Source organism: Melospiza georgiana, chromosome Z (genome assembly GCF_028018845.1).
Source record: "Melospiza georgiana isolate bMelGeo1 chromosome Z, bMelGeo1.pri, whole genome shotgun sequence".
Classification (NCBI taxonomy): Eukaryota; Metazoa; Chordata; class Aves; order Passeriformes; family Passerellidae; genus Melospiza; species Melospiza georgiana.
The window spans coordinates 8,198,940-8,270,355 of NC_080465.1; the positions used below are offsets into that span (position 1 = coordinate 8,198,940).

Consider the following 71,416-nt stretch of genomic DNA (forward strand, 5'->3'; position numbering starts at 1 on the left):
GGTAGGTAGTACCAACTCTGATCTCTAGGAGAAATGCCAGCAAAGCTGCAGCAATCCAAAAGGATTTAAGAGCCCCATGTGTAGTCCAGAACCATGCTCCAGTGTGTGTGATGCAGCAGATCTCTATAAATCAGCAAAAGAGCTTTAGTTGAGATATACCCATGATTCATTCAAATGAGATGGCAATACTGGCTCCTGTAAACCATCATGCCCCTACCCTAGCAGGCCAGGCCACATACTTTGACCCCTAGTAGGAACTTAATATACTTGTTAAACAAAAATAATTCTCTTCTCAGCACTCCTAGTGTTTAGTATAAGGTATTTGCATCACAATAACACGAGTAGCTATAACACTGAGAAATCAGCATGGCTTTTTTAATAACTTCTAAGTCATTGCCCTTTCACCAATCAATAATTCCAGATCTCTTCTAAGGGTTCTGTATCAGCAGAGTTCTCAAGGGAATCTTGCATGTGGAGATCATCTGTGCTCCTAGGAGGCAAAGACTGTGAGTTGATTAAAGACTTCTATAAAATATTCTTTTGAGATCTGATTTGTGTAGGCAAATCTGGTCTTAGGACCTCATAATTACTCCCAGAGAACTGCTTCATCCAAGGTCAGCATCTTTCCGTCTTTTCTGCATGGTCCATCCAGGGCCATTCAAATTCTCTCTATTTAAGCATGGGATAATTTCCATGAACCCAGATTGTGGCACAGTGTGTAGAAATACCTGTGCACTAACTCAGTGTGCTGTCATTTTTCATTATGGCATGAAGCTGCTTTCAAGCCACTGTATTTATTTAACAACAAGGTCAAGACCTCTGTGTAGGGGGTTAAAGCAACCACTAGTCATTCCAAATTCTTATGTTGATGAGTATACCTGTACAACACCAAAATATTTCTTTCTTCCCATCCTAAATAGGAAGGAGGAGATTTACAGTTTAATGGGTTGCTGCTTCACTGTTTTTTTGAGCATGACCTTAATGGCACATTTTGTACCTTGCACCAAGCGCAGCTGGAATTGTGCATAGCTCTTAATGAGCCCCGGTGATTTTTTGCTCTATATGGATTAAATCTGGTGTTAATGTCAGTGGACCTTAATACGCAAAGTTGCAGACTGTGGTGGCTCAGAAGAATCTTCAACCCACGAATAGGCTCCAGCCTTTGAAACAAATATGTTCAGAGGGCTAGAGGAAGGTAGCAACTGTTTGACCTGTCCGTTTCAAACCACTGGTGAATTTTGGTCCCGATTGCTCCTCACTGAACTGTACAAACCTCTTCACACAGCTAATCCCAGTGAAACTGCAGTCCTTGGCAAAGCCTGAGCTTTGGAATCCCTCTGGCTTGTGGTATAGCTGGCTTTCAACAGGGGTTGTAAATACAAGCTAGTGGCAGTGTGAAAATGCAGTTACTTGCAGTTGCTTCATTATTTTCAAGTGACAGTGAGCTATCCCTTACAGATAGAAAGCAACACTTGTTTCAGAGAAATGGCTTATAATTAAGGTTAGCATTTAATGTTACAGTGACTCCATGACTCATCTCCTTGGGATCCTCTTAACTAGCTGTTCTGCCATTGAAAATAAGGGAATTCCAAAGGCGAGTCAATATTTGGTCCTGTTTTGTTTAGAACTAGCTGGTTTCCAAAACCCCACCTTTATTTTTGTATGAGTCTATGAGAAGAATTTTCCATTTGGTTTGTATCATTTTCAGCTCTGTGGAGAAGACCTGCACAAGTGTTTGGGAACTTTTGATTATAAAAGTTGCTTTTATTGAATGTTAAGGTTGTGACTTCAGGGTCAAAAACTACTAAAAAATACCTAACATTATACATTTTTTTTTGAAGTGAGTTTTCTCTGCATGGGTGCATTTGATATTTCTAGGTCTTATTTTCAAATTTAGTCCTTCAGTAGAAGGGCAGGGTAACCGAATGATTCCTCATAGCATCAGAATGGCTTCTGTTGGAAGGGACCTTAAAGATCATTTCATCCCATCCCCCCTGCCATGGGCAGGGACACCTCCACTAAATCCCTGTCCAACCAGGCCTTGAACACTGACAGAGTTTGGGCATCCACTGACAGAGTGTGGGCAACCTGTGCCAGGGCCTCACCACCCTCGCAGTAAAGAATTTCTTCCTACTGTCTAATCTAAAGTTTTTCCCTTTCAGTTTGGAGCCATTGTCCTGTCACAACAGTTCCTGATGAAGAGTCTCTCTTCAGTTTCCCTGTAGGCTCCCTTCAGATACTGGAAGGTTGCTTTGAGGTCTGCACACAACCTTCCCTTTTCCAGGCTGAAAAGATTTCACTTCCCTAGCCTGTCTTCATAGAGGGCACAGTTGCTCTATAAAGAGCAAGTCCTTATATTTTAGCTGGCCGTGGAAAATTATATTTTTTTTGGCAGCAACAGGAATAAAGATTAGCTAAATTAATTGAAAAGTAGCAGAGGGTTTGCAACATTTTTGTAGAGCTACCTGCCCTGTCTGATAGAAGGCCACCAGCTTCTCCATGCTCAATTCCTTTCTAATTAAAGAACTTCATATTACTCACCTGCTACAGACTTCATACTGTAGGAATAAAAACTTTCAGGGGCTCAGATGCTGAAGCAGTTGAGGCTATACAGGTTACTACACAAAACTTAACTCATTTTGTGTACAACAGTCTAAGTCTCTCTAATGCCTATTACATGCTTCTATGAGCCAGGAATGGGGCAAGGGATATCACATTGCATATAAAAGGGCAACAATAATTTACATGTTTGTACTTTATGCATTTCAATGTCATTGAGAACCTTGAGACTGTTTTCCTACCTTGTTTAAGACATTTTACAATTGGAATGTTGCAGTGCTTTGCAAAATGCCTTAAACACTGTGTTAGCAAAAATTCCAAGTTTGGGAGTCTTAAAATCACTTAAGCTGTTTTTTCAAGTGTTTTGTGCCAACAGAGCAGGAGCCAGAATTCAGATTATAAACCTTAACATTCATTTTTGCAAGATATCAGAACTCCAAAATAGGTAGAAAAAATTAAAGGACCTTCTTAATCTCTGTCTACATTGCAATGCCTCAACAAAGTGAAGTCCAAAAGCAGAGATGTATGTTATTTATTTTCACTATGCTATGATGTAGGAAAAGCTTTTCCTCTCATACTTGCCTGCTGTCTGAAGACTTTAGTTCTAAATACTCCTGGTAGATGTGAAACTGGCTGTTAGGGCTTTTCTCAAGCAGCACCTCTTCCCTCATAAGTAACCATGTTCAGGGAGGGATATAGTTTGAAATCTCAGGCAATACAAGTAACCAGAAGTAAATACTCAATCCTAGTAATGGCTTTTTCAAACAGTGTAAAAGATTTTAATCTGGTTGACAACAGCACAGCTATTCTAACCTCGATTGGATAAAGATCTTGCCCAAGAAGGTGATAAGCTTTCCTCCAGTGTCTGAGTTTAAACAGGACTATTTTGCATATTTCCTATCAGGAAAACTTTTTTCAAGTGCTTGTTTTCTCCCTATGTGTGTTCTTGGTAAATGTTCTCGGACAAGCAGTCTCAGGCTCATTCTGAGCCCTAGCTAATGCCAGAGGAATAAATATGTGCCACAGGTCTGGGTGCCTCCAGTAGGTTTTTTCAATATTCCGGTGAAAAGTTCAAACCATGGGCTCTACAAGCATGTGTGACCAGACCTCAAGTGAACTTGGTCTTTGCAGTAGCAACAGACTGTCAGCATTTACAGAGTAGTTCTTTAATGTCCAGAACTATTTCTGCCCCTCAGAAATGTCTTTCTGCCCCTCCTTATGCTTAGGACATGCACCTTCAGGGCCATCCACTGAGAGAGGGATCAACGGGAGGTCTCTGCTTCTGGTTCCAAGAACTCACACAGCAATTCAGTAATTTTCTTAATGGAAAAGCTGCATACTTGTCTGCAGATTGAAACAAGGGAACAAGCATTTTTCAGCAACCTTATTTGATCAGAGTGCTCATAGTTAACAGAGCATGTTTTGCTGGGGGATCTTTTTCAAGTAGGGAGAGGAGGTTTCTTTCTCTAACTTTGACTCTCAGAGCTTCCCAAACAGTGATTTACAATGAAAATCAAATGCCTTGCATTGACAATGTGTTTTATAAAGCAAATAAAACAGAAACAAAACCAAAGAAAAAATAAAACCAAAAGATCCTGAGGATCTGATTTTGAATACTGAGTGGGAGCTGTCCTTTGCAGCAGAAATTTTGCTTTCTGGTCAGGCAATATATTTTTGTCATGGCAGCTTTGTGATTAACGGATCTCAGGGAAACTGGCCAGATCAGGGTAGCATGTGCCACACAATCCTCTTATGCTGTTCCTCTAATCATTATGAATTAAAGATGTAGGTTAATGATGTTTCGTCTCCTAAGAAATATCATTAATTCACATGTATCCCTCATGTTTTAAAATGTCCATCACCATGTGTCGACCAAACAGCTGAACTAAGCCTGGGAGGAAGCACAGGAGGCTGAAAGCATACAATAGACATGAAAAATAAACTAAAGCACATATACACTGTGTATATATATAAAGTGTATATACAGTGAACAGTATATACACTTTATCTTTGTGGTTCAGGAAAGAATTTTTTCCTACTGGAAAAAGTGAAGTGAAAATATAGTTGATTTTAACTTTATGTGTTCCTTTCAACCTGCAATGAGAGAGGAAGGAGGTACACCTTAAATGTCAAGAAGTTAAATTTTAAGAGAAAATAATGTACTTATCTGTCTGTACCAAAGGTTTCTAGTGAACTGGAGAGTAAAAGCAAAGGGGAGATGGATCTGTAAAAGACATAAGATGTTTTCATTACTTTTTGGAAAACCCCTCAAATGATTTTTGTGTGGCATCCACAAAAGACCAAATTGGTCAGAAGAGTTTGTCTGTGCCTATTTTGGGGGTCATTAATCCCTGAAGAAATATACTGTAGTCTTAAGCACCACAGGGTTCCGATATTTGAGATTAAATTATTGAGTAAAGCTTCATAAGAGCTACAAGTGTCAGAGCTAGTCTGGAATACCTGCACAGTTGATCCATGGTTGTTTTGTTTCCTTTACTAGAGACAGTGAATGGAATTACTCTCCATTCACAGAACATATGACTGATGTTCAAGGACAGTGAAATCTTTCATGAGCAAAGCTGGCAAGAGCAGAGTATATGGTAAGGTTGAAAAGCCCTGAGCTTCTGCTTGATTTGTTCTGTTTGTCTCTGCAAACAGTTACTGTAGGCAGGTCACCTCTTTTACCCTTGGGAAGGCTATATTCTTGCAACACAGCTTTCTCTCAGTGATGAGAGGAGTGTGAAAAAATAACTACAGGGACTTGCTAGTGAATAGCATATCTTCTATCTTTGTGGTTTAAGGAAAAAAACTTTGATGACAGAGGGGTTATATATAGGGTGGATTTTGGTTCTGTGTTCCTCTATACATCAACAATGGACAATGATGAACAATGTTAAAACATCAAGAGACTCAAGGCTTAAATAAAAAAATTGAACTGATTTGTGTATGCCAAGATTTTGTAATGAGTTAGACACAAGGCAACTTCAGGCTCAATTATCCGCAAGAACATTAAGAAACTCTTTAGGCAGCACGAGACCCTCTTTGAGAAACAATTTCTGCTAGAGGCCTTAGAGGTCCCAGATCTCAGCATATGAAGTAAAAGAACTGCTCACTTGCTGTTTGTAGGTAAGTGAACACCGCCTCAAACATGTCTCTAGTTTCATTGTTTCTAGCCCTTGTCAGCCACAGCCAAATTAACTGAGAGGGCCTTTCCTTTCCTGGAGAGCCCCCATTGACAACTTTTCCCTTGCATATGGCACGTGCCTTCCCTGTGGCTCTTGGCTATAGGGCCTTCCCATCTCAAACATATCTTTGATAAACAGTTTCTCTTCTTGCTAAATTTTTAATAATAACAACACTCCAAACAAAAAACACCACACCCTTGGAATTTGCTGAATTTATGTAAATATTGAGCTTCACTCCAATCCTGGCATTGCTTTGCCTTCCTATGTCTTTCTGTTGCAGCTCCTTCACTGAAGTCTTGGTTAATGCATCAAATCGTATTTAGGCTGAGTTCCTCTTGCTGTTACCAGCCTGGAAGTATCGAGGCAGTATCTCTCACCACATAAAGATCTTAGCAGTAACTCAGGTAACTCTTCAATTTACAGTGACACTGGTCAATAACACCTTTCAGGTAAAAGCATATGAAATGCTAAGCATCTGTTCATTGCCCAATGAAATCTAATTGTTAGTCTGCAGCATATTGCTACCTCATCAGATGGCCACTTAACACTATTCCAAACCTAAGGTACATTCATATGCTAGAAGATTTAATATGCTGGCTGTTAAGCCATAATAGTGTGCAAATACTATTTTGCTATTACTGGTTCCTGTGTTTTAAACAAGCACAAGTTACACGAGCATATTTGTGTGAGTGAAAAGGTCATTATGCTTCTCATTATATTACTTGATATTTGTTGACTGAATATTGCTTTTAGTAGGTAGTAGCTTTATGCTTGTGCTGTTCAGAGCACCTGATGCTTAACTAATGCTTAGGAAGTAGCAAATGTAGTGGCTGTGGTATGTGTTCTAAGGGCTCTGGACTCAATTAAACATTTCTCTTGAGGTTTCCTGTGTTTGTACCCTTTATGTTGGGCAGGCTACCTCATGTATGTTGAGGTACAGAGGACACAACTCCCCAGTAGCTACCTTCTTCTGAAACACCTTAATTCCTGTATTATTTCATGCAATGCATGATATCATGCGTACTGTGGCTAAACTGTACTTGGGACAACTCGTGTAGATTGTTGTTATCACTTCAGCCTGTATTTCCTCTGTTCCACTCGCTAGGCATATGAGTGACTAGCTGGAGTACTATCTGGGGCTCTGTGTGTGTGCATCCTAGAACAGCTAGCTGCTCTCATCTACTCTGCCTTCTTGGCTGTCTCCCTGATCTTCCATTCCCCCTGGCCTGACTGAACACGTGGCCTACAAGCTGTAAAGTTTGTTCTTTAATTCTACCTAGTAAGCAAAAGCCCAATTAATATGCTGTAATTGAAGTTAGTTAAGTGAAACTGCTTATTTTCTGCAGGAAGGATGAGGAGAACAAAAAGCACTGGGTGCAAACTGAAATACAAGACATTTTGTGTAAACATAAGCCTTTTTTACTGAAAAGGTGATAAAACACCAAAAGCCCAGAGAGGCTGTAGTGCCTTGGTCCTTGTAGATACTCAAAATCCGACTAGGCATAGTCCTGAGTAATCTGCTGTAGATGACCCTGCATGAGCAGGACAGCCAGACTGCCAGCCTCAGCTCATCTCTCATGCTGTCACACTTTCACAACAAGGCACAGGTTCATTCAAAAACACTCACACTGCTCAAATATTTTCTAAAAATTTGACACAGCCTCTCTGGAAATGGGGTCTCATAAAGTAAATATTTCCTGGGCTTGTCAATATAGAGGGAAATATGTGACTCAACCCAATACTGATAAAATTTAAACTGCTGTCTGACTACCCAGCAGTCACCTTCGAGACTAGGAGAACTGCTACACATTCCCTACTTAAGAATATGTTATTAACTGCATTAAATGAATTAGATAATCTCCATCACTCATCTTTACTGATTTTTATGTGTTTAATTACAGTTAACTCTTTTCAAGAAGGTTCTTTCCCTGTGACTAAATCTGGAGGATAAAATTAAACATCAGCACACTCAGTGACAGAACTCCCCCCAACTTAATTTGAGTCAGGATTCTTTGCATGTTTGACATACTGCCAACTTTTAAAAGTCTTTTTTAACAGCGTATTACTTGGAAAAAATTCATGAGGAATGTGGATTTTGGTAAAGTGTGATGAGTATTTTAGTTACAGTGAAAAAAAAGTTTAAAACTCTGAAATCAGTGCAGAAATCCAGTTTTATTTCAGTTTTCTTCTTCATTAGCTACACAGAATACTTTGAAATCTGGACATTAGCTGAATTAAGTATGATTAGTCTTCTTAAACATCAAATCTCTGTGGAATCAGTTTTGAAAATCATCATGCATGAAGCATTTCTCTGCTCCTATTTAAAACAGGATCTGACAAATTAAATTGTAAAAAAAAAAAAGGTAAAAAAATGCACAAAACTATCAAGATGGCCTAACGCATTAAAACCTAAAAGACTTAATTAAAAAAAAAAGGCACTGCTGTTAGTTGTATCTACTGTACTACCCAGAGGTACAAGTGACTGGAAGCTTAGAAGTTTATATAGTTACTAATTACATTGAAAGCATACATCCCCATAGGTTTATTGAGAAGAATCAGATGATGTTTAAAAACCCTATTTCTGATATTCTCAGCGTGATAACCAAGGTGGAGCTTAAAAGGCGCTATAATTAGACAACCAGCTACTTAATTCTAACAGTAGCCTAAGAAAAGGCATCTAACCTCTGAAGCAGGTTATGGCACTAGTTAGCTTAGTGTCCCATAATTGGCATTTGCTCGAGGAAACTGTGTGTGGTCTGGAGGGTGCCCTAGAGTACTCCGATGTACAAGTAATGAAATGGATCTGGCTGTCAGCCTTAGCCATGCAAGTCTTCTGTCCCTGGTTAAACATTCAGCAGGTCTTACGCAAACGCGTGCTGATGCTTCTCAGTTGTTCTCCTGCGGCACTCCTGTAGCCTAAAAGGAAAGAGGAGAAGTTGTTGCTTTAAGGAAAGAAACTGTCACTGCCTATTTCATGGTCTCGTTGTGTACCTTTGTTCTCAGAGTAGCTCCTAAAAATACCTGGAGTGTATGTTTTCAGTGCTCCTTGACAGAGTTTTGTAGAAGGCACCATGTGCCTGAAAAAGTCACCCCGTCTATTGGCTCTGGGTGACCACGAGTAAGCTCATGGCAGAAGGGACTGCTGAGGACTGCTTCCTACTTCAGACTCTCTTGTCTCCCTGATAGCCTGCTCTACTTCATTTTGACAGAAACTGCTGGAATGTCCAGCTTGGAATACAGGCTGCACACAGATACTGCCTCCCCCTGCAAAATTCCTGGCAGAAGAAACTGGTGTGCTGTGACACCCAACACAAAATCACATTTCTGTCAGTGGACTTTCCTATCAGTATTCTCATGTTTTGTACTTAAATTATGCAGTTACTCCAATGGGCAAGTCCTTTGACACACATACTATTTTTTTTATTAAGCCCGTATAACTTACTGTGTGTTTCCTGGAGAGTTAGTTAATCAAGAATTCATCATGGCCAGAGGCCAGAAATCACAAGGTATTTACATGTGTCTTTAATCCACAAAATTAAGACATTAATTTTAGATAAAATTAAAAAAATTTAAATTTTTATCTACAATAATTAAGACAAAGAGGAAGAACTGAATGTGCTTTTGTTCAGCCAATCTTCTCACTCATAAAAGACAAACAAATTACATTACTCTCTTGATATTTATAACTTATAGATCTCTGCCTCCCTGGGTCCTTCTGTGATCTGGTAAACAGAAGAAAGTTTGCTTTTTCAGTCTGTTCTCCAGAAACCAAGTCACTGAGACCAGAAGGTTTTTGTAGCATGAAGTCATTTAGGCAGCTGAGTGGTCCAGACTTTCTACCACCTTCTTGTTTAATGAAATTCCATTTAGAGAAATTCATGAAAGAGACCCAACGATTAAGATTTAGCTCTTTCCTGTAAGCCAGATCCACTGCCCCATAAATGGTGAAAACACTGCCAGATGGTTACAGATCAGAGCAGGGAAACACTCCAAGCCAAAATACCTAGTCTCACGTACTATCTTAGGTACTAAATATTCAATAAAGAATTAAAAGAAAAAGACAGAAAACAGACACTGAATCCTTGCATTCATTTTGTTCAGAATTCTTCCACGTTAATTACCCTTTAAAATCTGAACTATAAATTCAAATTTATTTCTCAAGGACTTTTCAAACTTGGGAAGGCTAAAATTTCTGTTTCAGCTGTTTGGTAATGTGGCAGGCTTCAGAGAAATAATTTACATGGTACTTGACAACTATAAAAAAATTTAAATTGATCTGACTAAGGACTCACTCTAGGAAACTCCTGAGCACTGAATTTCTAGCTTCAAGGAAAATGAAAGTGTTCAGTATCAAACAAAACTAAACAGTGTTTGAACATCTGTGGCTGAACATCGAGAATCAGTCTTTTCTCCACAGGTAAGTAGTTATTTTTCCCAATGCATGGAATAGTGCTGAAAGCCTGTTAATGTCTCCCACATGTTCCAGCTTGGTTGCTCCAGAAATGGTCTTAAGATTTCTTTCCTATCCAAATAAAATCACCCATTGCCCAAGAATGCAGACAACAGACAACTGGCCTACTCTTCCTCTCAGATCATGTCTTACTCTGTGAATATTGTGATTATGAAGAACTGAATTGATTAAAGAAGTATTTACAGTAAGCTACAAGGTTTAAAACCTCTTGAAATGTGATCCCTTTTGGCAGGACAGTTTAGGCAGGAAACATCACATCTGACTAATGCTGGCCAAAACAATGTGCTACTTCACACTTTCCATGGGCTAGGTTGTATTTACCATCATTTGTGGCCTGAAGGTGTTTAACTAGTAGCAGATGTCTCACTAATCCTCTCTGCTCAGAAGGAGAGGAAGGCAACAAAACAGGGAACTCCACATAAGGGAAGTGCAACTTGACCAATCAAAGAGTACTTGAAAACAGTTTTTTTCTGATCCAAGAGGGGAAGGCCCAGGAAGGGCAGAGGTGCTGACCCTCCTGCATGTCCCGGGGCAGGGTCACCGCAGCCTGTGCAGGCCGCAGGGCAGCCCCTTGAACCCAACCCCACAGCGCTCAGAGCCCAGGGCTGGGTGAGGAGCCCCTCATCTTGTACTTACGCAGACAGTCCTTTCTCCAAACTGGCTGTAGAAGGTCATCGTGACTTTGTGCTTGTGCCCAGTCCTCTGATCAAAGGTGTTGCAGGTGTCGAAGGGTGGGCTGTACAAATGCAGGCTGACAGCAGGCTCTGTGTGGCTTATGTTCTCCACACGGTGCAGGCCAATGGAGTCTACACCAGCAAAGGCACAAAATGGCAAAAAGAAGGTGTGTTAGCAAGAAGATCCAATGAGATCTCAATTGCCTAGAAAAAATACTTTTTAAACTGTAATTCATGAGCAAATAGGCATGGCCACACTTTTATGGGCAACAAGTAATTCAGTACAGGGAATTTGACTGGTGTTCTCTAGCACAGATTTCTAAATACACTGGTAATTCAAAATGTGTTATTGCCTTCCACAGTTCATATAATTTCTAGATTATCTGCCACAGGATAAAGGCCAACAGAAATCTCAAGAAAATTAAGGAAGACTGTACTGTAAATATTTTTCTAGCTCTCATTCCCAAAGGATTTCAAGCTCATTTATTTTCCTAGGAGACCTGTTGCTCTACATGCTTCAGAAGCAGGAAGAGGGCAAAAGCTTTTGTACTTCTTTATGAGTAATAAGGATATCAGTCACACTGAAAGTCAGCTACGTGCATTTGGGGCATGGATTTATGGGTAGACATATGGTATCTTCTACTGCAGGCATCTGTTTCCTAATGAATCCTTCCAGTTTATTGGTTTGGAGAACACATTTTTCATTTGCTTTCACTTTCCTATAAAGCAACTAATCAATAGTGACTGACACACTTCCAATCATGACTGAATAGTAAGCATAATCAAGCTGTTACAGAAAAATGTCAGGTATGAAGAATCAATCCGTGAAACAAAACATGTCCATTCTACACTAAAATGGAGGTTTTGAGTTACTTAAGAGAGACCTTGAATTTAATTATTTATGACTCTGCTGTAAAAACATAAAATAATGAATTTATGATCCTGCTGTAAAAACAGCTCAGGCCTTTGAACTTGAATTTGTTATATAATACCTGGACATGTATTGTGCAACATAGCCATGGTACCCTGAGAGTCATGAGTACACTCTTAAGTCTGATTGGAAGCCCAAAGTGTTGTTAACATACTTTGTTTAAATAGAGGATGTAGCAGTTGGGGGAAAGTCCTAAATCTTTGCTCATCTAACGGAGAACTCAAATAAACAGGGTTTAGTTGTTTCTGACCCTTATGTACAAGAGCAACAAAGAAGCACACAGTAGAATCATGAAGGCACTTGCTATCAATGTAATTATGGCAATCAGCACACTGTCAGTGTTTTCCTTCTGCTTGTTTAACATGTTCCTTTTAAACCAAAACATCTGTTATGAAACATGGCAGAGATCCAAACAGCCTCAGAGAACTGGATACCAAATTTTTTTTAAACAACTGAGGAAGCTTTGGGTAAGATGCACACAGGCTGCAGTTGTTTGCATTGGAAAGGACTGCATATGTAGGGAAACCTGACTGAGGTGGAGAACCCATGTCCCTGGCACAGGAGCAGCAGCAGATGTGTCAAGCCATTTCCTGCCCTATCAATTCAGTGTTTTCATTTAGCACGGCAAAGCTTCAACAGAGGGCTGCAGAACACCAGTCTTTCTCCTCAGTGCCCTCACCCTGCCTAAGTTCCTAACCCAACATGAGTCTCCCTCTAGCTGGGAAGTTCCCAAGGTCAGCCCCTCTAGGTGTGCTCTCCAGTGTTTTACCCATGACATGTAAAGCAAATGACCTCCTTGTCTGCTGCTTCACCTTTGTTCTGTTGAACTCAAAGTGGTCCAGCACAATGTGCAGGGTCTTTCATAGCACCAGCACACATTACACCCAGATTGCAACTCCAGGATGGTCTCCAGCAAAGCAGGAGGTGGTAATAGTTACAGGTACATGTGATGATGGCATGGATTTAGGTACTTAAAGAGCCTTACTGATGGAATCTTAGTCATTCGCAACATAGTGTATTTTTTTTTTTTTTTGTAGATTGGGAATTTCAGTTTTGCTCACACTGCACTTCAGCACTACAGCCTTTTGTTGATTTGAACAAGAAGTAGCACTGTCACAGGTTTCTGTTCCTGGCTGGTCAACTTATTTCATAGACAGTTTCTACAGTTTCACCATAAATTTTCCATGACTGAGTAAAAGGATTACTTCTTTGAGAACAAAAAAAAAAAAAAGGCAAGGTGATCAAGCTATCTAAACTTTGCTTCTCTTATTTCTTAAAAAAATGCTATACAAGTTTATATTTACAAGCAATTACACATAATCATCAGGGGCACAATACTAAAGGCTGTTTGGACTAGAGGAGATACCCAGTATACTATTATTATTATTGCTACAAGCAATTGCTACAATGTTTTAAGAGTGAGTGAAAAGCACATTTTTGATGCGGTTGTTTATTTTACTGAATCTAAATACAGGCTTGTGCAGAGTCTAAAGAGTCACATTCTTAAACTGTGCATACAGCCATAGGTATTATACTGTTAAATGTAGGAGACAAAAGCAGATGAACTCTTCCGTTAGGAATAAGACTCATGGACAGATAATTGTCAAAACAAGCTTAATATCTTACCATTAATGTAGGCACATTGATTTTCCCTCAAAACTCGTTCTGATTTCTTAGTCATTTCACCATTTCCTTTTTTCTCAGGCCATTCAAACAGAGTCTCCTTTAGATTTCCCTGGAGGATCTTCATAAAGCAGTGTGAGTCAGTGTGATCATGGATACTGCTATATATGTAAAAAGAATAACCAAACTCAGTGTGATACGCATATTTAATTTCAGAGCAAGACAGACAACATAGCATATTGTATGAGGACAAAACCTTAGAATGAAATTCCATTCCACAAGGGACGTGCATTAAGGGATGTCTACTTACACTGCTGCTATGGTAATATATTGAACTAAGTTCATATACAGCAGGATTTGGAGAAAAGTCAGATATTGGTCAGCCTATGACTTCAATATAGAGAACCACAAAGAAAGTCTGGAGAAAGGAGTAGGGCTGAAAATTTCTCCAGAATGCAAAAACTCTTCTGGGCCAAGAAACAAAACAATGCTTCTACCATGATCCCAGGAAAAGGCTGACATAAACTTGCAAGTATACCTGATCTCTGCAAATCCACCATGCTCACTTCCAAAATATGAAGAAATGAGCTAATGCTGCTTAACTTCTATAGCCCCTTTACTGCTGGGATTCACATGCATTGTTGAAAAAAATGCATGTGAATCCCAGCAGTATAGGGATATAGTACTCACTCTGAGAGTACTAAATGCAACCAGCAATACTAAGCTGTTAATTTCACTGGCATTTTCATGTTAAAACTCAACAGAATCTGGTAGGATTTGTTTGCTTTCTTGATCTCTCTTCTTGCTCTGAAGCATGTTTTATTTGCTACATTTAGAGATTACATATGGGTTAGATATTTAGTTTAGTATAGTTAGTTTAGTTTATTTTTCTTTTAGTGCAGGAGTAACTGTTATAGAAGTAAACAGGATTAGGACAAAGGGAGAGCTCTCCACTCATTGGGGCAAAAGAGAAGAGGGAATTTGACCCTCTGAAGTATAGCGCTAATAAGTTTCAATCAAAAACCTGGTACTTTTACATTACTGTTTCTATTCAGCAAAAATTAGGATTTCTTGCAAACTGAGATGCTGAGAGAGCAGGGTTTGCTTCAGGCACAGAACACTTCACAAAAGCCACTTTGTCATGGTCCTTCCAAATAACATGAGAAAATCTGACCTTCTTCTTGCAGGAAGCAAAACTAGCTTGTCTCAGTCTAGCTGTAACAAATGCCCATCCAACCTGAACACAGTTTAACATAAATTACAGGCTGTGTGGGAATAGCCTAGGAGGAGTAGAGGTGGTGAGCTCAGTTTCTGTATTGCTCTGAGTTTCATATTATGGCATCCTCTAAAGAATGCCGTACATGATCATTTGCAACAAACAAACAAACAAACAAACAAAAAAAAACCCGTTCCAACATCTCCTTAGCTTTTCTATTTAGATTTGAGAATATTCAGTCCAAAACCTGCATATTTGCTATTGCATTTTTTGCTTCAGCCCACACTTAGTGAAAGACCTTCCAAGAGACAGATCCTGCCCTGACATAGTGTAGGACAACACAACCAAGTGTACAGTCTATGCACATGACTTGGGAGGCCACATCAGCATTATGATCCATTTTGAGGGAAGAGATGAGATGCACAAACCTAGAGAAAGCCAAACAGTTCTGGAAAGGGGCTCCCTCCTCCCCATCGGTAGTCCTAATCAAAATCTACTTTTCTCATCTTGCCACAAGGCAGATTTAAAAACCCTGAAAGAATGAAGACTATTTAAACTGCACCTAGTCCTGCTTCTGAGGTCAGGTGTTATATGGGTCTGTTGAATGGGACAGGTTGAGCAGGGTCATATCTCTGGGACTAAAAACAGTAGAGAAGCTTAGCTTTTGTAGAAAAACAAAGCATTTTTGAAAGAGTGCTTTACAAATGGCCATGGACTACAAACTTGCAAAAGTTACAGCAGGTATTCAGGATTGCTATACTAATACAAGCTCTGCACTGATTACTTTCCAGACACCTTCTGATAGCTCCCATAGGACTTATTTATTTTTCCTCTATTTTGTATGACAAAGATACAAAAGATGTGGGGAATTTATATGTTTGCCAAAATCATAGTTTTTAAATACAAACCTGCCATGACCTTCACCCCAGCACAAGATCATCAAGTTGAACTTTCCATTTCCATTGTCCACAAGATTTCTTGTGTACCTGAAATACAAAATGTTTGCTCTTAACTGTACTAATATGTCTATAAAAGAGAAAATTATACAAACATGTTTATGGAAGAAGGTTGTGACATACAAAAACTATTTTTCTTCTCTTTTCTTGAAATGTAAGTTTTACTTAGAAAAAATGAAATTGCATTTATAAGTTTGGCATTTTTTGGTAAGAAATATTTTTCTGGGAAGGAAAAGGAATATCTAATATTTTGAATACTATTTCTTTTGAATTACACAGATGATTGGAGTTTGGGAACTGTGAGTCAGACTAGAGTGGTAGACAGGATCAAATCAAAATGGTTATTGAATGAAGTCACTTCAGCAGCTGGCTTATAATTAGAAACAGAGGACTGCAATGAAACAAGAAAAATACATAGTTACATTCTTCTGCAGCTCCTTTTCTGATATTCTTGGCTTTCCTTCTCTTACACAGAACTCATTTGTACAAAGCCAAAATAACAAAGAATGAAGATGCCAGACTTCCTGCACATGGTCCTCCCACTCTGTTCCTGAAAGTTCCATGTCTTGTATTGTAGCATTTTTGTGTGGATAAAGCACCTGTGAGGGACGTTTTGCAGCATCTACTTCTAAACAAAGCATTTTTGTGTGGATAAAGCACCTGTGAGGGACGTTTTGCAGCATCTACTTCTAAACAAAGTTTATTAGAGCAAAATTTCTTTTCAAATAACATCTTGTGTTTGTTTCCTTTTACTCTCCTTTAAGTTTTCCCTGAACTCTGATCACCTTGTTCAATTGAAAAGTCCACTAGAGAAGGGATTTGGATTTTGCTCCAGCTTCCCATAGAGTGACCCTTCTGATCTGGGTCTGATGCTATGGTACAAGTAGCTCAGTGAGAGACCTTCAGATTTAATTTTAGCAGTAGCCATGAGTATTTGCACTTTGCCAAGTAAAGAAAATATTTATGCCTACCATGGTATGCCTCAGTCTCACCTGAAAAATGCAAGCAAGGGCACACAGAAAGTGCATTGATGTCAGTTGAATACTTTCAAATTAGTATCCCCATAAGTCCACTCTGTTTTACTCAAGAAAGGATGCACATAAAGAACTACTTTCAAAGGAAACATCTATATCTATACAGTGCCTCTCAGTGCATCCACAATGTGTACATATATTACGTAGACTTATTTCTCCTATGATGTCAGAAAACAATTAATCCATGCTGGCATTTGACAAGACTTCTCAAGCACTGTTATTTCTGTGCAGGTCTGGCTGACAAAAATAAATGTACAAATACCAAATAATAAATAAATATATAAATAAAAGGTTGCCACAACCAATGTTAACACATTTTGTTTTCCTGATTCTTGGTTTCCTATGTTCTGTTACAAATGTCATTATTTGTTCCAAATGGAATATAGTCACAGAGAGGTGAAAGGAGGCTAAAAAAGTCAAGCTAGAATGTCACAATGCCACAGTTAACAAGAAGTTTTGAAGTTTGAGGTGTTCGAGTGGGGTTTTATTTCTATGTTGGTATTTTAAAGAAAACACTCGAATAAAATCCATTTATCTTGAAATTTAAAACAGCGAAGCCAACAGCGGCAGACATAAATCAGTCGCTGGCAGAGCAAGAGGAGTTAGAACCTCAACAGGTATTTTCCTTCCAGCCGGTGAGCAGCAGCAGAAAGCCTCGATCTGCCCTGCCCCGGGGCAGCTCCCGGCCCGCCGACACGGCAGGGCGCGCAGAAGGCACCGGCTCGGCCACAGACCCCGAGCGCGCCGTGAGTGCTGGTCCCTCTGCGCGCCCCCCGCGCTTCTCCCGGGCTCCTTCTCCCCACCTTGCGGTTTATCGCTTATTTCGGGGTCTGCGGCACGCCGCTGTGTCTGCCCGGGCCATCGCGGCCCCCTGCCCGGAGCGGGAGCGGCCGGGGGCCGGGTGCGGGGCCGCCGCCCGCCCGAGCCGCGGGGCCGCCATTGGCCGCGGCCGCTCCGCCCGCTCCCCGCCCCCGGCCCCGCCGCGACCCCCGCCCCGCGGCCTCTGCCCCGCGGCCCCTCGGCGCCGCCGGAGGAGCTGTCGGCCGGCTCCAGGCGGAGGCGGGAGGGGCTCGCCCGGCGTCCCTGCTGATCCCGGTCCCCGTCCGCCGCTCTGCCTCGCCGCGGCCGCCGCTTGCGCGGCCGGGGGCTCCCTGCTCCGGGGTGTTCTCTACCTGTACTGGTCGAACTTGGCGTACTGCAGCCACTCCTCGGGGTTGCTCTCGTACGACTCCATCAGCGCCTGGACCTCGTCCACGCTGACTTTATCCTCGGCGAATATCTGATGGAGGATACGGATCAGCTCCTCCAGGCTCCGCGCCTTCCAGGTCTCCGTCTGCACCGGCTGCTCCATCATCGCCGGTCGCTCCCGTGCCGCCTCCAGCCGCTGCCCCGGGCCGGCCCCCGCCGCCTGCCTTTATGCGCCGGGAGGCACGGCGGGAGCTCACCACCGCCCCGGCGGGCGGGCCCGCGGACAGCTGCCCGTCCCCGTCCCCGGGAGCGCGGACACCGACCCTGGCGGGCGGGAGCAGCCGGAGGCGGCTGCAGAGGCTCCTCCACCGCCCGCTGCTGCTGCTCCGCCGGAGCCCGGGCGAGGCGGGCAAGGTCGGGCCGGCGGGCGTCTGGCGCTCCGGTATCCCGGCGGGGGAAATAGGAGAAGTGGCTATCGCTGCCGGGCGGAAAGCATCTCTCTCCCTCTGTCGGGGAGTGCGCTCTGCCGCTGCCTCCGTTACTCACACGTTGGTTTGAAAAAATACATCTAAAAGCTCTACTGAAAGCAAAACAAGACACACAGCTATTTCAAGCACACAGAAGATTGCTGCTGGAGATTGCTTACAGACAGCCTGCCCATTGATAGTGCTGTTTCTTGAAAGCCAGTGCACTCTGCAGGAACAATTAGGGCTGCCGTAACCATTAGCACTCAGAATGACACCGAGAAACAGTGAATGGGACAAAACAGACTGTGCTAAAACAACAGACCGTCCTCACGCCCCTCAGTCTATCCAATCTATATACTGGCACCAGAACAAGTAGATACCACACCAGCCGTCTTCCTTCCACTTCAGCTGTTAATGAAATCTGTTATTAGTCTGTTATTAGTTGTAATTAATCTGTTATTACTTTTAAGAGCTGTTATTAGTCATGAATTCTGGCAAATGAATTCACTATACACCATAGAACACTATTTGAAGAAAATCCATCTATTCTTTCTTAAAGAGAAAAAAGGTTCAGCTCTTCAGGTTTGCCTTATGATATGGCTCTGGAAGTAAGCAGACTGGTGGTGTGGGCTGCTGTAGCTCTGAGGCTCAAAGGTGCTCACAACATTGGCAGCTTGCAGTTTCCCTTACAGACAGTTTACCTTAAGGGATTTTTAGCACACCTGCATTCTCTTCCCTCTCCCTGACCTGTACGTGAAAGTACAGGCATGACAAAAAGAAGTGCCATTAATAAAGTGAATATAGCTTGAGAGGCTGAATGAATTTCTGACTTCTCTGCAGTAGGGAATACTTTCCCAGTTTTAAATGGAGCTGGAATCTAGCAAACTGGAATTAAACACAAATCAGTGTACTGAATAGGTACATTTTTAGCCATCACTCCAGAACCTCTCCTGGCATACTGAAAGCAGACCCTGCTTTAACAGTATTTTGAAAATTATTGTTGGTATGTGTGTGAGAGAAAGAGAGAGAAAACTGCAATAATTTCAAGATTTTTTTTAAGGTCTGAGAGAACCTAAGACTATCCCAAATCTCTTAAACACAACTCTTGTGCTGATCTCAGCAGCCATGTCCACTCTTCTGGGCCAAATGCAGGTAATGAACAAGCATATCACTTCCCTAGGTAACTTTTTCAAATTCACAATTAAGAATGAGTCTTATTTCTTAACAAAATTTGCCTTTGTTCAATGTCAGCTCTTGGTTGGTGCTCTCCAAGGATTAGACAGACAAGTAGCACATTTTTCAGTAGACCTCAGAAGTCTCATACAGCACCATTAAAACTGCTGTAGGTTACAGAGAGTTAGAATTAGTGTGAAATACCCTGTCTTTTATTTCAAAGGCAGAATTCACGTTCTTTTGGCAGCTGCTGGAAGCACTGCCCAAAGGAATAGAACATCTTTCAAGAATAAAATGTAAGAATCACAATTATGGGTTCTGAAATGCAGCATGAGGTAACTTTTCAAGTATTTTTTGTCTTATTCTGATATTCACAGGATCTGACAGAAACTAATTTCCAGCAGCTATATTTCTCTGTTTATTTGTACACTTGTGCTTGGAGGTATTTTCCCTGGTATTTAAATCCAGGGGAAAAATAGTTATGCCACTGCCGTTAATCCCTGACACTTCAGTACTTTGATTCCTTTGCCACAAAGTTGATGAGGTCATTAGTTAAATACTGCTAGTAAAAGAACATTTTATACCTCCCTCTATTACAAGTAAGGGATCAGGCTGGATCTACCTACTGCAGTTTACAACTGCTGCTGTTTATTATAGTTTATATAGTTATACTTTTTATTTGCTTCTATTCAAAAGTGTTTACAGTTTTTAATTTGGAATTGTTCAACCTACTTTTTGATCTCCAAAACGTCTACAGGAGTTGATTACTTGACTGACTGAACACCATTAGGAACAATATTTATGTCTCTCCAACTTGTGCTTTTGCTTATGCCCTATTAACAGAAATGGCACAAGGGTCTGAGCACATACAGCAGTTAACTGTCACTGAATATTCAATATAAAAAAGAGAACACTGAAATCCACACAGCAAAAGAACTGTATTTACATTCTCAGTTGTGATTCTGCATAAGGAGACTGCAGGACTTTATGCGCTTTTATTGCTGGAAATCATACACCTGAAGAAATGAACTATTATATGTATTTCTCAAGTATCCTATTAAAAACTTGTCTTGGAGAACAGGTGTTTGGACTTTAACCACAAAACCTTTGCTCTATGTACAAATGCCGAAGCACTCTGCTATTACCCAAAAGACAGGTATAAGAAAATCAAGCAATCATTTGATGTGACATCTAACTCCAGGAGACACTTACTAGCTGAAGTGCTCAGTCACTTACTGGCACATCATCTCCTACTGGGGTGCAGCTCACAAGGTTTCTCTCATGCTTTACTGAGGAAAATCTTCAAGTCAGATCAATGGAATTATCAAACTGCAGCATTAGACACTTTGCACCATGTACTAGGCCTGCAAATGTAGCTTGTGACTGTACTTTATTTTATATCTTGTAACTCCAAATAAAAATTATGAGCTAGTTGAAGGTGGGATCCAAGATGTCTACATGACCAGACTCTTGCAGCAAACAGCTATGCTGTGTCTCTTTGGTCTGTTAGCCTGGCCAGGCAATAGCACTTCAACACCCTCATGGGTACTTACACCTCCTCTTCCAGATGAAATTATTTCCACCCCTTTTACTAAGTCACCTCTTTGTTAGGTCTCTGTTCACCTAAGTTTCTGATGTTTGTAGAGGGTTCTAAAGAGAAAACCTGGATCAGCAATTGTAGTGCAAGATTTGGGGCTACATGACTCAATGTAGTCATGAATCAATGTATCAGTGCAGCTGTCCCTTAGTTGTATAAAGTGAGATTGATCACTCAGTATGCAGGTGATCTTTGATGAATAACTGCTGCATGCACAGCAATTCTCAAAAAAAGCTTGAGAGCAATTGCATCAAATATCATGCAGTTAAACACCATCTTCAGGCTAAAAAACATGAAGTAAAACATGAGTGAAATGAGGATGCCACAAACAAAATCATGTAATTCACTGAAAAAACCAGCAACTACTAAAGGGCATGCGCTCTGCTGAAGGTAAAAGCAAACTCCAAACAATGCACTGAAAAGCTGTGTGGCATTAAACCTCACACCACAGAAGGGACTCTTGGAAGAATCAGTCTGATCCACTTTTGGTGGGGAATGCATATGCTATAAATAAAATACAAAATATTGACATTTTTCTCTGCAAGAAAGAGACTTAAATAAATTTGTGGTCTTTTAAAATTTATGATATTTACATGAGAAAGCCAAAGTACTGGCTAGCCTCCACATTAGGAACATTGCTGTGCACTTTTATGTGGAGATCTTTTTTCTTTCTTTGAGGGTTCCCATTAGGAGCTCTTTAGGGTTATTAGTTCTGTTACCAAACAGAATTCAAGGGAAACATCTTTATCTGCTTTAAATCACATACTGATATTTGCAATTGGAACATGTTAAGTCAAACCTTTTTTTTTAAGGTTAGGCCCTCAATGCAATTATATTTTAATGGCACATAGTGTCAGTCTAATTGATATATACACATTATATAATTTTCATGAGGAATCATTCCATAAGAAGATACAGAGCAAGGATTCCAAGAGTTGTGTACTTTTTAAAAAAAAATAAGTAATGTTCATCATCTACTTTTAATAAAGTAAGGTATGATGGTGCCAAGACATATAGCTAGTACCTTGCCACCATCTACATTCTGCATATTTAACAAAAAATGTTGCTGATTGTGGCTATTGGTAGGCATTTAGGGCCTATCAATTTAGTCATTTAGAGACAATTGCATGGAGGGAATGCAGAGGAATAATTTTTAAAAAATTCCTAGATTGTTCTTGAAGTTTGAAGAGGGACCATGTTTTTTGTCCCAAAGTTTAATTCTTCTTATTGCATATACAAGGGATGAAATCTCACCTGAAATTTCACCTGTGTACTGAGCAACAAGTATCCCAAGGACTGATCCCTGGCACCATCACTCATTGATGAAATCTGTTCTGTGCAAGGGCCAGCTTGCCCAGAACAGATTTCATCAATGTTATTTACCTCCTGAACTCTGTAACAGGCCGATCACATCCCATGTGCCCACCAAAAATGGTACCTTGCCAGTTCCTGAATTGAGCACAGGCCAAAACCTGTGCCAGCAAGTGTTCTAACAACCAGCTGTACATATGACTGGGCTACAGTGTCCCAGAAAATTTCCTGGCACTACCAAGTCTAGTGACATAGATGTAGTGTGACAGGCTTAACATTAAGCCTTTAACATACTCATTTTGGTCTCAGTCAAAAATGTGATTCAACCTTTTTTAACCACCTATTTTAGGAAGAAACAATCTCTAAATGAGCTTTTGTCGCTCTAATTCTGACTAAAAGAGGCATCTGACATCTCACAACGTTTTTGCTATTAAAGCAAGACCAAAGTGTGGGGTTTTGTGACGTTTAGCTTTGGAAGCATATTAAACATGGTACTAACAAAGCTGAAGCGTGGTCTTTGCAAACAAGAAATGCATTTTACAGGTTTTCTTGTCAAACGTTTTTCTTCTCATGATGATCCAATACAAAACAAGGCTGAAAACCTTTTATTTTTTTAATGCACATTGAATTTTATACAAGCTTGTAATAGTCACAGTCCTCATGAAAAACTCCAGAGTTAAAGGAATTTTTTCTCCCCCCTTTTTTTTTTCTAACCCTCAAGATCAAGATGTTGTAGTAAGATAATGTCTTTAATAACATTTGTATTATATCTCTGAATAACCGAGACTTCAGGGTAGTCAAGAGCAACGTAAGCTAAAAAGCTGTGCAAACAAGCAGAATTTGATTTGCAAAATGAGAATGAACAGTGACAATCGGTAAATAGAAGCTGCTTTGGCATTGGAAGGAGTTGGAAAAATGGATGTGTGGATTTCCAGCCCCCTCACTATGACTTTACTGTGTATCAGTATATTCAGGTTTGAGTTGTGGGGATAGTTAACACAGACACATCTTCTGTTAAGATCTAAGCAGTAGTTTTCTGAGACTTTAAAGTCCTGGAAATGATGACATCTGCTCAGTATGCTCACAGGAGGCACAACTGTGTATTTTATAATTTCACTCTTGATGTAACCTAAGTTTCATTTAGCTTCTTCAGGTTTCCATGTGCATTTAAGACTAGTTCAAACTACAAATTAGAAATCTATCATTAAAGCTAGTCTCTAAACCATTATAATAATTAATAAAAGTAGTGTCTCACAGTGTGAAGGGTTTGCATCTGGTGAGTATTAACTTGAAACAGGGTAAATGAATTTTGCATAGAATTATTTTTTAATATCAGGATGTTGTGAAGTACTAGGTCTTTCATAAAAACAGTGTAGTAACTTCCCTTTCCAATACTTATTTCTCAGTCTTTAAAAATTATTTATTGATTTTTTTCAATTTGTTTTTTTCTGTTAATTCAGCAGTTACATTAAATCAAGTGAATTAAATTACATTACAAATATTGGCAGTTTAGTATAGTAGCGTATCGGTTGAGCACAAAACTCTGAGTAAATCTAGACTTTAATTTTTTGTTTTGTACAACTCTCACTGATCTGTCCAAGAGACACTCTTTACTTTCATGCCCTTTTTCTCCCACTCTAGCAATTGAAGTCACTTAAATGACACCAAATGCAAAGAACACAGCTCATGTTCTACCTGGGCTTCTTATGTTTCCAATTTACTGGAAATACTCTTTTCAAAGAGAAAAGCATATCAGGACAATCTATGATTTTAGAAGCTATAACTGTCCCTTTTTAAAATAGGAGATTCAACATGTCTCTTGCAAGTTCTAAAAGCAATGTACTGGGAAGCAATTACTTGTTTACTTGACACATAATTTACTTGAAATGTTTGCAGTATGGTTTGTTACTTAAGAATACGAGCAAGGAAAGTTTTCTGCCACCTAAAATCACACCTCAGCTCCAGACGGAGTCCATGGTCCACAAAGAGCTACCAGAGGTAAGTACTGACCACCTCCCTGATGCAAGGTACAAACCCAAAGGGAAAATGTCAAAAAGGAGGACTCTCTCTGTAAAGAAGGTACGGAAGTTACATGGGGGAATTAGCAGAACTGGAGCTGGCAGTCAATAAAAGGAACAGAATAAAGGCAGCCGCTTAGGAGCATTGAGAAAACAGAAAGCAAGGGCTGGATCAGTAAGTACTCGCTGTATACTGGTAAACTAGACCCCAAGAAAAAATTACTTTGGGTTGGAAAGAAATTAAGAGCAGAAAAATGCTGAAGCAACCAGCAAAAAGCAAGTACTGTTGAGGGAACAAGCTGAATCTTAGATAAATGAGTAATTCAAAGCTTCATGATTCATTTATCCAGGTCCAAAAATGCATGTGGTAAAGGAGGAAATCCAGACTATTACTATGGGTTTTACATTATTGGATTATCACAATTTGAGGAATTGAGGCAAACGATTTTTTATTCAACTTCAGAGGATAAAAATTATTTATAAATTCAGCATAAATGACAACCTTCTATAATTAGTTGGCAGACACAATGCCCTATAATTCTTCAAGATCTCAATGTCTTTTGACTTTCTAAAACCAAAACACAACGCCCCCAGTACACACACACATCAACCTTCTTGCATCACTTCTTAAGAGCACATTTGCAGTTTATCAGTAGTTTCATTTGTTAAGTTCAAGTGAGGTGAAAGGCACCAATAGAACATTCTTTAAAGAGAACCAGACTAGTAGCTTATCTTAGGTAAACATACTGTCACACGGGAGAACAAACTACTTATATTTGTAAGGCCAGCATGTGGACATACTATGAAAAAGATTGAAAAAGAGTCCTAGATAAAACTATGCAAATACCTTTGTCCTTGTGTACCCTCTAGTGGCTGTCGAGGTTATGCTGGCGTCACAGTAATTAAGCAGGCAATGTCCTCAACCAGACAGAATCAGAGTGCTTCCCTCTGCAACAGCTCTTTTAAAGAGATGGAGATTCAGGAGACCAGGGTTCTGAGCAGGCAAAAGTATGGATATTTGAAGTTTAAAGTTTACAACAAATTCTGCCTTGTTAGTTTAATGAAGTGAACCCAAGTTTTCCACTTACAAAGTGCCAAGATACATCAAGCAACGCATATAGCAAGCATTCAGAGCATGTGCCTGTGTAACAGCGGCATGTGTGCACGCTGCACGCAAACTGTGGCAATGTCAGTAAGTTAAGCTGGGTATTACTCTTCCAGGTGGAAAAAAATCCAATACACAGGCTGCAGAGACTACATAAGAGCCACTTATGTATGAAATACCAGTTCCAGACTACAGTGAAAACATTATTTAAACTAGAAATGGCTGTTTTGTCTGCATGTGCTGAAGAACTGGATTACATCAGGGACAAAAACTGTTATCCAGTATAAGAACATTCTCCAAGCAAACAATTAACATTTAATTTGGTTCAGCTTAAACAAACACATAAGACTGTACAACAGACACTTCAAATAAACCCACTAAAAATCTCCACCCTCACACCCAAACTCCCCAATAAATAAAAGCAAAGGTCAGCCCCCTAGCCAAGGTACAAAGTCCTCTCAATAATGGAAAAAACCTCACGTCAATTCTCACTGCTATGATTTAGCAAAGAATATAAATTGCATGCTACTGTTTAGTGGACCACACAGCTGGTAAAACATGAAAATTAACAACAGTCAAAAAGAGAATATATAGAGGTTTTAGCAGCTCATATCTACTTTTTCAAGAACTCTAGGTGCAACATGCAGCTACGTCATTCAGCTAAAGATGCAAGTCATTAAGCAGTGTAAGAAAAAACAGCTTGAGAGCTGCTGAAGTGTTGAGCCTTCAACAAACCATTACCAAATTTGTGCAGGAGGGAAGCATTGTGAGGCCTCTCATAATGTGCCATCCTAAATTAGGTACTCAACTTACCAACAGGATGAAGGCAAAGGGTGGAGTAATTAAACTAGATAACAACGCCTATATATTACAAGAAAAAAAATTAAAATACTGTCTTGAAATAATATGAGATAATGCACATTCAAGATGAAGATTTCACAAAGAACAGGATGCACGCCACAGATGTACAACACATAAGAAATAAACTGAATCCCAGGCTACATGTACAACAGACATTACTTTTAATAAAAAGGTTCTCTTATCTTCAGTACAACATATGGACAGAGGTGTCCAGTCAGTCCTGCAAACAACTGAAAGTTTCCCTTCAGATACAGCAATTAAGTATTCAGCAACAAGAATGCTGGCTCTACTGTACATGGCAAGTGCAGGTGTTTTTTCTGTATCCCACATGTACATCAGAAAAAAAGCCATGTGATCGTATAGCCTAACCAGGTCCTTGCTCATTCATCTGCACCATATGTTCATAGGCAGCAATGCAAAAATCCCTCTTTCTGTGTGTTTACAGCTTGAGTTTAAGTTAGTCCTTTCTCCGTTTTTGAAGAGAAAACCTGAACAACTGTGTGGCCAGTCATTCATCCCCATGCCTGAGTTTTGCAATAATGTAGTACAAGCTTGCCATCACTTCCAAAACACTGCAAGAAAAACAAAAAAACAATAGCTGTTACAATTACTTATGGGCTAGCATATACATGAAGCAAAACAAAAAGTCTTCCCATCAGATAAACATGTCATGGAATATGGTCATGAGAAAGCTCCCCATTACAGTGAGAGGCATGGAAACACACTGCACATGAAGGAACGCATTTCCAGAGACTGCATGAAGTCACATCTCTTTGGACCCCGTTCACACAGAGCAGTAAACATTAATTACGCCACAATTAAATGCAAGCTATTACTGCTAGGGGCAGTGGGAGATTTCAAGGGCCCGAGGTGTGCAGGCAAATCCTGCTAAATGCATTTGGAAAGGATATTCAGGATGAAAGTTACCTCATAGAGGGTCCCCACTTCCTGGTCTGGAGACGGAGCAAAAGACTGGTTTACGTATATGAACTGCAAGAAAATGAGGGAGAAGAGATGGAGATAGCACAGGATCCCACTGGGAACAGAGAAGAATCATTCTGCAGTCAAAAGTTCTGCTATTAATCTTTAAGCATATAACAGAATACGACCAGTTACTATCATTTTCACTTCAGTGTGGAGGAGCAACAGGACTATGAGGAGTCCCCTCTATCTGACCAGCTGACCAAGCCAAAGTAAACGTGCTGACTTCCTTTTCCTGCAAGCTGACCCATTACTCTCCCATACAGCTGCACAAAGGGTTCAGCTCTTGCTCTTATTTCAGCCCAAACCACTCACTCACTATTCCATATTTGCTCAATTAGAATGGCCAACACAGAAATAAGAAACATCTTGTTCTATTTTCAAGTCATCCTTCTAACTTCCTGCTCCAATAAATACATTTACATGTATAGGAGCTAATCTCAATGACAAAGAGGGCCTTGTGATCTGCTGTGTGGGGCAACAGTGGACACTGGGGTATCATGTGCTATTTCCTAATAAAATATATAAAATTCCTAGGGCTTTGTTCTTGAAGCATAGCCTTAGGCTTCAGCCACACAGGAAGGCTACATGCTCCTGGGTTTTTTTGTGCTGAGGTAATAAGATGATAGTCACGGACTCCAACTGTTGAGAATGTCCTTGGTCAGCATCATACTTATCACTCTTCTTTAAAATATTCAACTATGGAAAAGCAGATCCCTCATGATTTCCAGGTGAATCAGAAGGCCAGTGCATTTATGCCTATATACTTAAATAAGATCTTCCAAACAAAGAATAGAATGAATTCGGCTACACTTTATAATGAGGCTAGCTTTAACTGCGTATCTTCAATAAAAACTTTGGACTGTACTGAGAGTTCACTGCAGAAAAACAAAATCAGTGCAACTGTATTTCCAGCTCTTCCAGTATTATCATGAGGCCACTTCTCCAGGAAGGAATCCATAAATAACACTGGCAATCTGCTGCCCAAGGACAAACACCTCCCAACTCCCCATTTTAAAAGATAATCACTCCTATGACAGTAGCTGAACTATTTTAGATGTGAGTTCTGAAGGAAACAGACACTCAGATTCAGGAAGCTGATCCCAAAAACCTCTGGACTGCTTCTCCAATACTCTGTCTCTATACCTAGTTCCACCAGGTACACAGCGCCTAGCAATGTTTCCCTGGGACACACGGCTGTCCAGCGTGCACACAGCTCTGCCTGACAGACACCGAGAAATACAGACACTGCAACAAGCCCAAAGGCCAGGGCCGAGCACACCCACGCTGTGCTGTACATACCCACAGCGTACTGCACACACCCACAGCTCGCTCTATATTACATCCTAACTCTACTTGGAACAGTTCTCTCGGTGCTGCTACTCCAGGTTTCCTGCAGGCAGCTGTAGCCTAGATTCCGACAGCGTCTTTGCAGGTTTGACAACGCGGGCCCTGCGCACTCAGCCCCGCCCAGTGCCCGCCCGTACCAGCTGCTCGGACGCCATCAGCTTGAGGAACTTCTTGATGAAGTCCACGAGGCCCTGGATGGTCCGGGTCCGCTCTACCGCCCACTTCTTGGTCCTCATGATGGGGGTGTCGCCCACGGCCTTCAGCAGCACGTCAACTGCGGGGAGCGCCCGCCGCGTCACAGCGGGCCCGTCCCCCGCCGCTCATAGGCCCGCGCCGCCCGCCCGCGCGGCCCATTGGCCGCCACACCTGCCCGTCACCGCGCCCGCCCGCCCCCGCGGAGGCCTCCCACCCCATTACTTTTCTTTTTCGCGTCGCCCGCGGGCTCTTCGGTGCCCGGCGACCCGGCCGGGGGTGGGCCCGGTTCGCCGGGCCCCGCCGCGGTCCCGCCCTCCGGGGCCTCCTCCCCGCCGTCGCTCCGGCTGCCGCTCTGCGCAGCGGCGGGCGGCGGCTGCTCCTCGGGCTCCGCCATGATGCCGCTGCTGCGCGGGCGGCGGGAAGTGACGCCACCCAGGGGCGGCCTCTGCTCCGCGAGGCGTTTTGTCCCTCGTGGGACGCCGTCTTTCCCGTCACGTGACACGCCAGGAGCGTCGCGTGCGGCGCCAGTCGTCCCGCCGGCAGCGGCCGCGCCCCGCCGGTCACGTGGTGCGCGCGCCCCGCCGGCACCGGCCCGAGAGCGGGAGCGGGCTGGGCAACGGGAGCGAGGGCGCGGAACGGGAGCGGAACGGGAACGGAACGGGAACGGAACACCGCACAGCTCGTCCGGCCGCCGCCGGCCCCCGCCGCCGCCCCACCATGATCAAAGCCATCCTCATCTTCAACAACCACGGCAAGCCGCGGCTCTCCAAGTTCTACCAGCGCTATGTACGGGCGGGCCGGGGCTCGGCGGGGCGGGCGGGGGCCGCGCCGTGGCCGGGGGGCCGTGCGGTGGCCGGTCCGCGGGGTTGTACGCGAGGGTCCCCAGCCCGGCCCGGCCCTGCCGGCTGCGCCGGGGGAAGGGACGGTGCTGAGAGCGCGTACGTGAGGAGGGCTCGGGGAAAGGCGGTCGTGTGTTCGCTGGAGCTGCCTTCGGGAGCTCCGGGGCGAAGGCGGGAGGGAAGGAGTCCCGTCCAGCGGCGCCTTGGCTCTCCCGCGTGTGAGCGCCGCTGCCCGGCCCGAGTCCGGCTGCTGTTTGTGTGCAGGCAGGGCTGGCGGAGCGGGACGGGGAGCTCCGGAACGGAGCCTCTCCTCTCGGAAAGAATCGGTGCACTGTGAAATTGCAGATGACGTGAACACGTAAGGAACTAGAAAAGAGCATTCCTTGACGTGGTAGAAGGCAGGCACAATGAAAATGCAGCACAGACGCTCAGTCTGGATGGAAAGGTGCACTGGAAACTCGTGATTTAGTTCAAGGAAAAGAAATTTTAAGATAATGTTTTGAGCGTACTGTACCGTATTTCCTAGCGAATATGGTGAGGTCTGCTTAGGCATTAAAGTGCAAGGAAACAGTTGGTATTTCTTAAAAGTTATGTAAACAAATAACTCGTTTCCCAGCAATGCAGTTACATGGATTTGTGACCTCTTTCTTGCAATTCTGGTTATTAGAGAACTCATAGATCATTGGAAGGGATGTATCTTACTTGCACACCTCAGAGCAGAAATGATGACTGTGTCCCTTCAGTTAGCACAGTCAGGTTTTGAATTAAAGGGGTGTAACTATTTCAGGTCCTTCTTTTGTGTGACTGAGGTAGAAGGGAAAGGAGATGAACAGACGGCCAGAGGATACCAGATTTTTCTTGTAAAACCTTTCTGATCTACTAGTTTCATAACTCGGCTTTGAACAATTTCTCAATGCCTGAAGTAGGGGTAATATGTTTGTGTAAACAGAATACTTTGAAGTTTTGAAAATGTGAATGGCAAATTAAAGTAAGAAACTTTATGGTGCACAGAAACAGGTGCAATCATATAGATTGTATTTTTATGTGTGATTTCAGTAATGTGGATTTGTTTGTGGATCTTTTGAAGTTTATGCATTCTTTAGTGTCAATTGCACTGGTACTGGAGGCAAATCTCGGCTTTTTTCTGTGAGAGGATGCATCTGCAGCTTTCTAGAGAGATTAATTCGGTCAGATCCGTGAAAGAGGTACTTACTTCTTTCATAATACTAAAACTTACAACTCTAACTTTTTCAGCTGATTCATATGAGAACAGAAACTGCATAAAGTGAAGTAAATAATATTTTGCAGTTAGGTAGAAGAAACTAATTTATGGCAATTAAAATACATGTCATCATTTCGTCTTTCAGAATGTAGACCTGTGGCCATAATTTCAAAGGTAAAAATTAAGTTTCTGAAGAGCCAGAAGAATTCAGTCTCAGAAGTGATGTTTCTGATCTTCTAAGATTAAAGGTCGTGGCTTAGGACAACCTGTTGCTCATGGTGCCTTTGTATTTTAGGGTATTTCTGGAAATGTTAGATATTGTGGGATTTGAAGCTTCCCTGCTCTCTTCAAGTTTTGGGGACTTCGTTTTACTCTCAGTTTATGGATAAAAGTAGTTCAGGCTACCTTGGAAATACAAAAAAATTCAAGGTACTTGAGAACACTTCTGGGTTACTTAAAAATCCTACTTATAGATTTTTTTTTTGCAGAAGTTTCTTAAAAACAATCACTTTTTCACATTTCTCAGTAATACCTTTTTCTGCAACTTGTAAATAATGTCTTTTTGTGTTGAAATGACACAAACAATACATATCTTATTAACTGCCAGATTTAAGGCTTCAGAAGTAGATAGTTTGAGAGTGCTGACATACTTTGTTTTGTACAGTCTTGTGTGCATTGTCAATCCTGTTTAGCAAAGTGTGTTTTCTTTCACAGAGTGAAGACACACAGCAACAAATTATCAGAGAAACTTTCCATTTAGTATCAAAACGTGATGAAAATGTCTGTAATTTCCTAGAAGGAGGACTGTAAGTATCAAGTTTGAAATAAATGCCAAATACTGGCTTTCAAGTATTTTTATTCCTGATTACAGTACAACATTTCACAGCTGTCGTGTAAATGCCATGCCACTTGAGATCTGTTGATACACAAGGAATTTTATCATTCTGCAGCAAGTGTGCATATTCTTTACTAACTGAAGCATAGCTATATGTGCCAAAATGTCTTAGGCAATAAAAATTTTTTCCCTTGTGCTGTAATAGCCACAGTGCTATATCTAGTGCCATGAGTGTTTCAGATACAAAGATGGGCAAGGAACAGATGCTGTTTTGCTATAATCAAGCTGAAGATTGCTGGTCGCATTTTAAGAGGCATTGGCATTTGCCATACCCACTGACTCATAGAGTCACAGAATATTCTGAAGGGACCCACAAGGTGTCTGAATTGAACAGCCTGTACAGGAATCCACCGCTCAGCCTTGGTGTTTTTAGCACCATATTCTGACCAACTGAGCTAAATCTCTAGAAAATTTAATACTTTGTTACTGTTCTTTGGCTTGAACTCCTAATATTTGAGCAGACAGCCTTTATAGTAGGATTCTGCAGCCTTTTTATCAGGGTTTGGGATTGCTCCATGAACTGGGAAGAAAAAAAAAGGTTTTAAATACGATAACTAGTACAGTTTCAACCAAAATATTTTATTAATAAAGGAAAAGCAAGGTAGGAGGAAAGTGAGACTTAGGTCTTCTGTCTCTGTAACACACACAAAAAAATCTCTTTTGAATCATCTTCATTGTTTTTGTCATCTTGCTTTAGCTGATGAAATTCTGAAATGGAGATGTGTTTTATTTTGAAGTATTTATTAGCCCTCAAGAGTAAATAGATAAAAAGCCACCCTCTAGAAGAAGGCGTCAGAATTGGTGGAATAAGCTCACTATCTCCAGTCTGTGACAGAGGTTGTCATAGTCTGTTAAATATTATATTTATAGGAATTTCTGGTTACTGGAAGTCGGTCTTCTAACACCTAGATTTACTGTGTGAAGAGTCAGTTAAATGCTTAGCTGTACCAAATCAGCTAGGATGTCTTTTTTTCTTGCTCAAAATGATTCTTGATTTTTTATATACTGGTTTTTAAATCTAAATTATTCTTTTCTGACTACTCAACTGGTGATTCTATCATCAGGTTCTTGGAGATGATCTCAAGCTGGAAGCATTCTGATTTGAATTCTGTAAGTGAGAGGCAGAAGACATTTGGAGCTTTTTAAAAATGACAGCTGCTTAACAAGAATAAACTGAGATAGAGAACAGAATTCTGGCTTTCCCCCTACTGCTCAGTTACAGGATTACCATTTCAGTATTTTTTTCAGTATTTTTTTCTTTCAGGACAGGGTTCACTTTATAGTTTGCCGTTTACCCAAAGGCCTCAACAGTTTATGTGTAGAACTGTGTGTACTGCAAGTATGAAGTATTAGAAAGAATTGGGTAAATAGATGACAAAAGAAGAAACTTCAATTGCTAGGTATTTCCACTGTCCTGTTTGTTTGTAAAAGTGTTGTCTGATACACAAATGTAATACCTGCTCTACAGAAACAAAGGATTCCCCTTCCTTACTGCCATCCCTGCTCCCTACCAAGCATTAATGCAGAGCAATTTGCTTAAACAAGTGACCTAAATTTTTTTTTTTTTTTAATCTGTGTATTCTCTCTCTGTGATAATGACAAAAATTAAAGGGATGAGTTACGTTGCACAAAATGGGTGATTCAGTTCTGGTACAGAGTTAAGGAAAAGTCACAACAGTCATAGCCATATAGGTTCAGCCTAAAAAATACTTTTGTGTATCTGGGAGTGGACCTCTTACAGCTCAAAGCAAATGTCAGTGGTCTGAGGTAGATCTCCTGTGCTTTATGTGCCTTTGTTTGGAAGGCCGTAACAGAAGAATGGAAGAACATACCTCTTTAGACCTTTTCTCATTCAGTGCCATGATGATTAGTGAGTCCATAAAAATATAATTGCTTCTGTGACTGTAACATTGCATCATGAATTACTGCTTGAAGTGTGGTCCTATTTCTCAAGATGTCAGACATTTTGTAGCACAAGTGTTACATATTCTTTGTTATGAAACAGATCATAAACCAAATTTAAGGCTTTTTTGGTAATCCAAATGCCAGTCTTCATTGCAGATTTCTTTTTTTTTTTTCCCTCTTGATGCTCTTCTGAGAAGGTCAGGGAGGGATTCATAGGCATACACTGTTAATCTGTAAAGCAGATTAATCCCTGTTCAGTGCCTGCCTGCTAGTGTGGAATGAAAGTACATTTAATACCTGCTTTTTTGTGATCTGTTTGAATTTATTTTAATAAAAAGGTGCACAGGTTGATGTCATTTTTTATCCATATGGATAACAATAACTGCTTGTTTGGTAAATGTAAATTGAGCTGTCTTATTACTTAGTCTTCTGTTGGAATTATATCACAAAATAAAAGTTGCAATGTAGCTCTAGCTGTTAATAATAGGCCTCCTGTTAATTGAAATTACTGTGAGGATTTGCTCAGCTTAGCCTGAGATGCTAACTAAGCTTTACTTGTTTTATTTCCTCTTTAGATTAATAGGTGGATCTGATAACAAACTAATTTACCGACACTATGCCACCTTGTATTTTGTCTTCTGTGTGGATTCCTCAGAAAGTGAGCTTGGTATTTTAGACCTCATACAAGTAAGTTCTTTTTGCTGCTTTGTGGTTTTTTGGTGGTTTTTTTTTTTTTTGCTTTTTATTAATTCTTAATTACTGTAATTCAACTCTAAAGTAGCTTAGAACTTAAACATTTTGCTTGCCTTTTTTTGGAAGGTTGCTTTTATACTGTGAACATACCAAGAAGTGCTGAGTATTATTTTCAGATTGTTTACAGTTTTCTGGGCTGTCTTTGGAAAAATTGTCCAAGTTGACGGGAAAGTGAGGAAACTCTTGGGAGCCTCCTGAGCACAAACTGGTTTTTGTTTTAGCTTTTCAAGGCCTTTTTTGGCTGCAGGTAAAAGTGGCGCAGTTCAAACATTTGCTGTGCAAGTGTGGATCATGAGAACTTTGACAGGCAATGCTCTGTATGTATATGTATATATTTATGTATATTAATATATATCCAGACTCACTCACGCATAGATACATGCGTATGTATACTCACAATAAATGCATAATGCATAAATATGTCCAAAACCTCTTTGGATTAAACTTTCCTTGTGGCTCATGAGCTTTTTGACAGGTATGCCTTAGAAAAGGAGGGCAAATGCTCCCCTAGGTGTGTGTTCTGCTCCAGGGGAATTGGGACGGGTAGGGTGGGAGTTGTTGCGGAGGAAGATGGTCCATAAGCCTATGTTCTTTTTCTCAGTGAGAAAGGCTTAACAGCACAAATGGTTTAATAAGAAAACTGCTTAGCAGAGCAGAGTGAAAAGATGAGTGTAGGTGGTAAATCTTACAGCCCTTCAGGTGCTGGACATGCCACCTTCATGTGGCACCCAGTGGAGCCCAGCTGGGTTTTCCCACAGTGTGCAGGGCAGAGCAGATCCTGTCTGTGGAGAGAAGCTTTCCCTCTTTTGAATCTTTGAGCTATTATATAATTTCCTCAAAGGAAAACAGCTCTTGCTAAAGGATATTTTCAGGAGAACTTCTTGCTGTAGTTTGGGGTCATGGCGAGGCCATGCAGGTGGCATGCTCGCTGGTACCACGTGGGAGCTGCCTGCAGGCTCCTGTTACAGTGAGCTGGCTGAGTTTATCCCTTGGCCAAGGAATTTTTGCAGCACAGCACGGGCCTCTGTGTCTATTCAGGTTGTGTTATGTGGATGACTAACCCCTAAACATGCAACAGTCTCTTAGTCAGAATCAGTACATTCCTTTCCTACAGTTCATTTTTGCCAAGGACATCACAGGTTATAGATTGTATTAAGAAGATCTGTCCTGCTCAGCCCAGTAGAGCAGACATGACCTGTTCAAGATCACTGACACCTCAAACAGAATGTCTTCTGCAAGGCTTCCAGGTACAGTTTCATTCCAGCTCAGGGATCCATTGGGATCATTGAGTCCAACTCCTGGCACTGCCCAGGACCCCCAGGAATCACACCATGTGCCTTAAAGCATTGTTCAAATGTTTCTTAAACTCAGGCAGGCTTGGTGCTGTGGCCAATATTTAAACTGCCAAATATGTCTGTTATCAACCTAGTAACAATTACCATGTCTGGTAATGTGAATGCTCCTAGGTCAAGAGGCCTCTGACTAAATCAGTGATTTTTCCAACTTAAAACTTGCAAATAAACAATTTCACTGTTAGTGAACTCAGATGTGGCAAAAAAGTTTCACACCATTAAGGGATTTATGTCATTGCATAAAATGGATCTCTTTTACATACACACATACATATATATATATATATCTAGAAAAGAGTAAATATAACTTACTGTTAAGCCTTTCAAAAGTTTGCACATCAAGAGAATTGATTTATTGCATAAGTAAAATCTGTCCTGACACGTGGGACTGTATCAATTGTTATTTCACTGTGGAAACACTGTGTGTCTCTAAGGCCTCCCAGTTCCCTGCAGACCTTTCTTGAAGCTGCATAGCTTCTCACAGACACCTCCTGCTGTTCAGAACAGCTGCTCCAGTGTTGCTGTTCTGGACAGTAGATCCAGAAGAGTGCCTGTGGAGTAGGAGGGAAGGAAAACTCCCATCTGGATTCTTGTATGATCTTGGGTCATTGCACATTCTGCAGTATCCGAACAGTGCAGCGTTAACGAGTAAGGTACATGATGGTTCTACCTGTTCCTAGCAGTTTGTTGTACAGGGTTGCTTAGTTGCCTGTCACATATTGTGTTTTCTTACTTGGAAGAGCCAAAATATTTATGAACAGAGAAAAGAAGCGTATTCATGTCTAGACAGTGCAACCTGAATTGTACGTTCAAATGTTGAAGCAAATTGCTTGCCCTTAATACTACCCGTAATTATATAGCCCCCAAACTTTTTGAATTACAGAATTTAAACTTTTCTCTATAATATTTTGCTTCTGGTACCAAAAATACTTAAGTAGATTTTGATCTCCTAGTCTTTGTATTTCACATTGTTTCCTAAAATGCCCCAGTATTTAATTACATGTCAACATAATTACGTAAAGGAAACTGAAATAATAAAAATGCTATTTCCATTTGTAGAAATATTTTGATTTTCTGACTTGTATGATTTTGTTTATAAATCGTAGTCTTACCACAGTACCTGCAGTGTTGAGGATTCAGAATTCTCTTACACGTTGTCATTCAACCATTTGATTATAGCATAGAGTATTAGAGATATGTTAAATATTAAGAATATTGAGATTAATTAAATATTTTTAATTTCTAGACTGGCTCAGAAGAAGGATCTGTTAATCCTCTTAGCAGTAGCAATCATAATGTACCTTTTACTGAAAGAGGGCCCTTAGAAAGTTTCTTATTACTTGTCAATTACACATGCAGTGTAGACTAACAGGATATACACACGGATGTTGGATTGAGCAAATAAGCTTTGTTTCTTCCTGAAAGTGTTGAACGATTCTTATACATCTTTGTTTAGTGTAGTTCAGAGATAACACAGGTAGGAGTAAGACATCTGGCCTTTGTTATGACATACATATAGTGTATGGCTAAGTAAGTAGATATATGTAGTAGTTTGTGATGGAAAGTAAACTGGTGAAAGAAACCTAGAACTCAGTTTAGCACTTTGGAGGTTTCTGTCATGTAAACTGGGTAAATGCATAGGAGATTGGGTTACATATGGTAGTCTGCAGTTCTTTTCAGCAGAAAGTTTTTGTTGTGATACTTAAGATACTTTTGTGAATGCCAGTTATCCCTCCATTAGGTCAGAACTATTTCACAGGTAAATCTTCTTGACTCAGGCTTAATGAATATGCTTTATGCATTACAAATCATAGACTCTGCCTCAGATTTGATACTGTCTTCAACTTGGATTTCTTTGTTCGAAAGGCAAATTCACTTTGTTTATTTTTGACCATTTTCTTCCCTTTTTTCCTAAATATAAACACAAGTTTCTTTTTATTATATTTGCTTTCTTGGATTGGTAGATAGGTCAGCATCTGTGCTATGCTTAGGTTTTGCAGTCTTTGGATTCTGTAAATTCTGTCATGCTATTTTAGCATCTCTGTGTTACCCTGTGAAGTGTAAGGTTTTTATTGCATGGAAGAAAAATACGTGTGAAAACATAACTAGCTGTAAACTGGCATAAGGGAGAAATGAAGGGTCTTTACAGTGGTACCTTAACTATGTTATGGACCTAAGAGCCTCTGTCAGCTCCAAGAATTTGTGAGTGTCTTGGCCCATAGCTGTACTTTGAAGACATAATGAGTCAGCAAGCAGCAGAATCTGTGAGAGATCAGTCTTCCATGGGAAATTCAGTGGAGCCTTTCAAGGTAAGGGTGTTCAGTGAGAGGCATGTGGGAAGTGCAGTGCACTTTGTGTAACATGTTTTTCTCAGTTCTTCAGGATAAAGGATCCTGACCAGAGATGCTTTTATGCTAATTAAATAAAAAACAGAGAGGCATATGACTGAGATGAGAACTCTCCAAGGGCAGATTGAATTACTTCTGTCCTCAGGTTTACCATTGCTGTTTAGGTAAGGAAGAAGAAGGGGATATTCTTGGTGTGAGTTACTCCTGTTGTTTTTAGCTTATCTTTTGTACCTGCTTTTGTTAGTATTTGACATTATCTATGCTCCAATGCATTTAATTGATTAAGTGTTCTGAGTTTTCTGCTGCCTTTGTTATCTTCCTTCTAATGTATGATTTACTCCATTTTTGTCTTATTTGCATATTTTAAAAATAAGCCCTTCATTGAAAAACTGATGTTTTGTTTTGACATATGGCTGAGTAGAGAGAGCTCCAGACTTGCATATATTCAATGAAAATATTGTGTTTTTTTTTATATAATTTATGCTCCCAGTGTGTATCTGTCTTTATTAAAGCATATTTCTTACAAAAGAAAGGTGTAGGGGTTTTGGGGTTTTAATTTTTTTTAATGTTCTGTTTACTTACATGGAGATGTGTGTGGTTTTTTTTCTTTTTACCATGAAAGATTGTAATTTCAAAAATGAAGCACAAGGGGGAGCTAGTAATTAATTGTGCATCCGTCCTTATTTTCCTGCTATTTCACTCCTTTATTTATGTTACTCTTCCAGTAACATCACATGGAGCATCTGAACTTATATGTGTGTGCGTCAAAGCAATTAATGTGTTTTCTCTTCTGGTTATTGATCTACAAGTCTGCAGCATTTGAAGTGATTACTGAAGTACTTAAATTTTAGCACTGCTTGCCTCAGTGTGCAATTCATTTGACTCAACTGAAATTCAGATGAAAGTGACACTGATTTTATTTACCTTTTCAATTGTTGCAGGCATCTTAAAACAGGCCAAGAAATGTTACTGTAAAAAATCTAGTTTTCCTTGCTGACTAGTGTTTTAAAAGATAATTTATAATAGATGTAGACCTTGTAATTTCTGGCATTATTCTGAGTGAGCTTGCCATCATGAATGGAAGATGGGGGAAATTTCCAAAGCTTCTGTGAGAAATCCCTGGTCAGTGAAAATCTCTGTGAAGGAATAGTCAGTGCCAGCTGATTTCCCTTAGATTAAAAAATGTTTGTTGTGCATTGCTGGTCATGCATTTTAAGCAGAGATTTGTGAGTTTGTTTAGTGTGTGATGGGATTGCTGTGTAATAGGTAAAGGTTTAAAAGTAACTGCTCCAACAATTAATCAAGTGCTGCTATAGAAGCTTTATTTATTGGAAGAATGTCACAAAAGTTAAACTTTTGTGGTGTTGATGTGTGAGCCGGCATGTTGCTACTAAACACATGTGGGGAGGGGGGTGTCTTTAGGATTCTTATGTTGCCTGTGTCTTTAATGGGTTCCTTTGTTTTCCAAGGAGCTAGACAGATGTCAGTGTGTGTGAATCATGTGCAGATTTGGTGACTGTATGAGGAATAGTGTCAAACTCTTAGCTCTTGTAAGTAAAACTATTGGACGGAGGTTGCATTTACACTGTTTCCAATCTTCTTCTTACAGCTAATGTCAAACAGCCCTGTTCTTGTAACTGCATTCTCCTAAGGTGCAAGGAAAGTAAGAGAACATCTTTGGTGATTTGTTTTGCACCACACGTTGTCAAATGTGTAGTTTTTCTACTTAACATACAAGGTTTTTTTGTTTGCATCCCTTCTTTACAGAAGACTGTTATTACTGCAATGAATTAACAACTGCTTGAAGAAAAATCCCTGCTTTGCTTAGCTTCAGCATAATTTAACAGAAGCATATTCATTTTCTTAGTTACCTTGTCACCAAACCTTGTTGTCCTGAGTCTGCTTCTGAATATGCTCTGTGTTCATAGTTAAAGTGACAGATTTGTATTTTTGGTATTAAAGGATAGTCTAAATGCATCATTAGACTATCAACTGTTAATTGATAGTTTGATTTCAACATTTTAAAGACTTTATTAGTAGTAGTCATAGCAAGGGCAGTGTGTGATCGTTCTTTCTTTTTCAGTTTGAGCAGGATCTGAAGATCAACAGTTAAGATGTGAAAGTAATCTTTGTTGATAAGGCAGGGTAGACACTTGGGAATGGGTGATGTCAAGCAGATCTATTTCCCTGGGTTGGTAGATATAAATACATGTCTGTAGAAGCAGGACTTCATCCACAAAGAGTGGAGGTGGATGGAGTTACGTCCAGGTGGTGTCTGGTCAGCAGTGGTGTTCCCCAGCGCTCAGTGTTGGGGCCAGGCCTCTCTAATATCTTTATCAATGAACTGGATAAGGGGTTTGAGTGTTCCCTCAGCCAGTTTGCAGATGACTTTGTGCTGAGTGGGAATGTTGATCTGCTGGAGGGATGGGCCAAGGTCAGTTGTAGGAGGTTTGACAGTGCCAAATGCTGGGTCCTGCCCTTGGATCACAGCAGTCCCTGCAGCGCTCCAAGCTGTGGCAGAGTGGCAGGAAAGCTGCCCAGTGGAAAGGGACAGGGGATGCTGGGTGGCAGCAGCTGAACATTAGCCAGCTGTGCCCAGGCAGCCAGGCAGGCCAGTGGCAGCTTGGCTTAGATCTGCAGTAGTGAGGCCAGCAACTCTCCTCCTGTACTGGGCACTGGTGAGGCTGTGCCTCAAATCCTATGTCCAGTTTTAGGCTCCTCAGTACTAGAAAGATGCTGAGGGGGTGGAGCAAGATCAGAGAAAGGCAGTGTAGTGGTGAAGGGGCTAGAGCACAAGTTTTACAAGGAGTGATGGCTGAGAGACCTGGGGGTGTTTAATCTGGAGAGAAGGAGTGGGAGGATCTTATCTTTCTATACAACTGTGTGAAAGGAGGTTATAGAGATGCTTCAATCTCTTCTCCCAAGAGAGAAAAAATAGGATAAGAGGAAACAATTTGTGCCAGGGGAGGTTTATACTGGATATTAAAAAAAAATTTCACTGAAAGGGTTGTCAAACATTGGAGTGGGCTGCCTGGGGAAGTGGTGGAGTCACCATGCCTAGTGCTTTAAAAACATCTAGATGTAGCACTCAGAGACTTGGGGTAGAGCTGGATTTGGCAGTGCTAGCGTACCTCTTTGACTCATTCATCTTCAGGTTTCCAGCCTAAACAATTCTGTGATCTGTGTCACATTTGTGCCTGGAACCTAGGCAGTTTAAAATCTGGTGCCTCTCAAATACTAAGGTAGGGTTCATAAATCATGTGGAACAGAGTCAAAATGAGGTGTTTGTCTTCCATACTGCTTCTTTAGGATGTTTGAGTTAAGAATTGAATAAAAAATTGCATACAGTGACAGCTTAATAAATAATATTAAATACATGTTGTGAGAAAATGGCCTTGACATATACAAAACTAATTAAAATTTCCAACAAGTTGCCACTATTTTCATGCCATTAATAAAAGATCAATAAATTTTTTCAGAAATTTGCTTTGAAGACCCTAAGCTCAATCTTATATTTAACGTAGAGAGATCTTGACATAACCCGTGTCTGTAGGAGTTATCCCTTGGACGAAGGGAGCTGTGTGTACAACTCTCTAAGGCTGGAGTCTCTAATAGCACTCACCACAAGCACTTGGTGATTGGCATTTGGGAACTTCAGGACTGCAAGTGCAATCATCATTTCATTATCCAGACTAAGTGAGGATCAGGTGCTCTTGGTGTAGCAAGGTGCAAAAACATAAATACCAAGGAATCTGTTCCAGAAACACCCAGAGGAAGGCGATGTACAGACCATATCTGGCAGGGAACATCACTGGCTGGAGTGCAGTAGCTGCTTGGATTTTTATGCTTTTATGTTCTGGATTCAGGGAGGATTTATTTGCTTATGTGTGAACTATTACAGAGTTTTCTAAATTTATATGGTAATATGCCTGACAGGATCAGGAGGTATGACATTAAGACAGATGCCTTTTTTATCCTGGATTCAGTGGGTCTGTACTGTCCTGCTGCTGGAAGGAGTGATGTTGACACTTAACAGCAAAGTTAACAGTCTGGTTAACTAGGAAATGCCTGCAATGCAGTAATTACTAAAAACAATGATGGGGAAAGCTGGTTTTCTTTGCTTTATACTTGAGTTGTAATGAAATGGGAAGGAGTACTTTAAATCACAGCTGAGAAAATTATAGTGTAGGTTATGTTACTGGTTTTTCAAGATGTATCTGTTTTTTAAAACAGTGCGACTTTAAGCAGTTTTAACCTAAATTGGCTTGTGCATACAGTTTTGTCCTCTACATAGATAACATACTTTTCACATAATGTTAACCACATAATTTCGGTAGATGCCTTTAATGCCTTAAGATCTGACCGGTGTTTTATTTCTGTATTTGCTTTTCTCAAACCTCACACCTAATGGAACTGCAGAGTTTTTGTTAAAGATTGACCTTTGGTGCTTTTTTTCCCGTCTTTGCAGGTATTTGTGGAAACACTAGACAAATGTTTTGAAAATGTCTGTGAACTGGATTTAATCTTCCATGTAGACAAGGTACTGTGACGACATCCTGTAATATTTTTATCAAGTAATATGTTTGTTTCAGCTGATACTTGATATTAAACTCTGCTTTACTTTCCAAAGAAGGGTAACAAAGCTGATGAGGGGTCTAGATGGTATGTCTTGTGAGGTGGGGCTGAGGGAGCAGAGATGTTGAGGCTGGAGAGGAGGAAGCTCGAGGGAGCCACGCTGCCTTCTACAACCACCCCAAGGGAAATTGTAATTGGGGGGTTGGTGTCTTCTCCCAGGTAACCATGGGCAGACAACAGGAGGTGGCCTCAAGCTGGAAACCTCTTCCCTGAAAGAGTTGTCAGGCATTGAGGCAGATGGCCTGGGGAACTGATGGAGACACCATAACCAGAGGTGTTCAAGAGGCAATTGGACATGGCACTTGCTGCTGTGGCTTAATCAACATGATGGGGTTTGGTCAAACGTTGGATTGGAAGGTGCATTTAATATGCTATGATTATGTAATTTAAATGCTGTGTGGCTCTTTCTGTTTAAAATCTCAAAATGGACTGTCTTTTTTCAAACACTTAGAAACAATGTTGTTTGAATATTCCCAGCTGTAAGAAACAAGTGTTGTACTTACTAATCTAGTTTAGAGAAATTCTTTTACTATAGTCACCCTTCATTTAAAAGGACTTTGGCATTTCTTGGTGTAATACCTAAAATGCTGAGAATTTAATATATAGAATTTATTCCTTCAGTTGCGTTTTGTGCCTGCCATTGCTTTGTGTGCAGTCACCTGTCCCCATCTGTGAACATCTTTCTGTATCAACAGCAAAAGATGTCAAAGGAAAAGTAAGATAGAAAAAGCAGACTGAAAGTAATACCAAGTTAGGTATCTGAAAGAACTCAAAATACTAGTTAGATACTCCAGTAAAAATAATACATTTTCACAGTAAAAGCCAGTGAAACCTTGAGTTAAAAAGCTCTGAATGTGACATTAACCAGTGCAGTGATTTTTAACTTGAGCGTAAATGAACAAAAGAATTCAATGTAGAGACATGAACTTCTGTATTAAGGCAAGGCTGCCACCAACTGTACAGTAGCATTAGTTGGGCAGCTGTGACTAATTTGATGTCATCTTGATTCTTCCTTTTTTTTTCCCCTCCAGTTTAAGTTCATCAATATTCTTATAGGTCAGAGAACAAAACAGGAAGACATATCTGTCAGAATTAAATTAAAAATGTTAAATTTTCTTTAAACTGCTGATACAGTCAACTTGTCAAGAAGCATAATGCACTGAGCCTTCAGACTTAATGCATTAACTTTCTCTTTCTTGTTAATATATTTCAAGTGTGCAAAAGGGAAGAACAGCAGCTGCTCCTGCTTGATCTTGACAGTCTTGGTTATAATGGGTGCTTATGTGTGGGTGCTGTTAGGAGTGAAATCTTTAAAATACTTGTATTTTGAGTGGTCTGGTATTGAGAAAAGTGAGGATTGGCTAAGTTATTTGAATGAGAGTTGTTCTGTGTCTTCAGTTCTTGGTGGAGCTGTGGGAGGTTGTTTTCTTGCAATTGTCTTGTGAGAGCTGCCTAAACCAACATTTTTTCTTGTAAAAAGATGAGGTGGCATGTAGAAGAGTTAAACTATGTAATCTCAACAGCTGTTGCTGTGTGGTATTTTATGTGGTATTTCTGTAAGGAAATATTTATGCTCCTCGGATGTTTATAATTGTACAGTACTCTGCAGTGACTTAGAGTTACCCAGAGCCAAGACAGATGCTTATTCAAGAATATTGATAGAGTATGATGAATTCTTTTGGAGAATGGAATATAGGTGGAATGACTGTTTCTAATGTGCTGTAGCAGATGAGGACTTGGGGTGTTGGGGAGTGTAGTTCATACAGAAGAGAATTTAACTTCTCTTCATCTGTATTACAAGCAGCCAAAAAACTTGCTATAGCTGGAGCAAGACGTTTTCACATGTCTTGTGAGGAGGAGGGGCAGGTTTATTTCGGTCCTACTGAGTCCAAGAGCCTAATGCTTTCTGATGGAAAAGGCATAATTGAAAGCTATTATCCAGCTAAAATAATAGAATATATTCAGCTAGGGATGTAAGGGAATACTTCGTTTTTTTCACTGGTTTTTGGCACCTATTGAAATATCTCTGGGAGTATCATGATCTCTTGCAAGAGTTTATTATCTAACCAGATGAGTGAACCATTCAGAATCAAATTTCTTGAAGACAAGAAAATGTGTTTGCCAAATTTTCCTGAGAGAGTTTTTTTCTTGATAAATTCCTTTTTCTTTAGAATGTGCATTCATGCTTTTAGAGAGTGCATCAAATGTAAATAGGAAGCACTCTTGATTTTTGTAAAAACACTTCAAAATTGTTATTACAAAACAGCAATTTCAAATTTTAAAAAGTTGATGTTCTCAACAGTCAGATCCCTTTTGGAATATAAGATGTCTGTTTGTTGTGCCTTCAGTATTTCCCTTAAATACTATTTTTAATACACTATTGAAGTCTCTTTTGCACTTCATTTCCACTTATTGCATTTTTGTTAATGATTTTTTTGTTTTCGTTGTTTCTTGGCAAAAATAGTTAGTGATTTTTTTAAATAAGAAAAGATAGGGACAATAAGGTGTATTTGTACATTTAATATGTATATGCAATGAATTTTAATTTGAAAAGAAAAAACAGTTACTGTTTATTTTTATCTTGCTACTGCTTACATATGAGCAAACGTATTTAAGAGGAAGAAGTCAATGGATTATGATGCTTATGTAACTTTATTAGTTAAGCTGTGATTTCCTTTCATATGGAGATTACCAAATAAAATTAATTAAATGCTGTTATTTAGAAAGCTGTCCCTTTAGAATAAAAGTGGGGAAAGACAAAATAGTCCAGCTTCTTTAAAGCCACCTATGCTTTGAACATTTTTAAATGCTGTGTGTTAGACTTCACTGTTGCATTCTGAAAGTAGGAAAAAATGCAGAGAAAGATAAGCATGACCCAAGGTATGGAGTGGTTTGTGCTGAGGAAGAAGTTAAATATTCTAGAGACTGGAGGCAAAGGAGTAGTAACTATACAGGAGGAAAGGTTTTGGAAGAGCACAAAAGGGCCTGAAGAAGGGCTGTTTTAGAAATACACTAAAAAGTATCAGAGAAACAAATTCAATTTTGTTTTTTAGGTATGACACAAAAGCAAGGACTGTGTTGGTTTTTGATGTACTACCTCCTGATTATTTGATTTAAAGATTTACTTCTATCCTCAATCCATGGGGAAATAGGGAGAATGTCCAAAATAGTAGCTAAAATTATGCTTTTGAGATACCAGATTGTACATGTTTATTTCTGAAAAGTAGAAAAATACTCCTTGTCTTCAGATTTAAATACTAATATACTATTAAAATATTATACATTACATGATAACCCTGGATTTTTACTAGTAAGTGTGCAGAAGGATGCCTTTTTAAAAAGAAAAAAACCCAAACCAAATCTTATTATGGTTTGAGTGCAGACTCTGAGGCAGCAATTATGAACCAGAGTTTTCATCCTCAAGTCAGCGCTGCAGGGAGGAGCGATGTTCAAACATACCCATTTCAGCAATGTCCTCAGCTGTTTTCTGTGCTCCTGCAGTTTGAGTCCTAGCTGTCAGTCTTAGCTGTAGATACTGAAGACTCCATATTTATCAGGTGTCTCGGGAATGTCAGTTCTAATTCTGAGCCAAATCTTGGGGTCTGTGGTGGGTGAGCATCAGAGTCTCTTCCTTCTCAAGTGTAGCCCAGAGGAGTGTTTACACATCTACTTGTGAGCAATTTGTTTAGTCTTGTAGGACTTGCTTCCTAGGGGTGTTACTGCTGTTGATGCTAACTCAAACTCTAATAATTGGATAGAAAATGGGAACAAAAAAAAGAGGAATGTGAAAGTTTCTTAGCATGTTTGTAAGTGGTGTGAACAAAGAAGATACTAGAGAAAGGAATATGAAATTATGAGCTTTGTTTCCAACTGCCTTTAGATTAAGTGCTGACATTAATTAAATGACTTACAGAATGTTTCCCTGTATCAAGGTACCTAGACCATTTTTTCAGATTCTGTGTAGGATATTTTGCATTTTTAAATTCTCTTTTGGTCTCTTTTAGGTCCATAATATATTGGCTGAAATGGTTATGGGTGGAATGGTTTTGGAGACCAATATGAATGAAATTGTCACTCAGATTGATGCTCAAAATAAACTGGAGAAATCTGAGGTAAGAGTGATGCACTGTGTAGTTTCTAAACTAAAAACAGGGGTTATAGTAAATGCATGCTGTATAATGCTCTTTGTCCTTCATAGCAAACTAAATAGTGTAAGCTGCCTGCTTATAGTACCAGAAATTTGCAGTGTATCTCAGGGTGCTGTACCTTTCATTAGAAGTAATAAACTGCTTAGTCACTGCTGGTTAGATTTTACTTTTTGTATCTAATTGCATTGTGCACCATTGCTGTTAAGGTACTTCTGTAGTTCTCTAAGTTTCTGTTACAGAAAACCTTTTAATTCCAGCCTACTTGTTATGCTGGACTAGTGACTTCAGCCCTTAAATGAAATCAGATGAAGAAGCAAAGTGTGTCTTCAAAGACCACATATTCCTGTCTGATAGTATGCTTCTAAGCACCTGAAATAAATAGCAGCAGAAATACTGCAACACAAGGAAATAAATCGGACTGAAGTGGACTAGACAGACTTTAAAGCCCAATTTTAGACGCTTCAAAGTAAATATGAATTCTGCAGTTTTGATAATCTGAGCCTTTGGTCTTCAATAAGTGAGAAAATTATATTCTGTATTTGTCTATAATGGGCTAAGTGAGGGATCACATAAGAGTTTTGGGAATCCTTTTTCAATTTAACAATTGTTTAATTTGTGTTTAGGAAAGACATTTAGATTAAGAAAGGACCTTAGAATTACTTTATCTTTGACACAGTATATTACTGTCCCTTTAACGTCACCATATGTGCCTTGTAAGTCAAAATGCTGCTGCTAATATATCTTTGCTAAGTCTGTGCTGGATTCTAAATGATGGGAGTAATTCCACAGAGGAATACATCAAAACAATAATATCCAAGTTTCTAAGCAGGCCTTTGCTTGAATTGGAGACTGAATTTCTGAGGTTGGAAGTCAGCTGAGCAGACTTCCAGGTGGCATAAATATGAACTAAATGGCATTTTAGGAGAGGACCCAGAGACTTCTTAGTTCTAACTGAAGTGCAGTAAAGAGAAAAATGAATTTTTCATTTTTTTTTGTGGTACAATGTATACTGTTCTAATTCTGCAGTCTCAAGCTGTGCCACCTCAAGTTTTTTTAATGCATTTAATTCCTTGTTTTGCACAACTTCCAAACTGTATCTGGTCAACAACATGTGAAAAACAAGAAAAAGCTAGGTATGATGTAACACAATACATAGCTATATGCATCTGAAAGGATTCTATAGTAGATTTTGAACATGTCCAAAGTATTCATTTTAATGTTTTTCTCGCACTCAGAATGAAACGCTGATCACAGAGATGAATATTTGGAGTAATTCTCCTAAATTTTTATTATATTTGAATAACTTCTGTATACTTACACTTTTAAAAATGCAGTCGTCTTCCCAAAAGCTGAACTTGCTCAGCAGTTGTGCTCTGCCATGTATTATGTACATATTGGTTCTGTCTGAAAGCATTTAATTATGTGAATTCTGTTACCAAATCAACTGTAGACCAGTCTCTGACAAGTCTTCTGAAACACATCGATTCAGTGCAGCCAGCTGCAATACTTGCTGTGTTCCATTATTCATCAACAAGTTGTTCTTTCTTTTAAGAGCTTTTAGTATAAAAGTAGATGCTGGATGATCTGAAAAAACCCACACAGAACTTGAAGTATATACAAAGTGAAAGGAACTTGTTCCTTTACATTCAGCAATGAATTGTAGAAGGTAAAGAAGTAGCAGTGGTAAATTAAAACACTTGGTGGCTGGGATGAAGCAGAACATTTCACAGTCTGCTCCCCACAAATACATTCTTTTTCCTTAGTTCAGTGACTGTTTCTTTTCAAATTTAACTGTTACTGCAATGCTGAGATACATCACAATACTTGATAAATGTTTCCTTAGATCATTAATCATTTGTTTAATGTATATCTGCAGAAAATTCCTGATTGCTATTTCTTTTCTTTTTGTCTTTTTGATCAAGATTGTAATTCTTTGAGTATGTCTTTCCTGAACACATATTTTCAAGACACAGGCAAATCCTTGTAAATCAAAATAAGTAATAACTTAATAAATTTTGAATGCTGGTCACTAAGAAACCAAAACTAGTGAATCTTCTTTGTTTTCTTTAATTAGAAAAAATTAAATATAGAAATTAGTATTAATGTAGTCTGTAGTATATAGGAGTGCCACCTGTGCCCCACAGCACTGTTGCTTTAGTCCCTTTGGCTTTTAGACCACCATCATGCCTCTTGCATTTACAAAGCAGCTATTTAAGGTCAAGCAGCCTTTACTGTTGTAGCTGAAATGATGAAACGAATAAAGCTGTATCTGGGTTACATTTTCAGAAATACTTCGGTTTTTCTTGTGCCCATTGGGCTTTCAGTAATATACAAAATTTAGCTATTTAACATCAGGTATTTGTTTAGTTATGTGCTAGGTTTCTAAACAGAATTTCGGTTAAAATTTAGTGAAAAAGTCTGAATATTTACATGTATTTGACCAAAATTATCAGCTTGAGTAATTTGTGAATATTTTCAACAGCGATTAATTAAACCGCTATAAGAGAGTCCCTAGCTTTGATTTGTGATTGAGCTAATACTATTTGGATGGGCTACAAAAGAAATTATTTGTACCCTGAGAAATGTTGTATTATATGCATTTCCCTGGCTTTCAGTTTAGTGTTAATATGTGAATGGGTTTCTGGTCAATCCTGAAGCCAAAGAATCATTGTGATAAAGGGAGGGAATTCTTTGGGAGAGGGGTCATTGGGATTTTATTCTGAGCTTCTGGAAGTATTGTAGGTAAACCTGGGCTACCTCTTCTCTATTTGGAGTGTTCAACTGTGTGTAATTTAGACTTTTAAGCTGGGCCTCATTTTTTTCTGAACCTCCTGATCTTTTCTGGCTCTTTCCATTCTTCTCTCTTACAGACCTTTATCTTTCAGTCTCCCAGACAGGACAGGTAGACAAAGGTATTGCTGACTTTTAGAAAAAAATGTACTTTTAACAAAAAGGGAAAGCAAAATGATGTCAAAGGCAATAAATTACGTAGGCCAGACTCAAAAATTATGTGTAAAAATACCCATACTAGTCCTTGTAGCCTACTTTTTGTGCTAGTTTCTTGTAGTTCCCTCATCTTTTTATTGGCTATAGTGTATTTTACTAGCTTTTCATTGACATCATATTTTTTATTTTATTTCTCTTCCTGCATTTTAGAATTTAACTTTTCTTTGTATCATTGTTAACAAACAAAAGAATATGAACTTGTGTTAATATTAGCCAAAAAATCCTGCTTAATTAATGTCAATAAAAAAGGAACACACAGATAACAAAATAAGATATGATGACATAATACAAATAACTCCTTTGATGGGAGAGTTTTGTCCCGGATAATCTAAAATAAATAATACAAACTCAATACAAACTCTCTTACTTCACCAGTTACTATTTCCAGACAAAAACAAAGAACTTTTACCTGCTTACAAAGAGAAGTTTCAGAAAAAGCTTCAGGTGAATGAAATGCTAAAAATCCCACCACCAAAACCAGCAAACTGAAATCGTTCTGTATAGAGAGAATAAAATTATTAGTGCAATTTGTAAAGATGATGTAGAATTTCCAAAGTTGATGATCCAGCCTTAAGGATGTTGAACATCAAATGAGAAGGGCTGTCAGCATGTACTCGACTTGAGATGTACATTTGCTGTCATTATAATCCGAATGTCCAGATTTTGATCTAAGATATCCCAGCAACTGCAGTCCCCGAACATGAATGTTAGCAAAGAACAGAAGAAGGAGAAGGAGACTGTATGTGTGACTGTATCAGTTTATGGTCAATGTCACCTGCCATTTGTTGTTGGAAACATTTAGTTTAGCTTAACAGTTTGAATGTTGGTCAGTGTTAATGGCAGTACTTGAAAATTAATTTCCACTTGTTTTAAGTCTCTGTGTATTCAAACTGCAGGTATTTTAAACAGGTGGAATCTTAAGCAATTGAAACTTATTTAATTTATTAATAGCTTTGCTCTTTACTTTTTATGTGATCTTCCTAGGATAGTGTACTACAATACCATTAAGATTTAACAAATATAACTCCACAATTGGATTTAGTAGCACTGAGTTGTAAAAGCATTAGCTAAAAATAGTTCTTGGTAACATGCAACATTTTAACCTAAATTTGAAGTATGCTACAGCACATGAAGAAAATCAAGGACGTGACCTTCCTCTGCCTAATATATTAACTAACACTTGTAACATACAGTCTGTATTTTATTGGTAACGCTAGGGAGCTTGATCTCAGATTTTTGGTTTGGTTTCTTTTTTGTTTTTCTTTTTGTGCAAAGCTACTTTTCTTTTTCTGTGTTGTGCTCACACATATTCTGTTTTTATTTTTGGGTCTGGCAATGAAAAACAAACAAAGAAATAATTAATCATTCCCATCCATTACTCTTTTTGTGATTCAAGTGCTTAAAATTTCTAAGAGTATGTCTTAAGTCTTCTTATCTGTTTGGCCTCATTTTGATATACTTGCAGACTTCATTTTGGTTTTTCTCTAATTACGTTCATTTATTTAACCTCATGAGCAGGGGACATGATCATTCCTTTATATTATGTATTGCATCCTTTCATGATTTCATATCCCTGCTGCTTTGAAGTCATACTTGTTCTGAAAAGAAGCATTGCTATGAAACACCAGCAGCAGAGAGGTCCTAGTACCTCTGAAGTATCTGGAAAAGGGTGGCTTATTTTGCAGTGTTAGCCTTCATTATTTTGTTTTCCAGTAGGCTGTGGTTTTCTATATATTTATTTTAGTGCTAGCTAGCTCTGTGTAGAGTTATTTGGGATGATAGTTGTAACATTTTTATTTGTATATGCATATTAACAATGTTTGTGATGTGCAATACTTTACCCAGATTATCTGAATTTCTTTTTAAAGAGTAAAACAGGGTTGCTGGGATCACTTTGATATGAAGTTACCAGTTGGGCATTCTAAGAAAGGATGAGGATGAGAAGAGAGAAAATTTATTCCTATAGTGGTTAATAATGACCTCAGTAAATTAATGACAGCTTATGTTTTTCACTTGATAGATTAGGACCAGTAGAGTAAAAATTCTGTTATTAAATGCATCTATTTCAATCTATGAAATAGTGTCTTCTTTTGCATATATGGTATTGCTCTCTAAAAGTATATGAACATGTTTACAAGCATTTTTTGCAATAATGGAACCTAAAATTTTAATATGCAGCATTTCAACATTAGAGCACATCCTTCAACAACAAATGAAATTGAGAGTACAAAGGAGCTGTGGCAAAACTGTTGTATTGGCTTATTATTATACCAGCTGTATGCAATTCATATTGTCTTTCTGAAATTGCATTAATTGTCTTAAGAAGCTTCACTTCCACTTGCTTCAGTCATTTGCTTGCTGTGACAGGCGATTCATCATTGTCGCTGCATGTTTAAGGCTTGCTACATGTTTTGTTTTTTCAAGTGGAACAGTTTTTTCTTGGCGCATCACCAACTTACCTGCTGAATTACATGATAAAAAAGGCAGGTGGAACTAGTTGAGTTCAGTGTTACAGTGGAAGCTGTATTAATCAGGAGTCTCTAGAAAATGCCTCAAAAGCACACAGGGCTCAAAGTACTGCTTGTTGTACCTCTCTCTGTGTTTGTAAATACAGTTCACTTCCAGTAAAAGAAATGGAAGGACTGCTACTAGTTCACTGCCTGACATGCTAAAAAGGAGTGCTAAGGAGTTAAAATATAATAGTATTTGAATTGTATTTCTTATCCAGCTTGGGAGTTCAAGTGCTTTTCAGTCATTTGATCCATTAGACATTTTTTATGAGCTGTTTGCTCTCTCTTAGAAATGCTGTGTAAATGTATTGTGCTTGATAGGGTGGACATTAATTGTGCTAAATAGCATTCTGCCATGCATTTTATGTATACACTATCCTTCAAACTCACTTAATACAGAGAATTCCAGGAGAAGAGAATGTAATAGCTTGAAAATCTCTACTCCAGCATCTGATAGTGAAAGATAATCTCACTGTCAAAAAAAGAGGTAATCTGACAATCAGAGCAGTTTTGTCAGGGATCTTCACTGATCGTGATCCAGAATGGTCCTCATGAAATTTGGAAGTTATGACTGTGTAGGGGGGTGGAAGGGCAGTGGTTGTGTCAATTGTGGTATTTTTAATAATTCTCAATTGTGTCTCCATTGTATCCTATGCCATTGGGGCGGGAGGCAGGGACTGTAAGTCTGTATAAAGAGGATAGTAGCAGGTAGGTAAAAATAATAACCAGTTCTACTAAAAATGTTATTTGTCCATTAAGAATAAATAACTTCCATTAAATTAGGGTAAAGAATCTCCATCCAAGTCACCCAGAAGGCACCTGTCCTTTGAATTGCCAGCCATGTGCTGCTACCGTGTCATTACTTATTATACTTTTCTGGTTTCCCACTGTTTCAATTGTAGATTGTATAATTCATTGCTTTTAATTAATATTTTCATCTTCTCAGTGGAAAACAGTTTACATTGCCCCATTTTGCTTTATGAATTTTTCTTCCATTACTGCAAATAGAATTTAAAGGATTAAAAGCCTTTACTGTTTTATCTGATAAGACTTCACTGGAAGTTGCCTCTTGATTTAAAATTAGTATTTCCAAGTTCTCAGTTATAACAGGACAGTGTTGGGCATCTTCATGCCTTCTGCACTGTTTTTTAGTAAATAGAAAGAAATTGCAGTGTTAATACTTCTCCTTTAAATTATTGCAGATTCAGGGGTATTCAGATTTTAGATACTTCCATTTCTTAGTACTGCTAGTGTTAGGTCCAGGTTTTCCCCTCTAAGAAAATGCTGCTATTGAAAGAGCCTCTGGGATGGATGGCCTGATAGATTTGGTGATGTTAAGGAAAATGAAGGAAAAAGAGTGTTTCAGAATACTTTTTTGCACCTTTTGAGTTTTACTTAAGTCTGTTCTTCTGAGAACAGGTAATTCTGTTGATAATTCCAAGTAAGAGCAAATTTGATAACATCAGAGATGCAGTTTTCTCAGCTATCTTCTCTGCCACACATGCTTTTCGCAACTTTGGCGTGTGTCACATAGGAGGGTTTGACAGGGAAGATATGGTTAATAGATGACTTAATGGCTTTCTGGACTCTGTTTCTTCTTCTGGGAATCATCCCAGACTAAAGTCTAGGGATTTATGATGTTTTAGCCTTTCCATGTAAAGGGTTAGTTCAAAATCAGAAACTTCAATCAGTTTTATTTTGACTTGGGTTATGTTTTTAACGGGAGAAGGAAGAACAGTAGGTAGGATGTTAAGTGAAAATATTATGTTAACTTGACTTTATTTCTTATAAGTGAGTAGTAGAAAGGAGAAAATATTTTTTTTCATAGCCTTCAAAAGGTAGAGTTGTTATCTGAGAAGTGTGTGGGGTGTCTGTCTCCTTTTGTGAAGCTGACCAGGTGAATGCCATGGAAGTTCAGGTGCACTCCTCAGTAGTTTTACCCTGCACTTGCAGTGAATTTCAGTGAAAACCAAGAATCTGAAAGGGTTATACTTTGATTGGTAGTCATGTACCAATGCTTTTTAATAATCAAATATGACACAACCTTTTTTCTGCTTTCATTTTGCTGTATTTCTTGTTCAGAAATACTTTGTGTGCAAATGGACTGGTTTCTTCAGTCTTTGAAAAACCTAAAATTAAAGATCTTCCATTTCTACCAGTTTAGTCTTTTTTTAAACTAAATCCTAGCATCTGGCTTTGTTTCTTGTGGATTGCTCCTTTTTACTGGACCTGTAAGATGCCACACTGTAAAACCAGTAAATCTTACACTGTGATTTTTATCGTTTTTGAATATTTTTAATCTTACTTTTAAAACATTAAATTTAAAGTTAATTCTTTTTACTTATTCAGAAAATTTGTAATATGATATCTTTTTCTGCTAATAAGAGCTCTTCTTATAAAAATGTCCCATGCTTTTTTATTTCCTTGCAAAAATAAAAATTATTTTTACACTTCTGTGGCAAGCCTGAAGTAAAACCACACTGCAAATTCTAAATCTGCATAGAAAATCTGAACTTTCAGGAGAAACATTTCCATACTTAAAATTAATAGTCTGGTTTTTTTCACAACATAAAAAATAGTAGTAACGCTTAACAGTCTTGTTTTAATAGTCCTTAAAATAACAAGGTTTTGAATAGGTGTTTTCAGAAGCAATAGGGAAAGATGATTTTGGGATGTCTTCAGGCCTCTGAGCTATAAATTGTTAGCATTTCATAATATACCCCAGTGTGCAAACTTGGCAGCTGCTTTAACTAAAAGCAGAACTAAATGGAAGTCAGCAATTCTCTATTGTAAAACTTGCATGTTTATACAGAAAGGCTCTAGTTTTGTATGCAAAGACACTGCATGCAGTAGAGAACTTTAATAAAAAATAGGTGCTGTGTAATAGTTTAAATTGGCATAACTGTGTTGTTGTGTAATGCTCAAGGGGATGCAGATATGTTAGTGTATAATTAGTTACTGTGGGAAACAGGTTATTCTAGTTTGGCTGTCTGCATGCTCTTCATCAACCACAAATGCAGGGTGTTTATCCTTTTCATCTTAGCCTAAGCCACCTTGAAATACCTCTGTGTGTACATATATATGTATTTTTGTATGTATGTATATATACACACACAGGTGTGTGTCTGTGTCTGTGTTCATTGATTTGACTGACATTCAGCACTTTGTTACTGTGAGGTTACTTACTCTGAACCTGTAACCAATGCTAGTCAAGTGTGAACCACGTTAACTTTTAGAATAGGTGAGAGGCAAAGGCAGCACACTGGACACCCAGCACCTTGAGACTGTCTGTTCTGTGACGTGCACATTACACGTGCTTGGATAAGCCTCCTGTTCCTTCCTCTCATACTTTTCCATCCAATTGACATTACATGTTTTACCATATAAAGAGGAATATGTGAACTGTTTTCTCTTTCTGGTTTAATATTTCCAAGTAACCCATTTCATTCCAAACACAATTACCATGTGGTTTTTCTAATTGTGTAACCATGGAAATACTTGAAAAGTTAGTTGTCTGTGTAGATTGCTGGTGAACCTTGTTGTGACTGACTTTGCCTGACTTGCATTTTTCCTCACTTTATATACAGGCTGGTTTAGCAGGAGCTCCAGCCCGGGCTGTTTCAGCTGTAAAGAATATGAATCTGCCAGAGATCCCAAGAAATATTAATATTGGTGACATCAGTATAAAAGTACCAAACCTGCCCACTTTTAAATAACATGGCTACTCCAGGTAATACCAAGGAAGAAATGTAATAAAGATTTACTGCATAATTGTTTACTAAATAAACATGTCTTACTTTTACTGTTTGGATAAAACTCAAGGTACTGCATAGACACAACCTGAAAAATCAGTGTGTGGAGTTGAATATTGCTTTTGTCTTGTTTGTGAAATTAAAGGAAAGGGGTAGTTCCCATGTGATTTCTAAATTACATTCCTGTGCCCTTGCAAGGCATATCACTGTGTCTCAGCTGCTGCAGTATTTTGGGGAAGTATTTAATATGTTCTTTACTTTGTATAACCTATAATGCTGAGGTTTTTTGTATATTCACCAAAGTCTATAATTAGTGTGTTCTTTAACTACTTCTGTTTGTCATGATTATTTAAGACTTAAGTGCAAATGTTGCATGAAAACATTTAACTCATGTTTTGTTAAATAAAATCATAACAAACTGGACTTCGAAATACCTGTTTTTTGAAGTCTACTGTTTGCAATAAACCACATTATTTCCTATTCATGGAGCCAATTGACCATATGTTGACAAATACTGTTGTAGCAGACATTGATATTGTAGTTTAATCTCTGAAGGGCTTACACAGGGGTATTATACTGAACATATTGGCTCTTTACATTTCTCACAAAAGCTGTTCGTTACTATACTGAAGGAAAAACTGCCTTTACCGAAGATCTGATTTTTGTTTACATATACATGTTGATACTTACACAATCTGATAGACTTTCACTGATGGTCTGACTTTGTCTAGGGGAAAAAATGGGCCCTGTGATTGCTCTGTCTTGTGAGAAGCACAGAATGGGCTGAGGACTTTATATTTGGGCAGCTCAAACCTGTACATGAGAGTCTATCAAATAATGTGATAAAGAAAGGCACTCTGGAAAGATAATTGGGGATACTTCAATAGGGCCTCTGTGCCTGGTGACATTGTGATTCTCTGCTTTGAGAATTAGATTTATGAGACACATAGTATTGTCAAGATCTCAGAAAAATCGAAGTGCTATCACCTTTGCGTAAGTTGCTCAGCTCTTAAACTCTTCTGTGATTTAAAAAACATAAAGGGGGATAGTGATTGTTTTTTATAATCATGCTTTTAAGCTCTGTGTGATGTATAAGTCTGTTTTAATGAATAATAAAAATATCATTGGGATATTTAAGAATTCCTGCAAAGCCTTTTTTTTTCTCCAAAGAAGTATTTAGTTGATACTGTATATGAAAATGCAATAGTTCTCTATCAAGAACAACAGATTTCAGTCTGAGATGTCCTGCCTTACTTCAGATGTAAAGTAAGTGTTATTTTCCTTTCAGTTGACTATTAAGACATACTCTATAGAATGAGCTTTGAAGCACATAATATTTTCTGTTTGATCAACAATAGCTAACATCTTTGGGAGTATTTGAGAAAGAAAAGAGAAAGAGAAATTATTTCTAATTTCTAAGGTAGAAAATCTTATACGATCCAGCAAATTTTAATGTATTTCGTAAGGTGGGAGTGGGAAGAGAACAACAACTTCATGTATATTCTTGGTATTACATTTAGCAAACACTAACATACACCATTTTAAAATTGATTTCAAAAGCAGTTATTCTCTCCCAATCTCTCAAAAAGAATATTTCTTCTTCCAATGAATTTCTTAATTTGAGGCTTCTGAAAATTTCAGATGGGGTTTAAGTAATTAACTGCCTCTTCATCATTTTGACCAAAGAAAGTGAGAGAGTAGAATATGCAGCCATTTTTTATCCCCCACATGAGTATTCCTCAGTACGCCCAAGTTGGATATCTTAGCTAGTACAAAACTGAAACTCACCATTTCATCTGCTTTTGCCTACTTTTGTTTGTCTTCTTAATGCATGGCACATGTGACATTGAAAGTAATGATGTTGAAAGCTTTCCTCATTGTTGCCCCTGTTATGATATGGTTAGGCCTCCTGCCAGAGGAATAGGACGTTTTGAAACATTTGTTACTCTGACCCACAGAATGTTCTGTGGGCTGCTTGTTAAAGCAACTCAGAATTTCAGAAATTCTTCTGAGTCCTCTGTTTTTGTCTCAGTTTCTTCCCCTAGTTCTTTTTCAAATTTGTAAGATTATGTAGTTAAAAATTTTTTCATTCCTTGCAGAGAAATATTTTCTGTCTTTATTTGGATGAAACACCCAAAAGAAAGTATGTCTGAGATGCATCTTGACATGAAGCATATTTCAGATTAACTTCTCACCTGTCAATAGCCAGCCTGTCTTTCATTTAAATGAACTAGGTTCAGTAGGTTCTTTGCTTTTAACAATTATATGGCTATTCTAAATTCTTTTGGTTTAGTTTTGTGGGTTTTATAACTGTTGTATATGCTGGTTTTTTTTCTGATCTGATGTGTCTTCTGCCAAAAGACTTTTTCTCTGGACAGCTCTTCTGTTGACACCAGGCTTTTCATGAAGATTCTCTGTGACTAGCCAGCAAATATTTAATGCGTGACTGTAGCTTAGTGCGTCCTTATTCAGAAGATCTTTAGATGGGAAAAAACACTTTATTAGATTTTTCACAGTAAAATTGCACTCCTTTCTAAGAGAAATTCTCATCCATAGAAGAGCCTCAATGGTAGCACTTTCCCCTCAAAATAAACACTGATGTTGTGACCATGTTGGCTTCCTCTGGGTAGCTGAACCTGTCTGCTTGCCACCCCTTTGCCAGAGGAATATCTTTACTTTGCCTGGGGAGGTACTGTCCTCTTACCATGTCGTTAGACACTGCTGGGAAGAGGGGATACTTGCCTAATAAAAATTATGGAAATGGTATTCTTTCCCTTTACCTTCTAAGGCTTGCCTTTTATCATATTCAGATATTCATAGTCTTGCCACAGTATTGATCTGCTTTTGTTCTTCACCTTCATGAGAATGATGTGCCTTTTGAATCCTTTCTCCTGTTTCATCAGTTTCCTCTCAACCACTGCTTAGGATTTAAAATGGAAACAGAATGTGGGATCTAAATGTTTAAGCTCTTGATTATGTATTTAAATGTTTTTAATACTTTTGTAACAGAAAAACCCACCCTTATCCGATATAGGTGATTGTGTGGATATTTATGTGTTTATATGTGTATGTCTATATGACATCATTCTTTTGCTTGTTGTTAAAAAGGAGAAAAGGTCATTTGAGTCATCCATCACCTGTGGGACACAGACAACTAATTTGCCATTCTCCAAATCTACAGGGCCTGCCTTTGAGTGGTGTTGTTAAGGGTACTAGCAAGTGTAAATGAATCTCTGAAAGCCATTTTTCCTAACTCCAGGCTTCTCTTAGAACTGCAAGGTGGATTCTTCTAACCAAACAGAAAGGGCAGAAAGGATAATATTTCAATAGGGTGAGTGGGCATTATCATCTGCCTCCTTAGACTTAGAACAGAGCAGCTAGTTTTCTGCTGGGGCAGGGGCAGTAAGTACTGCTGAAAAAACATCTGACTCTTCTTTTAATAAAAATGAACTATGTCATGTTGGCAGAAAATGCTGTCTGTGGTATCAGCAGCACAGAAAGTACATGTGCTGTGTCATTGTGTTCCTCTCTCCTCCCTGGACACCACTGTTTTGAATGCATTATGGGAAAAAGGGAAAGTTTTATGTTACAAGTGTATACAGAATTCCTGCTTTTTAACAGCTGTTGCTGCTGAGGTTCATTCTGCTTGACATGGGTAGATGGAAGAAAGTAGTTTGTTGCAAGGAGAAACAGGTTCAAGCCAAAAATTCACATTGGTGCTGCCTTCCTGTGAGCACATTTGACCTTTTCGTTCTAGCAGCACGTTCCAATAAATGCTAAAATTAGCCTTGAGTTTTACTTAGGCTTATGATAGTGAAATGAGAACTTGAAAAAGTTCTAAAGGTTACCTCATAAAACTCCTTGATACAGAATTACAGCATATGCAGGGAAAACCAAAGGAATTGTCTGCTTGTAATTGTTAGAGAAAAACAGCCTAAGTCCTGCAGAAAATATATTTCTCAACTTCTGCATAGATTTTTCATAATTTTTAGGAAGAACAAGGAAAGCAAACGAATACTGCCAAAACCTGACTAAAGGTGAACAATTAACTTCACAAAAAGTACTGTTTTGTTTTTTGCTGCTAACAATTACCATAACAAATCATAAATCTTTTTCCATTGAGGGAAGTTATCTGTCCTTGAAAATTTTGGTGTTCAGTGATTACCCCAAAATACTCAGTGCTTTCATTCTATGGGCAAGAACACAAGGGTAGTGACTCTGAATATTATCTTGGCAGCCAGATTTCTTGTGTGCTGGTTTTGGTCTCGTGTAGGAGTGCAGTGTGACCCGAGAGCAACCGCGGGTCAAGGCACCCTCTCTCTGCACAGAGCAAATATGCCTGTGACTGGAATCCTGGGGACATTGGAGTTGCTCCTGTGTCCATCTCATGAGGCAGACTGACAGGCACACTTGTGTGACATGTTCCACTGCTTTCCTGCCCATTTGGGCTCTTCTGAGACTCAGCAGCAGACACAGACTTTGGGTGTCCCTTTCTGTGCTGGCTCTGCTGTAAAACCAGCCAGAAAGGCTGCTGGAGGTGTGGAGCAAATCCCTCTCCAGATTCTTTGTGAACAGGACTATAAGCTTCTTACGAGAGCTGCATGTAAATACAGGCCTGTAACGACAGCAGCCTGTGAGCTGCTTGGATAGACACCTCTCTGTAGTCCCCTCGGTTTTTGTTAGCTTGCACAGATAAATCCATACACCTTCTTCTCATAAGATTGTTGACTCAGCCAGCAGAGTTGCTGTGGAATGTGAGTCGAATGTCACAGTTTGGAATGTGTGCTGGGTGACTGCATGACCTGTGTGCATGGTAGGATACCTCTGTGATCTGCACTCTCTGTGTACCTGAGAAACATCACTGGTGTAGCCAGTGTGTAGCACCCACATCTTCCCCCCTAAAGGCCCATCTGAACAAGTTTGGCCAAGCAGTCTCTGGAAGAGAGAAGCAAAACTGAAATGGACTGTGGATTTAAAATAGTAATTTGCAATAATTTGCTCTGCTGATATGTGCCAGAACAGCAAAAATATTTCACAATTCAAACAGCCATCCCATTCCTGAGTGAGGTGCTGTTTTACTTCATGTGAGAGTTGTTTGGGTCATAGGACAGAACTCGTAATTCCTTTCCTTTCCTGAGACACTGAGATGTTATTGTGTCATTGCTTGCCTGCCTCTCATACAAAGTGTGTTTCCACAGGCAGGGAAGTCTGGTTGTCTGTCTTTTCTGTGTTTTCAGGACAGTCAAGTCCAGCAGGGCACATCCTGGCTGCTGTCCCTCCTCAAGATGTTGAGCAGTCATGCAAGATGTGATTGTGCTGCCAACATGTAGAACATAAATTCAAACTGAGAGACAGTGAGTTGAGGTTGCATGTTAGGAAAGCATTCTTTGCTGACTGGGAGGGAGGCAGTAAAACAGGTTGCCCACAGAAGTTGTGGATGCCCCACTCCTATAAGTGTGTAATGCCAAGATGGAAAGAGCTCTGAGCAACCTGGTTTAGTGAAATTTGTCTCTGTCCATGGCGGGTGAGTTGGAACTATGTGACGTTTATTGTTCAATCCCAGCTATTCAGTGATTCTGTGAATATGTTTCTATATAGAACTATGTTAATACAGACAATCTGCATCCTGGCTGAGGTTTCCCTTGCTACTTTGAAATCAAGGGCAGATGAAGTCTGGTTAGAGACATGCCCTTCTGTGGACCTGCCTGCTGGAACCGTAGTGCTGGCAAAGGAGGGAGGATGAAAGTTAGTGTGAAAGCCTCTTGCCAGAGGGTAACTGGAATCTGCAGTATAGAAGTGAAGGCCTGAGGAAGCCTCATGAGTTGTTACAGTTGTCCTGGGGGCTGTGAGGCTACACAGAAGGCTAATCCAGGTCTTCAGCAAGACCTGCTATCACAGAGATGATCTGCAGGAAAAAAATTTGTAGGTGGAAACAGAGAGAGTATTTTACAATTTAGAGTCACACAGGAAATCAGAAGGAAGGTAAGAAATAGTGCTCATCCTTTCCCTCATGGCATCAGTACAACAGATTGCAAAAGCTTGCAAGTATTACCCTATTAAATGGGTCTCCTTGACTTTGAAATTTCAGTCCTTAGGAATCTGTTACAGCCCATTTAAGTAGTGTAATGCCACTATAGTATCTCTTTAGTTTGGTCGCAGTTTACTAAAATACTTAGTAATGTACTTATCCAAAAATACTTATCCAAATGTTTTGAGTTAGCACAACACAAGTTAACAGCTGTTCCAGCTGTGTCGTTTCCCAGCTTCCTGTGTGCTCCCATGCTGCTTGGAGTGGGGTGGTGTCAGAAAAGGCCTTGCTTGACACTGCAGTACCTGAAATGGGCGTGCTGTCTCTGCTGGTTGGTTACAAATAAAGAACATAGCACCATACATGCTGCTATGAAGAAAATTAAATCTGTCCCAACCAATTCCAAGGGAATAGTAAGAGAAATAGTAGGATGAGGGAAGGTGATGTGAGAGGGTAGTAGCTCAGTAAGATGTTGTATCATGCATGAAGTCATTATTTTAAATTAATTCCTTCATAAGTATGTGTGGTGACAAGCTTCCTACTAAATCTCACTTAGGTTTCCCAGGAGACAAATACCAAAGAAAAGGCTTGGGCAAAACTAAATTGGTAGTTTGCAGAGCAGCTTGGAAAGGATGCTGCCCAAAAGCTATAAGAAAAATGAGTGTAATTAAGGTTGTAAAAGAAGAAGGAGCTAAACAGGTCATTTTATACTCTTGGAACAAAAGTGTGATGTAATTGAGAAATCATTTGTTGGATTAAGTGAGACAGAGAGAGTGGGAGGGAGAGAGAGAGGGAGGGAGGGAAGGAGAGAAAATAGCCATTGTAAACCCAGGTCTTCCTGGGCTAAGGACAAAAGCAGTGAGCTTTAAACTGCTGCAATATGTGTTTATTATCTGACAGTTGCTGTTTGATCAAATTTTGCTTTTCTGATGACCATTTATCTAAAGGCAGCATGAATGATGAGGAAGCATTAACAAAGATGATTAGAACATGAATGGATTTAAATGAGAGAAAAGTGAAAATTTGCTGTTTCTTAGTAAATTCTACATAGTATTAGCAGCATTTGTGAGTGCAAGAAAGTACTTACACCATGTTTGTGCACTTTCTGATGCAAAACAGTGATAGGGCTGCTGGTGGGGTGAATATTCAAGGTATGTAGTGTTAACATATGAATTCTCCAATCTCCCTATTTCCCTAGCCTCCTTCTACCTGTGCTACCTATTAAATAAATGACAGGCTAAAAGGAGAAGAGGGCTGGATTTCTTCAGAGTGTGTGTCAGTTTCAGTGCCAAGACTGGGATTCCCAAATGATGTTTCCTTTTAGAAAATTTCTCTCCTGTTCATGAGAAGAATGAATAACATTCCAGAGTCATTAGGTTTGCTTGGCATCCATGTTTTTTAAGTTTTTTAGATATTTTGATTTGTAAGAGTGTAAGGAAGACAGAGCCTCTTGATCAAAATCAGGAGTGAAAATAACAGTTTGTTTCATACTTCAGAGTTGTATTTTGAAATTCTTCCCAGAGTTTGGCTGTAATGGTATCTATCACCCCTTCACTGCCCAGTGTGTGCTACGACAGTCATACCTGTTCCTAGGAGGACACACTTCTGGAATTTCCAGTATCTCTCCTGTTCTTCCCACTCATCACTCCTGCCTCATCATTTTTAGACAAGTTTTTCCAAGTAAAAGTTTGAATATGTTGGGAGGGCTGGAACTGTTAATGGGTTTTAAGTGAGTTTTCAAAATTAAGGCACTTCACTCACTTCCTCCCAAGCTGATCCTCAAAGTTTTATCTTTGCTACCAAAAATTTGATGAAATAAAAACTCCTTAACGAAGTGTAGTATTAAGAGGTAGGCATTCTTTATTTGGGTGGATGCACAGAGACAGAGCTCCTCCAAGATCTGTGCATGCTGAGTACTGGATTGTTTCTGTTTTTATACCATATTTTGCACACATATTGGTTCATTGTCCCAGAATAAACATACATATGATAATCATTTCCCCAAAATCATTAATGTGTTTCCCCTCGCCTTTACCCAAGCATTGTTATGGGGGTTTCTCTGGTGGTCCCTGGTGGTTGTAGACCCTGCTGTTCCAGGTGACCTGGCTGAGTTGGCAGGGCACTAGGGCTGGGGAACTTCCAGTTCTCCCTCTCACACAATAGGCATTGTGCAGTTTTATAGGCCAGTGGTTTTGGGGAACAAGCATTGTGTTAGCTCACCAGGTGTAGACAATTTATCATCAGCTGACATCTTCATTAGCTGGTGGAGATATCTGGTGCATTAGCAGGGAGCCTGTATTCTTCTAGAAGGGATGGGGAAACTGCAGCCTCCCATGAGCCCTTCAATGCACGGCTGTATGAGACAGCTGAGAATGTGTTAGTGTGGCTTCAGGCTACAGACTCACCCCAGGGTGGATGGCAAAAGCAGAGCTGTGTCTAGACAGCAGCAGGGAGGCTGAATGCAGGGTCTTTCAAGTTAGGGAAAACAGTGAAGAAAATAGAGATAGTCCATTGCCAGAAGACATGCTAGTAGCTTTTCACTTACTTAGTCTTTTTGTTACATGTAAGTACTGTGCCAAAAGTTTGGGAGTTCTGGTGACATTTAATGGCCAAAGACCTGTTTAGCATACAAGGTTTCAACACAAGGCCAATGCAAATATATTAAAATTTTTTTTGCCCCCAAGTAAATTATTACAGCATATGTTTTCTTTGCCTTAGCAAAATTGTTCTCTTTTCCCCTCCCTAGCTTCTGAGTTTTCTGTATAAAAAAAGGTTCATTTGGAGTTTTTGTAGAGATAGGATTATAATCATCATCGTTATCATTGTTACTCTTCTTAATGATTTGGCAGATGAGGTGTTTGTGGAGGCAGTTTGAGTGGAGCACTGGTTTTATAGGTGATCTGATGGACAGCTTGAGTTCACAACTTCATGTGTGGGAAGGCCTCCTAATTCTCTTGGTTACAGCACACACGGGGAGCTGCAGACCCCTCGCTTTACCTGGAGAGGGAACTGCAACTCTGGTGTTTCTGTGTGAGAGGCCACTGAACTTCCTTGCTTGACATCAGACAAGAGTGGTTTTGAAAAAATCCATTAATCTAATTGATTCAAATGGATGGAAAGAAATAGAAAACTTGGGGATGTGAGTGGAAGCTGAAAAAAAGGGAGTTTCATGGCAAGAAGAGAAAAGAAATTAAGCACAGTTTGGGAAAAGCGATTTGAGAGAGAGATAATGGAAAAATTTACGGGAAGGCGGAAAGGCACACAGAGGCCATATGTAGAAATTTCTGGAAAAAAACCCCAGAAAGATGACTCACAAATGTAGGACGGGAGGGTAGGAATCAAGGTACTTCTGGTAGACTGCAAAAGATGAAGTTTGTTAGGGGATTGCCAGATGAGAAAATCAGAAGGGGCTGTGGCTTTGCTGCAGAGGCATTTGACTGAATGAACAGTATGGATCCCATCAAGCCCCTGGGGAGAAATATTGGTGAAGTTCTCTCTTTGGATGACTCTGAAATGTCTTCTCCAGGTGGACAGACTTTTCCATCATAAATGAAATCTTAATACCAAACTCACATTAATTCTATTTTGTGAACACAGTAATATAAAATACACACATACATACATACATACATGCATACATACATATATATATGTGTGTATGCACACACACACAAAGTCAGTTTTATTCATGATAGAGAATTTGCATGACTTATGTAACCATATTTGCTGAAGTACACAGGTCCAAATGAGAGCTGTACAGCTGCTTAGCCTTGGAGTGAACACATAAAAGTTGCGTTGTTTTATTAGTGCATTGTTTTAGTATAAACTAAGAGTTAAGTGGTACTGCAGTCACTTTCTGGTTATGGAATTGTTTGGGTGGAGGGACTAGAAGAGAGAGGAATGTGAATCAAGGTAGGGCTCTAGGAGTTATTGTTGATGCTTGTGCAGGAAATTGGGATCAAAGTTGTGTAGGAGTTATTTCTAAGTGTGCAGGACAGGGCTTAAGGGGGAGATGAGATAGGTAGGTAGATAGAGAGATACACAGATAAAAGTAATTGTAATAAAAAGTAATTTTTCTACTACTTTTCAGAACTCCTTTTATAACTGCGAAAGGTACTTTGTCCAAGATGAATAAATCATAGCCTTACTTACATGGCAGTTTTGTCAAGATGACTCTGCACTGTACACAGTGACCAAGGAATAAGCACAACTATCATAATTAAACTTAATACGTCATGGTTTCTCTGCAGTTTAAAACAACAAACCTTGTCCCACAAAAATGTGTATATATATACTGACACAAAATTTCTGTTTTAGGTAGCCACTGTTCTCCTTCCTCTGTTTTCTATTGAACAGAATTGTACAAAAGTAAAGCAGTCAAGAAATTGGAGTTGTAGCTGTCTAAGGTGCACTTCCAGTCTGCACACGCCCCTATTTAAGAAGTAATAGTATACAAAAAAAAAAAAAACAAACCATGAGAGGTTGTGAAGACCAATGTACTTAAATCCCTGGATTTTGTGTTTTGAAGTTTGGGTTGTGTTTGAAAATGTTCTTGTCTGCCTCTTTGAGTATAACTTTGAAAAGTAGATTTTTAAATGCTTTTGAGTTTGAGGTGGTCTGAGCAGGTGTGACTGGGATGTTTTCAGATCTGTTAATGTATTATAACACTTGTTGAGCTCTACCACAATCAAGCAGTCACAAGGAGCAACAAGGCTGCGTTACTTCCTTATGTAGAGCTTTGTAGGGACAGCATAAATGTCCTCACATAAAGGAGATTGAGGATTGTGACCTAAACTGTGTCAGCTGTGATGATTAACTAATGCTGCTAAGAAGTCAGCTGTGCTTGGGGAAAGGAAGAAGGACAAGCACACTGTTTTTTGAAAGTTTTAGAACTTCAGGCACAAAACTACCCAAATTAACCAGCACTCTATTGTGACTCACTGGTGTAATTAGAAACACACTGTGTTTATTTGTATCCCTAAAACTAATCAGCTAAACTTACTCCTCCTCTAGGAATACTGAGATCCATCTCATGTTTCAGTGGATCACAGAGGCTAGCATTTTTGTGCTCCACATCATTGTTTATTTAGAAATGTCCCTATTCTCTACCACACAGCAATTCCCAACTGCAATCACTTGTAAATCAGTACAGGGTGACTTGTTTGTTGGGGAGAAAAGCATCAGTCCAGCAGATTATGGATTTTTTAAAATTAGAGTTTTGTAGAAGGTGCTTGGTTGTGACCACACTGTTAAGAAGTGAATCTGAGCTGACAGGAATTTTTAAAGACAGTTTTCACTGCATGCAATTTTTGCTTAAAACCAAAGCAACTACCAGAGCAGCCCTGGTGCCAGGACAGGTAAAGCCCTGAAGTCACACAGTGGTTCCAAATTAAGAAAATGTTGTTATCTACTCTGAGCTTCTCACTCCCAGTTTCTTTGCAGGAAATCTTGAAAGATCTTGGGTTTCTCCCTAAATGGCACAGGAATAATTTTCAAAGTTGGAACAGTTTCCAGGCACTCCTCCTAACCCCATTTAACCTCTAGTTCTCTTAAGACACCATCTTCTTTACTAGTTAAACTTGAGAAATACCTGCCAAGTCCTCTTCACTGAAGATGAATTATGTTATTTATTTTTATCAGACATCTCCCTGGTGAAATGCAAGTGTGGGAATTAAGGTAAAAGGCAGCATCATTAAGAGCTAGATTGTGAGGAGATTAGTGGAGTTTAGCAAGACAGGATGTTTCAAAGGTACTCACTTTGAATCAGACTTGTGTAAGAAAGTAGGATAAACTGCTTTTCACAATTAGATCTTAATGATGTGAAGGTTTACTTCAGGCCTATAGGTTTGTTTTTTTCCTTCTTTGCATGTCAGCATTTAGAAAACAAAGGTGTGATTTTACAATCTTTTATTTTTCAAAACTGTTTCCAGGTTTTGTGATTGAGACTGATTATGTTGGATGTGAGTACATCCCCTATTATATAAATATGTGATTTTGAAATGCAATACATTACAGTGCTTTCTTTAGTGTAATATGACTACATAAAAACAGTTTGTTCCCCCAAGATCCAAACAAACAAAATATGTTCTGTATTTACTTCATGGGTTCAACCACAAGAAATTTAACCTCTTTTTTGCATAGTTTTTTTTCTGTTTAAAAACATGCAATCTCCAACGCATTCATCTACCTTGTATCAAAACCACTATAAAAGATTATTTTTTTCTCAGTATATGACATCTCAAACTAATAGAAGATGGATATTTTTATTTTCTCTGTTATGCAATAGCAAAAATCTAATACTTTCAGAAGGTAGAGAAAATTCATTGTTTCAGGTGGCAGTTAATGTTACATGGGAGAAATGTGCCTGTGTTTACAGCTACCATTATTTGTTACTATGAAACATTATATCTTTATATAATTCTTCTTATCCCTCCCATTTAAATTATGAAGGCTGTAGGGAGAGGTTAAAACCAGGCTTATACCATCTGGAGTTTTTTTTTTTTTTTTTTTTTTTAGTCTTAAACTCCAGGAAACAAGATCAGGAAATCCAGACCTCTGACCATAGAGAATGAGTTTTTCAAAAAAAGTCACTCTAGATATAACTCTAGAGTTGAGCTTTTCATTCGGGACTCCTCTCAGAATTAGTGGAAACAATCAATGTGTATAGCTGCACACTGAGAAAGAAACCAATAAACCTACAATTTACATTTCTGAGACCAAGCAGTACTGATCAAACCAGCTTCCTTGATGCCCTTGCACCACTGTGCATAGAACTGTGACTGGAGCAATGGAAACTGAAGCCAGATCTTGCTTTGAACACAGGGTAGCTTTATTTAACTGAGTATTTTTAATGGGACTAAGGGGTTAAGCAAGTTTCATAAAGGGTTTGGAAAGTAGGACGAGGGGCTGAACCCTGTGATCAAATTTGCCAGTGTTGCTCCATGCATTTTGGTACTCTTGTATTCTCTTGGGACCTCTGTATTTCTGGAAACCCCTTTCATATTACAGTTTGCACAAACTCCTCTAAAGAGTGCAAAAATGGGCAAAGACTGGCAGGGTGATCTAAAAAAGTCTGTTTCTCCAGGTTCAACCTCAATGACAAACTCAGCATCATTTTGAAACCACATACCATATCAAACCACAAAATCCTAACATTCCTAAATGGTTCACAATATGGCTGTGTGTGCAAAGACAAGAAGGTCCATTAGGCCATATTTAAAAGGCATTTGAACACCTAACTACTACTGTCCTAAGCCAAGGTCCGTGAAATAACTTTTGACCTCTGCTTCTGGTGCTCTTTTTTCTAGCTTGCAATTTGTTTGCAAACAGAAAAGATTGCTTAGAGAAGCAATCTAAATTAAAGTTCTTTCTTTACACAGATAAAAATCCCTTCTTGTAATCTGCCCAGCTGTAGATGAGTGAACTAATGATAGGCTCTGCCTTAAGATAAGGAATTGCCACTCTCCATCTACCTGCTTATTTGGTTTGTCTTCCAAACTTCAGAAAAAACAGTCAAACAAGATTTAAAACAATAAAAGGAGAATAGAGTGTCTTTCTGCCACCTGGATTTCATGGCCAAGCTTCTTCTCCAGTGGTTTTGGAGACCAATGCTTCTGAGAGTCTATCCACCCAAGGAACACAATGCATGGGAAGATAATCACAAGGGATGCTGAGAAAAGAAACAAGGATTAAGTGTTTAAAAAAAGCACAACAAGCAGTATCTGGGTGGATGTGTCTTCCTCAGCACATCATGAAGTCCAGTTAACCCTGTTAACTACTCAGTGGAAAGGTGGTAACATCTATGACACCAAACAAGTGATTCCTGAAGGTTCTGCCTGCTCTGAAGCTCCTCCTGGCTTGGGGCTTTTTAGGGTTCACTGAGCAGCCTGACTTGGGGCTTGGTCCAAGCTGACTGACAGTTGCAAAGGCAAGCAAAACAAATTGGTTGGAGTGTCATATGAGAAGGGTATTATATAAGGTACAATACCTTATATTTTGAGAAGGGTAAAGGTAAATATTTCTAGCCCTAAATTAATATGAGTAAATCTAAAGCAAATTATTCCAGTTGGAAAAGGAATGCAAACCAGATGCATGATATTCTCAGTTTTCCGGTTAAATAGAAGTAAGTGAATATCTGCAGAAGGGAGAATAATCTCTCTGGAATTTTCTAGGAGTGGGAAAGCAGCTACATGTTGCAATGTAGAGACTTTTTTTAGCGAAGCCCTCCTTAATTGGACTTTTAAAATGTATTTTCCTCCTACTTTCCACACAGCAGTGCATGTGTATTGTTTCCTGGAACTGGAATATCACCCATTCTTATTCAGAGGGCTTTGGCCAAGCATTACCTTCAAGCTGCAATATCCCATGACAGTTTAATCTCAAATAAAAGAGAACCTGTATTAGAATGCAGTTCATAAAAAATCAGAAATTGCTGTTAGAATAGCAATGTTCCGTGTGCTTGCTGACACTTGGTAAGTAAACCAGAAGGAAAGACAGGCTATTCCATGAGCAGCAGAACTAGTGAATCCTGATTTCCTCTAAAACCATGCACTCTGTCACCCAACACCAAGCCAGTTTCCCTTCCAGTATCCCAGGAGATGTGCATCTCAGTAACTTGAGATCTTGCTGTGCTCACAGTGTTCCCAGTTCACCACTTGCCTCTGTATTCTTGTCTCTTTTCCCACCCCCTGTGTTTCTGAGGGGAGGGACAAACACTGGCTGCAGTTAAGAACAAGCTAATGGGCCACAAGTGCCACGTGCCATGGGGAGAGCCAAAGCCTGTGGGATGGATGGCCTGCCATGAAATGCCAAAGGACATGGTGTATAGCACTTCCCTCAGCAAGAATACTGGGTTTCATTTTTTCTCTCTGTAGATACAGAACACCTGGGTAATTAAATGTCTTTGAGATGTCTGGTTTTGTCAAACAGGCTGAAATGGATCAAGAGATTCAAAGGTGAGAAGGAGAAAACTGAAAAAGCTTTCTTCTTTAGATACACTGATAATGTTAGTGTGTCTGCCACTTAGCATGGGTAAGCATAGCTTTAGCTATTTGAGACATCTGGATGGCATGTAATGATTGTAGTATGGAAACTCAGATATATGAATAAACAATTAGTAACCTACTGCA

At 39.3% G+C, this 71,416-nt stretch overlaps 3 protein-coding genes across 4 annotated transcripts; 1 reads left to right on the forward strand and 2 right to left on the reverse strand.

Moving 5' to 3' along the window:
• Positions 1 to 7,897: 7,897 nt before the first annotated feature.
• CDO1 (cysteine dioxygenase type 1) lies at positions 7,898 to 18,066 on the reverse strand. Its single transcript, XM_058043619.1, has 5 exons — positions 17,822 to 18,066; positions 15,568 to 15,645; positions 13,447 to 13,604; positions 10,852 to 11,021; positions 7,898 to 8,660 (listed from the first exon to the last, which is right to left on the reverse strand). Exons 1-5 carry the CDS (start codon positions 18,001 to 18,003, stop codon positions 8,631 to 8,633), a joined length of 618 nt encoding a protein of 205 aa, XP_057899602.1. The 5' UTR covers positions 18,004 to 18,066; the 3' UTR covers positions 7,898 to 8,630.
• Positions 18,067 to 26,513: 8,447 nt separating this feature from the next.
• Positions 26,514 to 29,289, reverse strand: ATG12 (autophagy related 12). The gene is made up of 4 exons (XM_058044370.1): positions 29,118 to 29,289; positions 28,838 to 28,974; positions 27,297 to 27,359; positions 26,514 to 26,941 (listed from the first exon to the last, which is right to left on the reverse strand). Exons 1-4 carry the CDS (start codon positions 29,287 to 29,289, stop codon positions 26,882 to 26,884), a joined length of 432 nt encoding a protein of 143 aa, XP_057900353.1. The 3' UTR covers positions 26,514 to 26,881.
• Positions 29,290 to 29,494: 205 nt separating this feature from the next.
• AP3S1 (adaptor related protein complex 3 subunit sigma 1) lies at positions 29,495 to 56,740 on the forward strand. 2 transcript variants are annotated; one of them, XM_058044363.1, is made up of 7 exons: positions 29,495 to 29,681; positions 31,671 to 31,762; positions 34,332 to 34,443; positions 42,678 to 42,749; positions 46,849 to 46,956; positions 49,863 to 49,904; positions 56,096 to 56,184. In XM_058044363.1, exons 1-6 carry the CDS (start codon positions 29,613 to 29,615, stop codon positions 49,896 to 49,898), a joined length of 489 nt encoding a protein of 162 aa, XP_057900346.1. In that variant the 5' UTR covers positions 29,495 to 29,612; the 3' UTR covers positions 49,899 to 49,904; positions 56,096 to 56,184. The 2 variants fall into 2 exon arrangements, with proteins under 2 accessions (XP_057900346.1, XP_057900345.1); XM_058044362.1 differs by lacking the exon at positions 49,863 to 49,904 and having other exon boundaries at positions 56,096 to 56,740.
• Positions 56,741 to 71,416: the final 14,676 nt, after the last annotated feature.

Coding starts and splice junctions, on each gene's coding strand:
- ATG12 (XM_058044370.1), bottom strand. CDS start 29,289: ATGGCGGAGCCCGAGGAGCAGCCGCCGCCCGCCGCTGCGCAGAGCGGC. Junction 28,975..29,117: donor GGGCGACGCGAAAAAGAAAA/GTAATGGGGTGG, acceptor CGCTCCCCGCAG/TTGACGTGCTGCTGAAGGCC. Junction 26,942..27,296: donor AAGTGGGGACCCTCTATGAG/GTAACTTTCATC, acceptor TTTTTCTTGCAG/TGTTTTGGAAGTGATGGCAA.
- AP3S1 (XM_058044362.1), top strand. CDS start 29,613: ATGATCAAAGCCATCCTCATCTTCAACAACCACGGCAAGCCGCGGCTC. Junction 31,763..34,331: donor AATTTCCTAGAAGGAGGACT/GTAAGTATCAAG, acceptor TTTCCTCTTTAG/ATTAATAGGTGGATCTGATA. Junction 42,750..46,848: donor TAATCTTCCATGTAGACAAG/GTACTGTGACGA, acceptor GGTCTCTTTTAG/GTCCATAATATATTGGCTGA.
- CDO1 (XM_058043619.1), bottom strand. CDS start 18,003: ATGATGGAGCAGCCGGTGCAGACGGAGACCTGGAAGGCGCGGAGCCTG. Junction 15,646..17,821: donor GCCAAGTTCGACCAGTACAG/GTAGAGAACACC, acceptor TTTGTATTTCAG/GTACACAAGAAATCTTGTGG. Junction 11,022..13,446: donor TCAATGTGCCTACATTAATG/GTAAGATATTAA, acceptor TTGCTGGTGTAG/ACTCCATTGGCCTGCACCGT.